The following is a 57,863-nucleotide window of genomic DNA, read 5'->3' on the forward strand; positions in this document are numbered from 1 at the left end:
TTTTTCTTAAAAAATACAAAAATTGTTTACTGAAAAAAGTCAAAAAAAGAGGTCAAATAATTGTCCGTACCCCTAGTAAAAGTACAAAATCTCATCGATTTAAGTGAATTCATTTATGAAATGTTGTTTCAGTGTCAAATACTAGTACCTTTAGCCAGTTTGTGACAACTTTGAACTTCTGATAACTTTGTTTAGTTAATTTATATTAAAAATTGGATTAAATTTAGTTTTTTAAAGTAAAACTTATCAAAACATTAGTTTATAAACAACTATTTTTATAAAATTGCTATTTTGTGTTGTAAGAGTCTCTATTGAACAAGTTTCAACAATATTTGTTCAAAATATACATTGTTTTCATCTTTTTTATTGACATTTTTCGACCAAAAATACTGTTTCGGAACAATACCGTTAAACAATCCGGATTGTCCCGGAACCGGTTCAACCCCTAGGAGGGAAATTTTGTGGTGATCAGATAGAGGACAAAAAAACCCACCTCTTGCAATTTGAAGCATCCAATTTCGTCCACTACAGCCCGATTACGAGTCCCTAGACTGAAATTTGAAATTTTCAATTTCCCAAGCAAAACATTCTGACCCAGAACGGTACAGAAATTCTCAGCACGGAAAGTGAAAATTTCAAATTTCAGACTAGGGACTCGTAATCGGGCTGTAGTGGACGAAATTGGATGCTTCAAATTGCAAGAGGTGGGTTTTTTTGTCCTCTATCTGATCACCACAAAATTTCCCTCCGAGGGGTTGAACCGGTTCCGGGACAATCCGGATTGTTTAACGGTATTGTTCCGAAACAGTATTTTTGGTCGAAAAATGTCAATAAAAAAGATGAAAACAATGTATATTTTGAACAAATATTGTTGAAACTTGTTCAATAGAGACTCTTACAACACAAAATAGCAATTTTATAAAAATAGTTGTTTATAAACTAATGTTTTGATAAGTTTTACTTTAAAAAACTAAATTTAATCCAATTTTTAATATAAATTAACTAAACAAAGTTATCAAAAGTTCAAAGTTGTCACAAACTGGCTAAAGGTACTAGTATTTGACACTGAAACAACATTTCATAAATGAATTCACTTAAATCGATCAGATTTTGTACTTTTACTAGGGGTACGGACAATTATTTGACCTTTTTTTTTTACTTTTTTCAGTAAACAATTTTTGTATTTTTTAAGAAAAAGTTTTTTGCAAATCCAATGACAGTGTCTTAAAGAGGACATTTTGCCGCGTCGATTGATGTATAAAACATGGCACTTTAGTCGAATTTTATGCACTTTTATATCACAAACATTTCCCGTACGGGGGGGGTACGGACAAATATTTGACTCACTGTATAAAACATGGCACTTTAGTCGAATTTTATGTACTTTTATATCACAAACATTTTCCGTACGGGGGGGTACGGACAAATATTTGACTCACTGTACCTTCAGGTTCGCTGAACTAATTCTCTCTCCCACACGTGTTTTCGATATTGCGACTATGCTTCAAGTTGTAATCTGCGTCGTTTCGAAAAAGTATGCGCTCAGAACGATTTTGGAGCGCGCTGTTCGTTTCGGCGAAAGCGTTTGTCAGTTTATGCTGAATTCAACAATATATTGTATGTAAACATTGGCGCGAAGCGAGAGAAGAGAGCTAGTGAAGAGAGGGAAGAGAGAAAAATCGGTTGACAGATTGTTCGCTAGAAGCAAAAACGCCAAACAAGAAGAAGACAACTGCGGTCAAAAGTGGTTGGCTCGTGGCATGGCTTTCTACCTAAGGTACTCGCGATTGAGTGTGTAGTAGTGCGGTTGTCAAAATCGCTATCTCTGACTCTCTCACTCCACTGACACTGACATTGTTTATGTTTTGGTTTTCCTGGCACGGTCCATTGTTCTTTTGTTATTGTTTTGGTTTTAGTGGCACGGAGTCATGCACTCACACTAATGCAAAGCAAGATGACGAGTACCTTTGATATACAGCCTTGGGCTCGTGGCACGTCAGTTCGTCAGTGACTCTACTGCGGTGCCAAGTGCGCAAAGTTGACAGTTCTCAGTCCTGCAAAGCAGTGTGATGAAAAAATCTAGGCCTAGCACGATTGACACAAAACTCTAGGAATTGCTGCAAGGCGCAATACTAAAAATTTGATCATTTTCACGAAAAACGAAAAATAAATGGTATGTTTTCATAATAGTACTATATTATGCATGGACAATGTTTTTTAACAAATGTTTATCTAGGGACACTACTGATCTAGGGAAAATAGCATTTTGATAAAATGAACTTAAAAATGTACCCTAAGAGCAGTTCTCTAGGATTTCGGTCATTCGATTTTTTTTTTGTATTTTTTAATCCGGCTGAAACTTTTTTGGTGCCTTCGGTATGCCCAAAGAAGCCATTTTGCATCATTAGTTTGTCCATATAATTTTCCATACAAATTCGGCAGCTGTCCATACAAAAATGATGTATGAAAATTCAAAAATCTGTATCTTTTGAAGGAATTTTTTGATCGATTTGGTGTCTTCGGCAAAGTTGTAGGTATGGATACGGACTACACTGGAAAAAAATAATACACGGTAAAAAAAAATTGGTGATTTTTTTATTTAACTTTTTATCACTAAAACTTGATTTACAAAAAAACACTATTTTTAATTTTTTTTATTTTTTGATATGTTTTAGAAGGCATAAAATGCCAACTTTTCAGAAATTTCCAGGTTGTGCAAAAAATCACTGACCGAGTTATGAATTTTTTAATCAATACTGATTTTTTCAAAAAATCGAAATTTTGGTCCTAAAAATTTTTCAACTTCATTTTTCGATGTAAAATCAAATTTGCAATCAAAAAGTACTTTACTGAAATTTTGATAAAGTGCACCGTTTTCAAGTTATAGCCATATTTAAGTGACTTTTTGAAAATAGTCGCAGTTTTTCATTTTTTTAAATTAGTGCACATGTTTGCCCACTTTTGAAAAAAATATTTTGAAAAGCTGAGAAAATTCTCTATATTTTGCTTATTTGGACTTTGTTGATACGACCTTTAGTTGCTGAGATATTGCAATGCAAAGGTTTAAAAACAGGAAAATTGATGTTTTCTAAGTTTCACCCAAACAACCCACCATTTTCTATCGTCAATATCTCAGCAACTAATGGTCCGATTTTCAATGTTAATATATGAAACATTTGTGAAATTTTCCGATCTCTTCGAAAAAAATATTTTTGGAATTTTCAAATCAAGACTAACATTTCACAAAGGCCAAACATTCAATATTACGCCCTTTTAAAATGTTTGTCTTGATTTGAAAATTCCAAAAATATTTTTTTCGAAAAGATCGGAAAATTTCACAATTGTTTCATATATTAACATTGAAAATCGGACCATTAGTTGCTGAGATATTGACGATAGAAAATGGTGGGTTGTTTGGGTGAAACTTAGAAAACATCAATTTTCCTGTTTTTAAACCTTTGCATTGCAATATCTCAGCAACTAAAGGTCGTATCAACATAGTCCAAATAAGCAAAATATAGAGAATTTTCTCAGCTTTTCAAAAATATTTTTTTCAAAACTGGGCAAACATGTGCACTAATTTAAAAAAATGAAAAACTGCGACTATTTTCAAAAAAGTCACTTAAATATGGCTATAACTTGAAAACGGTGCACTTTATCAAAATTTTAGTAAAGTACTTTTTGATTGCAAATTTGATTTTACATCGAAAAATGAAGTTGAAAAATTTTTACGACCAAAATTTCGATTTTTTGAAAAAATCAGTATTGATTAAAAAATTCATAACTCGGTCAGTGATTTTTTGCACAACCTGGAAATTTCTGAAAAGTTGGCATTTTATGTCTTCTAAAACATATCAAAAAATAAAAAAAATTAAAAATAGTGTTTTTTTGTAAATCAAGTTTTAGTGATAAAAAGTTAAATAAAAAAAATCACCAAATTTTTTTTTACCGTGTATTATTTTTTCCAGTGTAGTCCGTATCCATACCTACAACTTTGCCGAAGACACCAAATCGATCAAAAAATTCCTTCAAAAGATACAGATTTTTGAATTTTCATACATCATTTTTGTATGGACAGCTGCCGAATTTGTATGGAAAATTATATGGACAAACTAATGATGCAAAATGGCTTCTTTGGGCATACCGAAGGCACCAAAAAAGTTTCAGCCGGATTAAAAAATACAAAAATTAAAATTGAAGAAAAAAGACCGATTTCGTAGAGAATTGCTCCTAAGTCTTATTGTGGGCTTTCGAAATCATATAAGAAAACAAAGGATTTGTAAAAATTGGTTTCCGTGGGAATTGAACACTTTGTTCGTGGTTCCCGTTTTGATGAACGAATGGTCACGATGTTGGGAACTCTTTTTTCTCCGTGTAGTTTCACAATGACGTAGCAAAAAAAAACTCTTTATTTTTTTTTATTTCATTTAAATCCGACAAGGTACATTTCTGAAGATACCATATCAGTCGGAAAACGCTTACCAAAGAAAAAAAAATACAGTTGCCAAAACTTTTATGGACAAATTTTAAACAAGAAATATGCTTAATGATTCTTCAACAGAATAAATGTTAATTTTCCTGACAAAAGGGAAACTCTTATATAAACAAATCCTAAGGATTTTTAATGTAGAGCAATTCCATGTCGAATAGGGAATCAGTTGTACCCGACCCTCTCTGATTTCAATGAAACTTTGTAGACATGTTATTCTACACTTATATAAGCCATTTTTGTGTATATGGAGCCAGTTTCACTCGATAATGACATTTGAGAAGGGCGTAAGCGTTTTAAATATTTTTGTATTTCGTAATTTAAATATTGCTGTATCTCGAAGCCGTTGCTTCGTATCAAAAAGTGGTCAAAGACAAACTTGTAGGAAATTTGACGGGCTTTCTGGAAAAAAAAACACTGAAACAAAAAAACAGTCTACTTTTATGAGATTTTTTGATTTTTAAGTTTAAAAGTCAAATTTGAACGATTTTTTTTTCGTTGAAAATGTTTGTGAAAATAGCCTAAGATTATACAAAAATACTCACGAAAAATACAGGATGAAGCAACTCAACTAAAAAAATACAAAAATCATTTAGGGGAAATTCTCGTATGTTTGGCAGGTTAAGCACTCGCTCCTAACTCCATCCAATTTGCTGATTTTCACTATTTAAACAACTAATTTTGCAAAACTTTTGGTAGAAACTTGCTTGCTCACTTTTTATTGAGCTATTTATCACTCGAGTTCAGCTGAAAACGCTTTTAATTAGCTTTAAATGAATGTCAAAGTTCTGACCTGCCAACATTAGAGGCACGCTGGAATTAGATGCTGTTCCCCTACTGAAACTGTTTTTTTTTTTTTTTTTCAAAAGTGCTCTAAACATCAAAATTTGCAAAAACCGATAGTGGGAATCGATTCTCCAGACAATTTTACATAAAAGTCTCCATATTGACCATTGTCCTAAGTCCAATCTTTGTAAAGTTACAGCGGTTTTAAAAATAAAAATGTTAACTTAAAAATCAAAAAATCTCATAAAAGTGGAGTGTTTTTTTGTTTCTGTGTTTTTTTTTCAGAAAGCCCGTCAAATTTCCTACAAGTTTGTCTTTGACCACTTTTTGATACGAAGCAACGGCTTCGAGATACAGCAATATTTAAATTACGAAATACAAAAATATTTAAAACACTAACGCCCTTCTCAAATGTCCTAAGCGTAGGATAACATGTCTACAAAGTTTCATTGAAATCGGAGAGGGTCGAGAAAAAAGTACCTAAAAATTCCTGTTTTGGGCTGGAATTGCTCAGTAGTCAATTGGTTTTCTGGGGAATTCTAAACAATCTTCTGGATAAGTTATTTATTTCTGAGATAATTTTCAGATACGAGACTCTGCTCTAGAAGTAACATAAATGACATAAAATTACCCTTCCCTAATTTAAAAACATAACAAAAATCTCACATTTTATTCCACAACCAGCGGACTCATCGGTCGATCATGGGCGATGCTGTTTGCCGGAGTCGGCTACCAGGTCACCATTTTCGACATCATCCCCGAGGTGGTCGAGAAGGCCCTCAAGCAAACCGAGGAAGAACTGAAAAACCTGGAAAAGAACGGTCTGCTGCGGGGTAAGCTGACCGCGGCCCAGCAGTTCAGCTGCATCCGGGGCTCGCACAACCTGAAGGAAGCCGTGACCGGCGCGCTGTTCCTGCAGGAATGCATCCCAGAGGTGCTGGAAATGAAGAAGAAGCTGTACGGCGATTTGGACGCCGTGGTCGGTTCCAGCACGATCATCTCCAGCTCGACCAGCACGTTTATGCCGTCGCTGTTCAGCAAGGACTTGAAGCACAAGGATCAGGTATTTTGTAATCAACTGTAAGAGTATTTATAAGCTATAACGTATCAATCCCCTTTTAGGTTCTGGTGTCCCACCCGGTGAATCCCCCGTACTACGTCCCACTGGTGGAAATCGTCCCGGCTCCGTGGACCAAGCCCGAGTACACCGCAAAAACCCGCGAACTGATGACCGAGATTGGCCAGAAGCCGGTGCTGCTGTCGCGGGAAATTGAAGGATTCGCGCTGAACCGAATTCAGTACGCGATCCTGAACGAAACGTGGCGCCTCGTGGCGGACGGAATCCTCAGCGTCAAGGACATCGACAGCGTCATGTCGGATGGGTTGGGCATGCGGTACGCGTTCCTGGGGCCACTCGAGACGGCCCACCTCAACGCGGAGGGAATGCTGAGCTATTGCGATCGGTACAGCAAAACGATCTATGCCGTGAGTCAAACGATGGGAGAGACACCCCGGATGGAGGGACCGGTAGCGCAACAGGTCGCCAAGGAGCTGGAAGAGATGGTTGCGCTGAATAAACTGCCCGAGAGACGTGCCTGGCGGGATGCGTGCTTGACCAAGTTGGCTCAGCTGAAGAAGAACATCTAGGAGGGGCTTGTTGGTGAAATGTTTGCCATTTTTTTTTTTTGCATTTTCTGACTACTTCAATAAACATCTACTAATCGAATAATTTAACTTTAAACGTGCGTTTAACTTCTATTGAAAATTCCTGACGAGATAGCATAGCTGAGTAATTGTCTACGTTTTCGAAAATCAACTTTTCTTTGTATTTTTATTTGAATGAAACTTTGTCCTTGAAGCCATTTAGCATTTGCAATTCTGCGGGCTGGTAATATAATATGGGGATTTGAATATTCAGGGTTGTTACGGAAAAGTCGAGAAAAAATCCGCGCCAGATCCGCGCCGACCCCAAAACCAAATCCGCGCGAAATCCGCGCCACATAAAAAAATCGCGACAAACATAGAAGGGACCATCCATAAACCACGTGGACACTTTAGGGGGGGGGGGGGGGGGGGGGTAAGCGATTGTCCACGCTCCATACAAAAAAGATTTTTATTGTATGGACAATTGTCCACGAAGGGGGGGGGGGGGGGTTTGAAATTCCCAAAAAAGTGTCCACGTGGTTTATGGATGGTCCCGAAGAGAGTAACATCAAACGAAAAAAGAATAATACAGAAAGCATTTGGATCAGTACCGTTGATCAGTTGTGGATTCATATCCCACCTGTACCTTTTTTGCCATTTCTGAAACAATATTAGCATTTTTTGTAGCACTTTAAATATCTAAAAGCTTTGAAAACAAATTCAGGAAAAAAAAATTTAAACTCAAAATTTTAAAAATTTAAAACCATAAAATAAATCACCAGATTATAAAATCTAGGGATTTACTACTTGATAATTCTCGCCAAAACTTTACTCTGGAAAATCGAAAATCGAAATTTCTATTATTTTCTTCTCTAAATTTCTCTAAACTAAAATATGACTCCGAAAATGATCCGAACTAAGAAAATGGCAAATTTTTTTTTTTAAATTTAATAATTTAATAAATTAATTTAATAATTTAATAATTTAATAATTTAATAATTTCATAATTTAATAATTTAATAATTTAATAATTTAATAATTTAATAATTTAATAATTTAATAATTTAATAATTTAATAATTTAATAATTCAATAATTTAATAATTTAATAATTTAATAATTTAATAATTTAATAATTTAATAATTTAATAAGGTCGATGCAAATATTTAAAAAAGTTTTTGTCCCTCGGCCCTGGCCGAGGTCAAGGGGGGGGCAAAAAAATAAAAAAATATAAAAATTTAAATAACAAGCCATAGTCTTCACATTTAAATGAAAAAAGTGTTTTAAAATACATTTTACACTAGTTCAGTTGTTTTGCAATCTCTAGTTTTCAAAAAATCTAAGATCTGACAAAAATAAAAATTGTATCGAAAAAAAAGATTTTGCATCGAAAATTTTCAAAAAAATTTAAGATTTTTTAATAAACCCAAACATGCTAAAAATGATTTTAAACGCAGAAGAATGTATTTTAATTTGATTTCAGCTGGTTGCACTTGAATTTTCATTGAAATTTTGAAGTTTATTGTAAAAATATTTTTTTTGCCCCCTGATTTTTCGGGCCAATTTTGAAGGGGGGGGGGGGGGGGTGACAAAAACTTTTAAAAATATTTGTACCAGCCTAATTTAATAATTTAATAATTTAATAATTTAATAAATAATTAATTTAATATTTTTATAATTTAATAATTTAATAATTTAATAATTTAATGTTTTTATAATTTAATAATTTAATAATTTAATAATTTAATAATTTAATAATTTAATAATTTAATAATTTAATATTTTAATAATTTAATAATTTAATATTTTAATAATTTAATAATTTAATAATTTAATAATTTAATAATTTAATAATTTAATAATTTAATAATTTAATAATTTAATAATTTAATAATTTAATAATTTAATAATTTAATAATTTAATAATTTAATAATATAATAATTTAATAATTTAATAATTTAATAATTTAATAATTTAATAATTTAATAATTTAATAATTTAATAATTTAATAATTTCATAATTTCATAATTTCATAATTTCATAATTTCATAATTTAATAATTTAATAATTTAATAATTTAATAATTTAATAATTTAATAATTTAATAATTTAATAATTTAATAATTTAATAATTTAATAATTTAATAATTTAATAATTTAACAATTTAATCATTTAACAATTTAATAATTTAATAATTTAATAATTTAATAATTTAATAATTTAATAATTTAATAATTTAATAATTTAATAATTTAATAATTTAATAATTTAATAATTTAATAATTTAATAATTTAATCATTTCATAATTTAATAATTTAATAATTAAATAATTTAAAAATTTAATAATTGAATAATTTGATAATTTAATATTTTAATAATTTGATAATTTAATATTTTAATAATTTAATGATTTAATAATTTAATAATTAATTAATTATATAATTTAATAATTTAATAAATTAATAATTTAATAACTTAATAATTTAATAATTTAATAATTTAATAATTTAATAATTTAATAATTTAATAATTTAATAATTTAATAATTTAATAATTTAATAATTTAATAATTTAATAATTTAATAATTTAATAATTTAATAATTTAATAATTTAATAATTTAATAATTTAATAATTTAATAATTTAATAATTTAATAATTTAATAATTTAATAATTTAATAATTTAATAATTTAATAATTTAGTAATTTAATAATTTAATAATTTAATAATTTAATAATTTAATAATTTAATAATTTAATAATTTAATAATTTAATAATTTAATAATTTAATAATTAATAATTTAATAATTTAATAAATAAATAATTTAATAATTTAACAATTTAATAATTTAATAATTTAATAATTTAATAATTTAATAATTTAATAATTTAATAATTTAATAATTTAATAATTTAATAATTTAATAATTTAATAATTTAATAATTTAATAATTTAATAATTTAATAATTAAATAATTTAATAATTTAATAATTAAATAATTTAATAATTAAATAATTTAATAATTTAATAATTTAATAATTTAATAATTTAATAATTTAATAATTTAATAATTTAATAATTTAATAATTTAATAATTTAATAATTTAATAATTTAATAATTTAATAATTTAATAATTTAATAAATTAATAATTTAATAATTTAATAATTTAATAATTTAATAATTTAATAATTTAATAATTTAATAATTTAATAATTTAATAATTTAATAATTTAATAATTTAATAATTTAATAATCAATGATTTATAATTTTATTTAATAATTTAAAAATTTAATAATTTAATAATCTAATAATTTAAAAATTTGATTACTTAAGAACTTCCTTAAAAAAATAAAATTTAACAAAAAAATGAATTGTAATATTTTCGTAATTTTTCAATTTAATAATTCGTGAATAAAAAACACAAAAAAACTAATGAGAGATTTAGGATTGCAAATTTTAGTAAATTGATCTGAATCCAGTAATGCGAGTTTGTTAATTCAAAAATAATCAAAATATCATGGCGGAAATATTTGAAATTGACAAAAAAATAATAAATAAGCTAATTTTTAAACAATCTTTGAGCATATTAAACATATCGTCAAATTTTCATTTTTAAGTCTTAGATATTCTCAATACTGACGGGTAACTAGGATTCGAAAATTCTTTGAAAGCTGGAGTCGGAGTCAGAGCTGAAAATGTCAGGGGTCCTGACGCGAAAATCGGCGACGCATACACGATTTTTTCAGATCCATTCACTAAACCGCAAAACCGTGACATAAACAAACCCGACTCAGTCGTGAGCGCCCTAGCTCACTGAGCAGCTGCAAGGCGAGGCAGTAGTCGACCAACGCGCATTCGACTTTGCACGCACACACATAAAGAATCAAGTTTTTACACAAAAAGTTTGTATTTATGCGTGGAAATGTAATTTTGAATATCAGTTATTCTTGTTTTAAGTGTTTTGCACAGTCCAGAACCATTCAATTGTTTAAAAATAGTCAAAATAGTGTTTAGAGAGGATTTTACGAGTCGGTCATACGACACGAATTGAGTGAGTGTAGCTCATTTTTTCACGTCTCTCATCAAGGGGAAAACCACTCTCACCATAGAGCCCTAGGCACCATTGGGCAGCTTTGGGAACGTTCACTGGCACCTTCAGGCACCTTCGGGCACACTCTAGGGCACTTTTTGGCTCATAGCAATCTGAAAATAATCTACGTTACATAGCAATCAGTTTTCAAAAACATGTTGGTCAATTATCTGTCACTGCTCGAAATTTGTTTTTCAAGATGATTGACGAAGTTTGTATTTTATTTTATTATATTTGTGCCTAGTTTCTTATCTTTTTAATTTAATGATGTTGCAGGAGTATTTCTGGAGCAAGCTTCAAAAACTGTATGGTGATATACAGCCGCACCTAAAAATAATTTTGAAGAAACAAAATTTAATAAGCAAGTCACTGGCACGACTGAATCGCGAAAGCATTGCGCGAATTGCGGGGGACGTGAGGAATCGTGCCGCTCGGTTAGCCAAAGCTGGTCCCCAAGACGATCCTTTGGCGTACGGCGATTTCGCCGCGGATCCACAAAATTTCGAGTTCTACGAAGGCGAAATTCTTTGCTTGCTAGATATAGCTGGCATCGTAGACTCGAAAGGAATTGATTATTTCATCCGGCTGGCCAAAAAAGCTACGGCGCCTCCGCCGCAAAAAGCTTCGGTGCAACAGCCGCAAAGCGCGAATCAAACTTCTTTTACACCGGATCCGGAAGAGTTGAAGGCCAAACTGAACGAAAAAGTTCTGCTTGAGTTATTGAAGTGGTCCGTATTTTTCCATTTTTATAAGATAATAAAATAGTAACACAAATTTTATCAACAGGAACTGCTAAGCGATGGATTTACAAAACAAAAGGCAAAAATGTTCTGCCCGCTTTGCAATGCTGCCGGCCAACGGCGGTGCGTCTCACTATCTGCTGACACTTCCGGAAATTGGCATATGTTTAATTTTAAAAGGCACTGTAAGAACTTCCACTGCGATAAACCGGAAGCGGATATAGGTGTTACCCCACCGAAAGTTGAATGCCGTGACATCGGCGTGAACAGTTCGCTATTTTTTTCATCGTCGTTGCAAGAACAACATGTACAACGAGAAATCCAACTCCATGATGCTGTTGCTGACGAATCCTTCGATTTTGATGAGTTGATCGAAGATGAATGTGGTATTTTTTTGAAAATTACTGTTTTATGTATAATAAGTAAATTTATTGAAAACTAGATTTGCAAGAAAATGAAGAAGAGCTGCCAGCTTTTGAGGAACAGGGAAGTTGTTCGACGATTATTCTAGGTAACATTTTGTAAAATGAATGTCAAATATATCTCATTTGAAATATAATAACCACTAGGATCGAAATGCAGACAAATTGATTCTGAAATCCTACTACCTAACACACGCGCGACAAAAAAAGAAAAATCTAAGGATAAGCCTTTATTTCGTATACAGACTTCGGTCGTATCTAAACACGCGCAGCATAAGCCACGAGGAGTTCGTTATTCAGAAACTGAACTTGATGTCGCTTCATATGAATTCTTGACCGGCGGAAAGAGCAACTATAAAGTTAGAAAGGAAAATATAAGTTTGCCCAGCATCACCACCATCAAAAGGCACGTAAAGAAACATACCACAAGCACCCAAGAGGGTGTTTTGATGATCGATAACTTACTAAACTACATCGAAACTAACAACAACCCCAAAAATGTTATCTTAAGTGAAGATGGAACAACGGTATCGCCCAATCCCGAATATGACCCTCGTTGTGACTCCATTCGTGGCTTAGTTGCTCCGATTGATGAGAACGGAATGCCTAAGCAAAATTGTTTTAAAGCCGATTCAGTTGAAAATTTTGTTAACGACTTGGATCATTACGCGGTTGGAAACTATCACTATATCATTCTTGCAACGCCTATGGCAGCCGGCGCTTCTCCGGTTTGTATATTTTACATGTGCAGCGATAATAAATTTAAACATCAGACTTTTTTGAAACGATGGAAGGTTATCAAGGAGCAATTAGCGATAGTCGGAATCGTTGTGATCGGTTATTCATCGAATGGAGACCCACGGCTGCTTACTGCCATGACAAAAGATGCCCAGTTTTTGAATTCCACTTCTTCTATATTTGGACCGTACTTCAACATAATCATAGAAAATACTCCTGTGTCATTTCAAGACTTTATTCACCTTGTGAACAAAATGCGCCACTCTTTATTGAACCCCAACAAAACGATGAAACTCGGTATGCAATTAGTTAACGTTTTTAAATAACAATTTATTAACTAAGCTAATTATTTGTAGGCAATTTTGATATCTCTTCAGCGTTTCTAATTCAAATGCTGGAAATTGGACACAAAGCTATACATAAACTGAATCCTTCTGATTTAAACCATGCCGATAAAATGAAATTTGACCCTTCTGTTAAGCTGATGAAATTGAACCTTATTAATCATTTAAAGGACACTGTCGAAGGAAGCGATGGTGTAGTTGTTTACCTCCAGCTCATGCGCCTTATATACTTAACTTTTAATGAGATTAACATGGAACCCCTGAAACGCGTTGAATGTATTTGGTGTGTATAGTTAACTATTTAATCTATCATTTTAAGTTGAACTTATTAATTTCTCTAGGACCGCCTTATTTTTTGTCCGTGCATGGCGATGGAAATGCTTGAAAGAGAGCAATACTATAAAGAATTGTGTAACCGCTAACATTTATACATCACTGGAACTAAACGCACACGGAATTGTCAAATATATGGTGATGTGTCGAGATCAAGAAGTACCAGAGGAGTTCATAGTTCCTCATCTCAATAGCCAATATTGCGAAATGGCCTTTCGAGAGCTCCGCTCGTTAACAACTGTTAACCACACCGCGGTGAACTTTACGATAAAGCAGGTGGAGCAACGAATGCGCACAGTTCAAATGAAATTGTTCATCGCTCATCGCAACAAACTGGAAATAGCTTTTCCGAGCCTGAGGAAAGAAGAACAGAAAGCCCTTGATACTGAGACGTTTGCCCTACCTAGCGATAGTGAAATTGCTACCGCTATCGACAAAGCACAGCAAAAAGCTTTGGATCTGCTACGGAGTATCGGCTGCGCTGTTGAAGAACTGAATTTCACCAACAGTATTCGTATTCCAGATCCTGATATTCAATTCGAGTTTGTTTCCGTTCAATGTGATGGTTAGTAAATTATTCACTAACATCCATTTCTAAATTTAATCAATACTGTAGTAAACTAGTAAACGGTCTTTAAATCATATATAAAATAAACTCCTACTCATTTCAGATGTCGAAGATAATAATTTGAACAATGCTTCAGAAGACGAGCAGTTTGTAGAAGAAAGCGAGAAAATTTTTGGCTTAGTAGGGGGGTGAAATTATTCTTAAAAACTGCTCAACTTCTGCTGATAAGAACGTGTTCCGTATAAGAGGAGCCAACAGAAAGATCGTTAATGTCAAAAAGTCAACCTTGCTTTGGCTATTAACGTCTGGACGATTCAAACGGTCTAATGACCGAATGCGACGTTTCTATACTACAAGACTTCCGGCAGGCTCGTGCATAAGAAACAATAATGTGTTACATATGTGTTAATAAACATCGCTTATTTGGAGAAAATCCATTGTTTTATTCATGAAGTATGAAAACAGAAAAAAATAAAAAAACAGTTAGTTTAAGAGCAACCACACTTTCAAAAACGTCTTATTAAACCTTTTTGAGGAGATTTAAAGATAATTCTGCGGAAGTGTCAAAAACATGGAAGCAAAAGTTGTGTTCTGAAAGGTGGTCCGCGGAAAAATCGATTTTAAGCCCCGGAAAAGGGCAGGAAAGTGAGCAAGAAGCAGCCGTGGCTGACTGGTTACGATTTTCGCTTTGTAAGCGAATGATTCTGGGTTCGATTCCCATCTGCTCCCAACGAAAAAATTAAAGAAATATGAATTTACGAAACTCTAAACATGAATGAAAAATCAAAGTCGCTCGAACTGGGGATCGATTCTCCGTCCTTTGGATTGGTTGGTAGAATTAGGAATACTATTACTACAAACTATATTCGCGCTGGGCCTTTGTCCATTTGACAAGGGCTCGGAAGTTCTAAATAACGTTTGAATCCGATTGATGCAAACGTTCTTCAGAGCGGAGTTTGTCGATTCAAGCTGAGGTACCTCGCGCATGGCTAGCCTGCGTAGAAATGGATCACCGAAGCTCGGCAGAGCACAACTCAATTTGAAAGAAGCGACCGCGTGGTCCCGTTTGGTTGGTTGCACACACAACGCACACATTTAAAGATAATTCTGCGGGTTAGCAGTTCTCTTGGTGGTAATTAAGGGTAAAGCTGGGCATCCTCTAAAGTTCCACGTAGTTTGTTTTATGCTATTGGTCGAGTATATTTTAACAAACCCTTTTTTGAATAAATTTTATTATAATTGTTCATTAAAATCACATATTTAAATGGAGAAACCAACAAAACTTCCACACTGAATAACAGACTTTTTTTTCTTAAAATTGCCGAAATATTTTACACAGCGATAGTACTTCTTCTCTAACTACTCAAAGTTGTCGGAAATCATCTCCCCACCATGGACCCATGTTTGCAGTTGTCCATTTTATCAGTTTAGAGCTAAAAAAAAGAAAAATAATAAAGCTTTAGAAATCACACAGCACGATGACAGTTTGAATTGATATTGAAGACAATGTTACGAATAAGGTTGCTAAGCATCACCAAAACCTTTTTTATTTTGGTTCAAGGCTCATTCGGGCACGTTCGGCACGTTAGGGCACCTTCGGGCAACTTTCGGGCACAGCCTACTAAAGGGCACTGAGCAGAGTGGTTTTCCCCTTGTCTCTCATTCTCCAGCAGCCGACCGGCACGAGTCAGGCGGCAGTGGTTGAACGGACACAGTAGGCTTACAGTCACATGCTAGCAGTGAACTGACATTTTGGTTTGCTTCATGTGTACGCTGGGTCGGAAACATTTTGCAGGCCTGGTCGGAGTCATCTAAATTTAGAAAGCTGGAGTCGGAGCTGGAATCGGTTTACATAGATAAGAAACACACATGAAGCCTTAGATTTTTTTCAAACTCTGAATACAGTACTAAATTTAAAAAAATCATTGCATTTGTAGATTACAACACAACGATGCGCTTGAACGAGCATCTCCAGCTCGTCGGCACCAACGTTATATTGGTTCCGTACGAGGCAAAACACGTCCAAAAGTACCAACGCTGGATGCAAAGCGAGGAGCTACAAGAACTTACCGCGTCAGAACCCCTCACTTTGGAGCAAGAGTACGCCATGCAGCAGTCTTGGCGCGAAGATGAAGACAGTAAAATTTCTTTTTGTTTATGTTTTTGAAGGAATATTGTTAACTGTGATATTATTTGCCTTTCAGAATGCACCTTCCTGATCCTGGACAAAGCAATTTTCAATCAAACGGGCGACGAAATCGCTGCTCTAATCGGAGACACCAACATATTCCTGCTTTCGCCGGATGACGACGGGGATGACGATCTAAAATCGGGTGAGATTGAAATCATGATCGCCGAACAGCCTGCCCGGGGGAAACGTTACGGTTGGGAGTCCACCCTGCTGATGCTGGCGTTTGGCGCCAAAAAGCTAGCCATTCGACGGTTCCGAGCGATTACGAAGGACAGCAACGCCAAAGCGATCCGGATGTTTACCAAGATGGACTTCCGGGAGGTAAAACGAGTCGCCGTGTTTCAGGAGGTTACATTTGAGAAGCAGGTGGACGCGGCATGGCTCGAGTGGATCGAGCGGGAAGTTTCTCTAGTAATTGAACCGTATCGCAATGAGTGAAGCGATGTGTGTTGAAAGATTACTTTTATTACATGTAAATCGGCTTTAGGTGCTGCTCGCGTTGAATTTTCCCTTCTCCAACTAGCTAGCTTGCATTAGTCTCTTGTTTGCAACCGTCAATCTTTGTTCTAACCTAATCAGAGCTATTTTCTATGTACCTTCGCGCCTTTCTTTTTATCCCTCTTTCCTTACAAAACTACACCAGCTCAAACTAGCACAATTGTTCGATTCGTTCGTATTAGCTATTTTTGGCAAACTATTACTTTTGTCCTCTTTTCTTTTCTTTCCGTCCTTTTCCTGCACATTTTCGACTATTAATACACAAGACATAAACAAAATATGCGCGCTTCAAAATAAAAAGAAGAACGATTATTGCAGATATTATTTTTGAGTACGTGAGAGTGGGGAAATGATTCGGAGTGTGATCTTATGAATCTACTAGCTACACCGGTTCCCAGCTTTCGACAAAATAAACAGAGCTTGTATACTTGTGACACAGAACAAAACAAAAAACGTTTCTTTCTCTTTGTTTTCATCCATTGTCATAAAATAGTATGATGAGTTATGATTTATGTAGTTGTTCCACGCTACGTGGAAGCGTGTATGTTGCTAATTTCTTCAAGTTGTTATTATTAGTTATAATTTAGTAAATTTTGTCTATCTAATTCCCTTACTATCTACGCATATTTTTGCAACAGTATGCACGGTGTTGATACTGTCATCCCTTTACATATTATTGACCATTTACTACACTGTTTGTTGTTCGCCTCTTGGTGAAAAGTTGTTGTTTTATTTAAATGTAATTATCGTTGAAAAAATGTCCAAAACTTGAAAACACTGGTAAACATCCTGCAAATATTACGAGCGTGCGCATGGTTGTCAAATCAAACTGTGTCCCCGAAATGGTTGTGGAAGATTTTGATGAGCTGATTAAAAGTCAACGGCAGTCTGTGCTGCAATCCTCACTCCTACTATCGCAGCTCGGAAGGTATGTTGACGGGTACTCATATTAAAAGGACAATAATTTATTTTTAGAATTTTGGAATTTTAGATTTAAGAATTTTATTATTTAAGAATTTCAGAATTTTATTATTTAAGAATTTCAGAATTTTGTTATTTTAGAATTTTAGAAATCTGGAACCGTTTAGGATTTTTAATTTTGAAATTGGTAATTTTTTAAGTTCAGAAGTTAAGAATTTTTGAATTGTAAGATTTTAGAATTTCAAATCATCAAATTTTAGGATCCAGGATTTTTACAATTTTTTAAGTTCAGAATTTTAAAATTGAAGAATTTTAAAATTTTCATTAAAAAAATCTATAATTTTAAAACTTTAGAATTACAGTCTAGACTCCAGTATCCGAAGCCTCGATTGTCCGAAGGTTTGTATGTGACTTCGGATAATCGAATCACGAAAAAATAAAGTTTCATTTCGTATTTTTTTATTTTCTTTCTTTAAACATCAAATTCGAGTTCGGCGACCCCATTTTAGTAAAATTTGAATGGTTGATTGCCATTAAAATAAAAATATGCATTTTTTCAATAATTCGTCATCGTTTAAAAAATATAAATCACTTTAGAGTAGTTTAAGGGTCATACTAAAGCTCAACAATCAAAAATAAGACAACGCAAAAAAAAAATCGTGATTCGATTATCCGATGTTTCGATTATCCGAAGTGAAATTTTGCCAAGGCCTTCGGATAATCGAGTCTGGACTGTGTAGGATTTTTTTTTTTTATTTCAATTTCAATTCGGTTTTATTGGTGAATAATCAAGATACAATAAGTTCTTTTGAGGTACATTACAGAGTTTTGGAGTTCCTTTCAGCTGTGTGTTACATCATAACAAATTTTCAAATTCAATTCAATTTAAAAAAAAATTAGAATTTTATAAAAAAAAAATAATATAAAATTTTTAGAATTTTATAAAAAAAATAATTTAAAATTTTTAGAATTTTATAAAAAAAATAATTTAAAGTTTTTAGAATTTAAAAATTTCAGAATTTAAAAATCAGAAAGTTTCATAAGTTAGAAATCTAAGAATTTAAAAATTTTAGAATTAAAAAGTTTTAGAATTTAAAATATTTACAAGAACTTACAAAAATTTAAAATTTAAAAAATTTAGAATTTTAAAATTTCAGAACATGAAAATCTCAGAATTTATTAATTTAAGAATTTAAAAATATTAGAATTAAAAAGTTTAGAATTTAAGAATTGTAGAACCTAAAAATTTCAGAATTTAAAAATGTTGGAACTTACAAGCTTTTGAGTTTTAGAATTTAAACTTATTTGAATTTAAGAATTTTGAAATTTAAAAATATTGAGATATGGAAAATTGTACAATTCTAGAATTCTTAATTTAATTTTTTAAATTATTTTTTTTAATTTCAGGATCTTAGAATTTTAAAACTATTGATTTTTAGAAAATTTTATTTCAAGAATTTTAGGATTTTAGAATTATTAATGATTTAGAATTTTAAAATTGATGAAAAAAAAACAGAATTTTAAAATTTTTGATTTGGAAATTTTCAGAGTTTAAAAATTTTGGAACTCGCAAAAATGCAGAATTCAAAAATTTTCGAATTTAAAAATGTAAGATTTTAAAAATTTCAGAATTTAAAAATGTTAGAATTAAGGGTGCACATCATCCAGAGCTTTCGCACCCAGATATTTGTTACAGACATTTTAGTAAACTACGGGAACTATCGATATGATTTTTCATTCATCCCCTAAAGTCTGTCCACAAAGTAATTTACAACAAAGTTTAACTTATTTTACAAACCCGTTGTTGCAGGACAATTTTGGAATAATAAGACAACAACTTCCTTCGTTGCAGTGCATCCTTAAAAAATTTAATAAATTACAAATTTTAAATTTTTAACGTTTTTGAGTTTTAGAATTTGATTCTTTTGAATTTTTGAGTTTAAAAATTTTAAAAATCTAAAATTTTAAGATTTGAAAAATTGTACAATTCCAAAATACTTAACTTCAAAATTTTTATTTTTTTTTATTTCAGGATTTTATAATTTCAAAACTATTGAAATTGAAAAGTTTTGAATTGAAGAATTCAAAGAAGTTTTTGAATTTAAGAATTTTTGAATTTAAGAATTCTAGGATTTAAGATTTTATACAATTTAAAAGTTTATAATTGATTGGTTCTAGATTTTTAAGTATCGTAAGACTTTAGAATTTTAGGATTTTTTGAATTTATGAATTTTGCAAGTTTGACTACAACAAAAAAGTTTTCAAAAAACATACACATTTAGTAAGACCGTCTAATATTTCAAAGTTTATGTCACCATTTAAGGTAACAAAAATAACCCTTGTGTAATGTTTTCAATATTATGTCAAACATAAAATCATCACCTTACTTTTGAAATGAAAAAAAAAACAGACAAATTTCCTCCACAACATCCGAGGACACAGTTTCCTCTCACTGACCGCTGACAACACTCAATTAAAACAAGACCGTCTAATCGCAAAGCCTGTACTGGTTCCTTCTACCTTCTGCACACATACAACAACCTGTGATGCGTACTGCACATATTCGCTTGTTTGTGTGTGTTTGTTTGTTTGTTTGGTGGTAATCGGTGGTAATAAAACAGAATCGACTAAATCAAGAGCCTTTTTTAAAATAATCCTATCACGTATAAAAAATCAGCCTTATTGTTCGCATGCATGTGTGTGTGTGTATAATAACGTGTATGTGAGAAGTTCATCAGGACAGTTTGTATGTGTTGGTAGATTTGTCGATTTTGTGTTTCACAAGGCTAACAAAACGCTAGTCAGGGCTGCAAACTACACCGCAACACGTGCTGTTGTTCTCGTATAAAACTCTCTGGCAATTTTAAACAGGCAGTGTCGGAGTATGTTAATTCAAGTCCTTCTTGTTTTCATCATCTTTTTTCTTGTGGGTGAAACAGAGATTGAGATATTTGGCTATACGATCACGTTTTCCCCTGTTGGTTTGTTTGTTGGTCAATAACTATACACACATATTAGAATCGCGAGTGATCGGGTTGACCCGATCAATAAATTAAACTTAGGAGCTAGAACAAACGGGATACAAAAAAAACTTTTGCAAACTCTCATGTGCATTTTGCAATTATTCGCTAGCTTAGTACTAATTACTAGAGTCCGGTTCATGTGTTCGTATTTAGGTGTTGCTTTTTAACTGTGTAAAGATTATAAATAAGGCGCGCGCCACGCGCACGCACAATTCGTGTGTGTGTGTGTTTGTGTGATGACCAGAGCAGAACAGTTCTCCCCCTTTCGGACTATTGCTAGTATCTCGAACTCAGATATGAGCATGTGTTTGTTTGTTGTTTGGGAATTTGTGTTCATTACCTGCCGGTGAAGATGTTGATCGAGTTGGTCCCGCCACGCTTGCGGATGAGGCGCGCTGATACTGTAAAAAAATGAGAGGATATCGTTAGATGACGTGAGATTCGTTAAAGTTTGAAAAGCATTTTTAGTTCAACTTATTTACATAACGATTTTACAAGTTTTTCCCAGTTTCTCAAAAGTGTTTCATAACAATCTGGATTAGTTGAATTGTAAAAAAAAACTGAACAATTTAGGAACCATCGATAAATCACGTTGTGATTCCACGTGGTTTATGAATGGTCCCTTAAGAAACTTACTTACTTACTTACTTACTTACTTACTTACTTACTTACTTACTTACTTACTTACTTACTTACTTACTTACTTACTTACTTACTTACTTACTTACTTACTTACTTACTTACTTACTTACTTACTTACTTACTTACTTACTTACTTACTTACTTACTTACTTACTTACTTACTTACTTACTTACTTACTTACTTACTTACTTACTTACTTACTTACTTACTTACTTACTTACTTACTTACTTACTTACTTACTTACTTACTTACTTACTTACTTACTTACTTACTTACTTACTTACTTACTTACTTACTTACTTACTTACTTACTTACTTACTTACTTACTTACTTACTTACTTACTTACTTACTTACTTACTTACTCACTTACTCACCACACATAAACAACAAAAATTCAGACGCTCACAAAAAATAATCACCGATTCACAACAAATATTCCCCACTAACTTATAAAGAAAACCATTCTCACACACAAAACCAATCCTACTCACTCATAAAAAAAACAATCTCATTGCTCAAAAAAAGCAGTCTCCCTCTCTCACAAAAAAAAACACAATTAAAAAAAACAATATGGCTTACCAACAAAACACACAATCTCACTCACTCGCAAAATTATTCTCTTTCACTCACAAAAAACAAAACTTATTCACTTAAAACCATCTCACGCACTCACAAAAAAAAAAACAATCTACTCGAACAAAAAAATCTTGCTTACTCAATAAAACAATCTCACTCACTCACAAAAAAAAATCTCACTCTCTCACAAAAAAAAACAATTCTGCTTACCAACAAAAAAAACACAATCTCACTCACTCACAACAAAAAACAATTTTACCTACTTAAAGAAACAATCTCACTCACTCACAAAAAAACAAACTCATTCACTAAACAAACAATCTCACTAACTCAAAGAAAAACAATTTCACTTACTTACAAAAAAACAATCTCACACACTGAAAAGCAATATCACTCTTTCACAAAAATATACAATTTGGCTTGCCAACAAAAAACCATAATCTCACTCACTCACAACACCATTCTCATTCACTAGCAAAAAAAAACAACACTGATTCACTAAAAACAATCTTACTAAATCACAAAAAATCAATCTCACGAACTAAAAAAAAAACAATCTCACTAACTCACAAAAAACAAAAAAAAATTATTTCACTCACTCGCTCACCAAAATAAAACAACTCACCCACAGAATAAAAAATCTTACTAACTCACAAATTAACAACACTCACTCTAAAAAAACAACTTCAATCACTCACAAAAAGCAATCTCAATCTCAGCACTCACAAAAAAACAACATTCACTCACTCACAAAAAAAACATACCTCTATACCTCATAAAAAAATAACATCATTAAATAACTCATTAAAAACATTTTGACTCACTTACAAACAGGGCTGCGGAGTCGGGTCATATTTCAAACGACTCCGACTCCGGCTTTCTCAGATTAGCTGACTCCGACTCCGACTCCGGCTCCGGCTTTGAACAAATGGTTGGCTCCGACTCCGACTCCGACTCCGGCCTACCAACTCTAGCCGACTCCGACTCCGACTCCGACTCCAGCTTTCAACAAATGGTTGGCTCCGACTCCGACTCCGACTCCACATGTTTTTAAATGTTTCAAAAGTTAGTTAACTATTATTAGTTAATTATTTTTAAAACATTTATAAATTGGATTATTTAAATACTCTCTAAGCGTCATGTTTTTCTCAAGAAAAATAAGTTAAGTAAAAGTCAAGTCAAGTAAATAAACGGAAAAAAAGTTTCTAGGTTACAAGTTTTATACGTTATGGAAACAGAAATCAAAAAATATCTTCAGTTTTAGAGGCATTTTGAGAAGAACAGTTTTGAAAGTAAATTTGGATTTACTTGCTTAACCTCAAATTTGAAAATATTTTTTTCAAAGCTAATAAATTTAAACATTAAATTGTTATTTTTGAATGAATAACTAAAAGAAATCTGGCCTTAATGATCTATTGAACATTAAAATTCAATTTGCTCACTTTCAGGCTGACATTTGTAAGAAGCACAGTGACAGGCACCTTGTTTTTTAAATTTTTAGCGAAACTTTTTTTTTTGTTTTTTTGTTAAGACGTACATGGACATCACGCCATGGCTGAAGGAGATTATTATTGCAAATCAATGTATCTAAACAATTTCTTCGTGGAAAAGACGATTAAGATGTCCTTTTCAAATATCTGTGACATGGAAAATATTTTAACCTGGAAATTTTTAATTTATTTTAATTTTAAAATTTTATATACTTTAAAAAGGAGGTGCACGATACTTCCTGAATCTTCAACTAAAACGAAGCTTTATGAATGATTTTGCGCCTCCATCAAAATATATGAAAAAACTTAAAATATAATAAAAAACAAATACCCTCTAGGTCACAAATATTTCATTTTTTTAAGGTACATTGATTTGCAATGATTATCACCTTCCGTCATATTGGCGTAAGACATACAGTATGAGAAAATTCGTACCAGTTGATAATATTTTGAATCTGTGTTTTTTATTTATAATATTTGAAAAATAAATTAAAATCCTACATTTTGTTCTATACGTTTTTGTTAGTTTAAATTATTTTAAATGCAACACTTTGATTTTCTTGTACTCAGTTATAAACAAAATGCGCATGTTGAGTTCCAAGTAAGAGATTGTTATTATCGTTGATTATTTGTTACAAAAGTTAAACTGTCAGTGACTCTTTTTCGATCTGCAAAAACAGTGATTACTATTTATAATCTTTTTATTTACCTCGTAATTTTTTCCTAAAAAATGATTTAACTTAAAACCTCTAAGACATTCGCTATCGGGGTAAAAGATGACTTTGTGTGTACTTTTTTCAGAAATAACTGGATGAAATTTGGTCAAATTTGAATTGAAAGGGAACATAAATATATTCTGACTACACAACCAATATTTTTTATCATTTTATGAATTATGATACTACATACTTGGGTAAGAGGTTATCATTTAGTGATTATAGTGTAATAACACAATTAGAGCTTTTCAATCACAATAAAAAGCTTCAAATACATAATGGCATCTGATAAATCAATTAAAAATAAAAGTTGTTTTGTAAATAAAGCTGTTGTATAGGAAATACTGAACAATAAAAAAAACATATTTTCTTTTGAATTTAAGATAACTCCGGCTCCGACTCCGACTCCGACTCCAGCTGTTCGAGTTTTGACGACTCCGACTCCGACTCCAGGTCCCCAAAAAGACCCGACTCCACCGACTCCGGCTCCGACTCCGACTCCGACTCCACAGCCCTGCTTACAAAAAAAACTTAATACACGCACACATAAACAATAAAAACAACCTCATAACAAAGACAAACTTACTCACTTAATCGAATAGAACTGACTGGGTAACTCACAAGCTTACTAACTTGTCACTCACTCGTTGCCTTACTTAATCACTCCCTTGCTCACTCACTCACTCACATGCTCATTATCTAACTAACTTACTCACTCATTGGACACTCGCACATTAACTCACCCAATTAAAGTTACTCGTTAGGACAACATAATTTAAAAAAAGGATTCGTTCCCCAAACCCTCCACCCACTTCTTGTACTCACTCGAACTATCCTGCGGGCTGAGCGGACGCTCGAGCACCTTCTGAATGACCGCCATCCACTCGTCGCGGTCCTTCTCGCTGTGCGACGACAGATTGTACGTCCGCTCGGGCGTAAACAGCGTAAAACTGAAGCCCTGATCCTTGGCGCCGACCGGAGCCCCTATCCGGATGCTGTACCCGTCCAGCTGGTTCCCCAGGAAGATCTCCCCCTTCGGGTTCGCGTCCAGCGGATCGTCGTGGTACATGAGCTTCCGATCGTCCAGCGTGAACCACCGCCGCTTGTAGCTGTCGGTCGTCCTCGGGCCGGTCTTCAGCAGCCAACCCTCGCGCGCAAAGTCGTGCGTCAGGTAGTCCACCAGATCACTCTCGGAAGCGCTGGGGAACGCAATCTGCAGCCGGTGCAGCTTGGCACACCGGATCGCCATGTACCAGTTGTTGATCTCCTTGGGGTCGTCGTGGTACACGTAGATGTGCCGCGTCGTGCCGTCCTTCATGAACGTCAGCTGCAGCGAGTTCGGGTTGCCGATCTTGGCCGGGGCGTACACCACGTTCAGCTCCGATATTCTCAGGATTGCCTTTGGTTCGCGCTTTTCTTTCACAAAGTACCGCAGCGTGTCGTCCGCCTCGGACAGGACGAACTTGCGCAGCTGGTAGCGGCTGTCCTCCTTGCCGCGCTTCATCAGGAAGCCCTCCATGTGGCCGGAGGTGTACGCCGGGCGCTCGTTCATGCAGAACTCGAGCCGCTCGTACTTGGCGCGGATCCACTGCTCGGTCAGGATTCTGAGGAAAAGAGAGAACGGAAGGAATGAGCGATGAGCGAGTAGGAATAGCAGGATGAGATGCTGCGGAAGGGAATTCATCGATGGCGTCTTGGTTGCTCAAGGCAGGATTTATTTCAGGCGGCCAATTTATGAGATTTCAAAAAAGTGTCCAAGTGGGTAAAGGAGGGACCTAGTCACGAAATATTCTAGCAGAGCTGGGTTTGCCAAAATCCGGCTAGAACGGTAGAACATTAAATGTGCATAAATTTTATGCTAGAAAGCTGTAAGAATATCAAGTTCTGTAAGAACTCTGCTAGAATCCTGCTAGATCAAAATTCATTTGACAGTGTTGCCAGCTTCCGAAAAAATCATGAATTTTCAAAAACCTTGGCAAAGGTTCGGAAAATTATTTTGACTTTTTGCCTTCCTCATGCTCAATAAAGAAAGGCTATAAAATCACTCGAAAAATGAACTTCATTATTATACCTCGTAGACCCACCTTCACGTATTCATATCGACTCAGAATCAAATTCTATGCAAATATCTGTGCATGGGTGGTTGGATGTTGATCAAAATAATTGCACTTGATTAACTTCGATTAAATTCGATCCGTCTTGGAGTCCCATAAAATACCATCTATAAATTGCTAGTTACTATAAATTGCAATGTTTAGTAAAGTAAAAAAGCTATGCTAAAAACGATTCCGGTTAAAGTCCGAAAGATTGTATAAAGGGTGGTTTTTGTAAGAAACCCCGTCATGCTTTACATTTCTAGAAAGGTATTTTAAAGGCCTTTACAACGAGCTCAAAACATTGAAAGTCTGACAACCCTATCAAAAGTAATAAGCACTTAAGCGTCATTTATATACTTTTTTGAGCCCGGATCTCAGATATTTTGATGAAAACTTTGTCCGATCAACCATGCGACCCATCGTTTGATGTGTAATCAAAAGACCTTTCCAAAGAGTCAAAAAGATTAAAATTCTGACAACCCTGTCTGAAGCTATAAGCACCTAAGTGTATTTTGTACACTTTTAAGAGGCCGGATCTTAGATATTTTGATAAAAATAATGTCCGAATCCATCATGCGACCCATCGTTGGATGGGTAATCAAGAGACTTTTCCAACGAACCCAAATTATTGAACATCTGACAACCCTATCAATAGTTCTAAGCACTTATATGTTATTTAAGACTTTTTTGAGGCCGTGTATTCACTTTAAGGGGAGAGTGCAATCAAGTTTGATTTTTATTAACTCAAATTAATTTTGAGATTTTTTTATGTCGATTGAACTAAAATTTTGTGAAGAGTCTATGTTGATCATTTTCATGACCGAGTGGCCACTTGTCCACTCCGGAACCGGTTCCGTCGGATTTCGTGAATCCGGTGCGGTCATTTGGTGGATTGTTTCGATCCCAATCATGTAACATATCAAATGCCCTTTTGAAAACATTTGCAACCAAATCGACAAAAATGTTGACGATTTTCAAATAATTTCCATGTTGTCGAATTCATCAACACAGAGTTACCGGTTTTACTTACAGGATTTCTATCCGTGCAGTTGGACTCGCAATCCAAAGGTCGTCAATTTGAATCCCAGGGTGGATGAAAGCTTAGGTGTAAAAAGAGGTTTGCAATTACTTCAACAATCATGCTAGTTTCAAATAGGAATCTCGGAATCGAGAATGCCAAGGCACAGTGGGATATAATCGGGAAAAGGCGATTACGTCCACAATGCGGCTGGTTTCCCAAGTTCGGCCAAGAAATTTCTTATGTGAAAAAGTCGATTGGTCAAAAATAATTCCTTTCGAAATTTCATGACATTTGATATGCAGCATAATGAGGTTCGGAACAATCCGTCAAATGACCAGACACGGATTCCACGGAATCCGGCGGAACCGGTTCCGGTGAGGCCAAGTGGCCACCTGGTCATGAAAGTGATCAAAAATAATTCCTTTCGAAATTTCATGGCATTTGATATGCAGCATAGTGAGGTTTGGACCAATCCGCCAAATAACCGCACACAGGTTTCACGGAATCCGGCGGAACCGGTTCCGGCGAGGCCAAGTGGCCACCTGGTCATGACAGTGGCCAGAAACATTTCCTTTCAAAATTTTAAAATTGAAAAAATGAGTTCATTTGAGGAAAAAAATGTTTTTTGTTCAAGTCACATTCCCCAAAACTTTATTCAATCTCGTTGGAAAAAAAATCTGGCAGCACTTCCTTTTCAAGCGCTTTGCTGTGTTAAAACGCAAACATTCCAACATAAATGAAATTGATTTTTTTTTTTTACAAAATGGATAGTTCTGTATGTTTTTGGTATACAATGCTATACTTTCTATACATCCAATTGAAGGGAATTGTCTAAACTTAAACCTGTCGGGACCAGTTTTCCCAAAAAATGGTTTTGTTTTCTGCTACACAAAGGGGAACTTGGCAAAAATGTTACGTTCATCAAAAGTTGTTTACAAATTACATATTTCTATGAGCTAGAGATTACCAACAAAGCTCATATTTGCACAAGACATACTCTGAAATGTCCTCTAGGCCCGGTCGGGATTAGTTTTGCGAAAACTTTAAACCTTTTCGAGAAATTTGAATTTTAGTAAAAAGTTCCCGGGTGATGCACTCAAGTACCGTAAACCGGGGTGACTTTGATAGGATTTCAATTTGTTTTTAGAATATTTTCCAACAGGTAAGGTTTTTCTCAAGATTAATATTTTTAAAACATGTACTGGGGTAGACCACACAAAGTCCATGCACTATTTCGGAAAAAAAGTTTTTTCAATAATGTTTAGAAAAATAGTTACGTTAAAAAATCTTAGTTTTAATTCCGGGGTGACTTTGATAGTCATAGTTTTTCTTGTTAAAATCATTTTCAAGATGTTCAAACTTTATTTGTACGCTAAATGTACCATCACTAAAGTAGCTGATATAGTTTTTAAGAAAAAAATCAATGTTTATATTTAGTTAACTAAGTGAATAAGCTTTTTAGCAAAATACATATAAACTTTAGGTAAAATTGTTAAAAAGTCGGAATTTTGCCTGAAATTTGTTAAAACTAGTTTTGTTTATAAAATTATCGATTTATATTGCATTTTCTACTGATTTCGAAGCACGAATCACAAGTTTTCACATTTTACATGAAATTTGTTCTACTGAAATTGCTTATAAATTTGGAGATTTTATTTAATTGTGTTTCAGAAACACATATTATTTATTATTTACAAACTTTTTCAACCTTCTCTTAGTGGAAAATTGTCTAAAGAATCCGAAAATGCATTCTGTTTTCCGATTAAAAATCATGTTCATTGAGAAAATTATGACACTTTGAGAAGTTTAAAATAATGACTTTCATCAACATTTTCTAAACTATAGTTAGCCAACTTTTTAAACTTGTCAAAATTGTATGAAAAGTTCTTCTTGAGGTACTTTGAACACTTCTCTACCACGGTCAGTATGTTTCTAAACCATTCCTTGCGTATTTTAATTGTACTCTTTATTTTGCGGAAAAATCGCAAACCTATCAAAGTCACCCCGGCTATCAAAGTCACCCCGTTTTACGGTACTTTACATGGATTTTGATATCGTCCTAGTTATATTTACAAAAAATTGTTTTTGTTGATCACGGGACCTAGGATAGATCAGAAAATTTTCTTAAGAAGGCATAGAAATATTTATTCCAATATTTTAAAAATATTTTTCTTCGAATGCTCATGGGTAATTCTCTACCAACTCACACGAAATCGAAATTATCGCGATTTTACGAAAAAAAAAGTTTAAAAAAAAGTTACTTTTTTTGTTTCTCTTTATTTTGTCGTCCGTTTCTGTCGCGGGTGACCATGAACGGCCATGATTAACGACGACCAACTTTTTCAAAACTTTTTTTTCGTAACATCGCGATAACTCGTGATGTTTACAACATTGTAGAACATTGTTACACTCTAAAAAATAACCCTGCAAAGTTAGAAAAAAACACGAAATTTTAAAAGGAAAAAAATGTTCTATGTTCTATATTCCAAATTTACAGTAGAGTAATGGAAAATTCGAGCTAAACATTTCATTAGGGCACAAAACCAAAAACCGCCATTCGAGAAAATCGCTTGCAAAAAGTGAGCAACTTGTTTCAATTCCTATTTAAAAAAGAAGCTTGACTGATGGCATTTTAACTGACGATTCGATAAATTACATCATTATCCTGAACTCTGCTTTAATGCTTCTTAATTTTTGTTGATTTTCGCAATAAAAATCATAATTTTAAAAAATCTCGTTATTAGGCCCTTTTAGCTTTCCAACTACTGATCATAATGGACCCTTTCTAAATGCAATTTCGAAGAGAATTAAAAGGGCACTAAAGCGCTGTCGCCGGATTGATGTTTTGAATGATGTTTATGGGCCCTTTTGTATAGTTAGAAATAATGAGGGATTCAGTGGAAATTTTGATAATTTGTGAAGTTTTGCGATTGAATGGTGTAGATAAGGTATGTAAAACATAAAAATTCTTCAAAAGAGTACTGAACAGCAGCCGCGGGACCGTATTAAATATTGTATTTCAACGAAGTTTTTTCTTCAGAAATGCTTGGAGAAAAGTAAACCAAACAAGTTCCACAACTACTAAAAACTAACGAAAAACAAGAGGGCACATATTACTTTTTTTTTTTGGTTTTGGAGTGAAAATTGTTATGTGCCCTTTTGTGTTTTTGATTTTTTCAATGGTAAATTGTTTGCTATCAATCTTATTCTTGGAGGGCATTTAGGGAGTGTACTAATGAATGGAATAGTGGAATAATCCCGAATGTTTACGTTTTGGTTTTGTGCCCTAATGAAATGTGTTCGCGCGTTGGTAATTTTCGGTTTTCGGACACTACACATAAACTCGCAATTTTACAAATTAAAATACGGTTTATTCACGCGAACTAAAACACTTAACGTTTATTAAAACGCGAGGGTCACTTGGTGACGGTTTATTCTCGACTGTGAAGTCCTAAAGTAAAACTACTTTGGCTGACCGGCAAAGAACTCTTTCTCGCGATGTCCAGCAGAGCTGCGACACTCGCGGAGCTGGATTCTGCACTTGGGGAAAAGATCACAACTGATCTCCGATGCGAGAAGGTACAGCTAGGGCAAGGGGAATAAGGGTTCAAAGGGATTACAAACTTATCACCTAACTCGCTTCAACAAAATGTTTGGCTCGAATTAGCAGAGTTTTTAAAACTTTTTTAAGTGTTAAGTTTTTTTTTTTTTTTTGATGAAAAATACGTTTTTTTCAGAATTCTGAGTACGCCATCAAATCGGGCGTCTAATTTTACATAAAAGTTCCTTTGACACCAAATTTCTATATCATCACCGTTTCAAGCTGCAAATGATTGAAAAACACCTCATTTTTCGCATGTTCAAAAATAGGGAGGGTCGTACCGCCCCTCCGTCACGAGATATCAAAAAACGTACCGTAATCTGGGGTGAATCGGGACTACAGTCTGAATAGGGACAGCAGTTTTTATAGCACTTAAAGCTTTTAAATTTGGAAATGGATGCACACATTTTGTTGGTCTGAGTCTGTTCTAACCGAAACCAACCAGAAAAATCAAAATATTGTGCTCCAACATGGTTAAAACTGCTGTCCAAATTCGCCCCATGTGTCCCGATTGACCCCAGTTTACGGTACCTTGGATTCGTGATCAGGTACAAAAGTTACCCCTTAGGACAAAGTTTCACGCAAATCGAAGAGGGGTCGGCAACTGCTGTATGAGTTGGCGGAAAATTAACCTTATATACAGCAATTCCATTTGAAAAGAGCCTAATCCGAAAAAAGTTCTCTGATCGGGCTCGGGGAAGTTTCTCTGGGGGTTCCTTGTCCAAAACAATTAGACCTGTATATTTTTGTTTGGTCTTTAGGGTGAACCTACGTTGTGCTAGGGTGGTTCGAAAAATGGCAATTTTTGTAATTTTTCGCAAAAAAAAACATAACTCCGCGCCATTTCATCCAATTTTAGCTGTCTTAGACGCAAAAGACGTGGCGTTTTGACCGTGTTTGGACCAAAGAGTCTATGTCTGAAAATATTTTTATATGATTCTTCGGAAAATTTCACATAATTTATAAAATAATTGCGATGTCGAGCTGTACGTTTCCGAGATATGATTTTTTCAAAATAAAAACTGAGTTTTTGACACGCCACACGAAAAAACAGGAAATTGACAAATTCGGCAAAAATTAGCTTTTTTCACTAAAACTGTGATAACACCAAAATTTCAGCGATGACCTATACATTAGAGTGTAACAAAAATGACTTTTTGGCGGGCATTCAGGGGTTTGTTCCGGTGGGCATACTGAGCCTAAATCCCAAATATGAGCTTGATTGGACGTAACAGGAGCTGGCGCTCCGCCCTTCAATTTTAAATGGGATTTAACCCGTAAAAAAAGATTTATTCAAAAATGTCACTTATTAAAAACATCACTGGCGTGTAGGCCAAATCCTTGCGCATCTTTTGGGATATATAACATTGAAGTTTGGAGCACCCTGGAGCTCGGTACAGACCTTCTAAGTTTGGTCTTTTTTGGAAAAATCGGCCCCGGCAAAAAAGATATGCGTCGCACCTCGCGACGCCTGAGACGCCATTTGATTTTGCTGGGGCCGATTTTTCGAAAAAAGACCAAACTTTGAAGGTCTGTACCGAGCTCCAGGGTGCTCCAAACTTCAATGTTATATATACCAAAAGAAGCGCAAGGATCTGGCCTACACGCCAGTGATGTTTTTGATAAACGCATTGGTGGCCAAAATGCCTCAAAAAGTGACATTTTTGAAAAAAACTTTTTTTACGGGTTAAATCCCATTTAAAATTGAAGGGCGGAGCGCCAGCTCCTGTTACGTCCAATCAAGCTCATATTTGAGATTTAGGCTCAGTATGCCCACCGGAACAAACCCCTGAATGCCCGCCAAAAAGTAATTTTTGTTACATCCTAATGTATAGATCATCGCTGAAATTTTGAAGTTATCGCAGTTTTAGTGAAAAGAGCAGTTTTTTATTTTTTTTTTTTTTCGTCATTTTCCTGTTTTGTGTCGCGCCGAAAAACTCAGTTTTGTTTTTGAAAAAAACATATCTCGGAAACGTACGGTTCGACATCCCCATTTTTTTTAAATATTATGTGAAACTTTCGAGGAATCCGATAGAAATATTTTACGGCATAGGCTCTTTGGCCCAGACACGGTCAAAACGCCATTTTAAGTTTTCATACGACTTTTTCAAATGTTAAGCTAGATTTTAGAAATTTCGTGCTATATTTCCCAAATAGCCAAACTCCTCACCTTTATTTTGCGGACAGCGGATGTAATGGCGCGGAGATATGATTTTTTTAAAAGATGGTTTTTGCGAAAAATTACGAAAATAGCCATTTTTTGAACCACCCTAGCACGATGTAGGTACCCCTGATGGTCAAACAAAAAAATACGGGTCAAATTATTTTGGTCAAGGAATCCAAAGAAAAAATTTAGGCCCGATCGGAGAACTTTTTTTCGGTTTAGGCTCTTTTCAAATGGAATTACTGACATGGAAAATTTACACATTGCAAATTCCACACGTGCACGATATTGAAATTTAGGTGAAGATTGCAAATCAATGGAGTACCCGCCGTCGAGGAGTTTTTGACAGTAAGCTCCTTAAGAAATACATTGCAATTTTAAAATATAGTTAAAACATTATACAATCACGAAAAATGGCAACACTGCCAAATGAACTTTGACTGATTCGGATATTAGTGGGGAAAAACCAGACTGGTGGCAAGCTTGTCAAAAAGTGAACCTCACTTTTGACAGTCCATATAGGGTGAATGCTCCATAAACTGGTTGCACAAAATAGGGTATACAGGCCATTTATAAGTAAATTTGAAAATAAGTTTATTTAATATTTAGGTTTGTAATTTGAAATTGTTATTTATTGTCTAGTTAATTTTTTTTGTTAAGACCGAGCCATGCGGTAAGGCTTCCGCCTCGCAAATGGGAGTTCAGAACCCGGTGCGGACCAACATAGCTGGTGATCGTTTTCCTTCTGGATACGATTTCTAAGTAAAGGAAAGGTAGTTTATCGTCACAAGCTGTACATTATCTTCTTGGAATATTGACATTTAATCTCATTTTACACTAAAATATGTTTATAAAGTTAGCATTAAAAAATGTGAACGATTGATTTCGTCCTCAAAAGGCTGGATAATATTTTATTTTTTCTAGTTATTTATTTTTCGACAAAACATATTTAAAATTATTCATCAAAAACACAATTTGAAATATTTTTTCACAAAAAAAAACTTTTTTTCAATTGCACATTTGCTGGCTCTTTTACCCTATATTTAGCGTCAGAGGGGTAAAGCGACCAAATAGCGGGGTCCACGGTCCAACCAATGTGAGTATCGCGGCCCATACATACAATTTGACAATCTTGCCATCAGGCTGGGAAAAACTCCATAACACGGGGTGACATTGGTAGCATTTGCCATCGTTGGAAATAGTAAACTAGCTACAACTTACTGCGGATCATTCTCACGCGGGCGCCGGTAGCAGGCCGGAACGCGCTGCTCGTACTTGAGCTTCGACGCCTTATTTCCGACCTCGATCATCCGCTCCAGCTGGCTGTCTTCCCATTTGTCCAGCTTCAGGTGCTTCACCTTGGAAATGTGGGCGCCCATATTCCGGTGGACGGCGCAGCATCGCGTGCACAGAAATATTCCAATATTGTACGAGGCCCACTCGGGATCTGAAAGTGGAGAGTAAAGAGAGGAAAACCAAAGAGTTAGATAGTGGGTAATGGTCCAACACGGATACCGGTGATTAACGCTAATAGATTCCCCATCTTTTTCCTTACTTTGCCCTCCCCCTGATCCAATCTAAAATGGAAATGTTTCTTTGAATTTCAAGCCAGCAAGTCCGAAGCGGACATGATGATGAATCAACGCCCGGATCATCATCAGCATAACCCTTTACCCTTCCAAGTTATTCTTTCTGCGGGCGATAACAGAACCAAACTGACCAACAAAAAACGAACCTGCTGCTGCTGATGGGCTGGGGTTCGCTGGCCCATTTGTGACGTCAATACGCAGTGATCCACACCGTGTTCGTTCATATTGGTAAATTACATTTGTTTTAACCTTACTTTTAAAGGGTGTATTCAAAAAGAAAACTCACAGCACTCATTTGTTTTGAGTCACTGTAAACCCAGATCGAAAGTCCGTAAACCCACGATGTTTTGTAAGGCAGCGATGTTTTTCGAAAATTTCGATGAACTGTATGCTACGCGTTAGAGTGAAAGAGAAAGCATATGCTTTTGATTTTCATCGAAGTTTCGCTAAGCATGCTATTTCGCTCGTTCACGATTGGAAAATTCGGAAGAACTGTCAAACTGCCAAACAAGAAACAACGATTTTTTCTTGGACAAGTTTTTTTAAGTCACGTGGTGTTGGATTTTTTTTTATAATTCTAGTTTTACGGTGAGTTAATCCTGCGAAGTTTTTTTTTTAGTTTGTTTATTTAAAGTCCTTCTGTTTCATGCCATACCAATCTGCTGTTGAAGGAACAAGTCCGTCCCAGCATCATCGACCGGACCAGCCGGCAAGTTGTGACTCCCGGGTGGACACGAAACCTGCAACGGTTCCCGTTCCGGCAGCTGCCATCAGTGAGTATGCCGGTGGAAGAATCTGCCGGATGCAAAATGTTCCGGAGTGGTCAACCTGCTGAGAACGGCACAGATTCGTTTTCGGCGGTCAGTTGTTCGCCAAAAGTTATCCCCGAAAAGTGACCGGCATCTTCGACGCGTGAGAAATGCCACGATCCTGGAGCTGGCTTCACTGTAAAGCGGTGGTCGATTGAATCTCGTCCTCACCGGCTCCAAGATTGATAACGGGACCACCACCTCCACTTCGGAAGTGGCACAGCGCAGGAATAATCGATGGCAGCGGAATTGGTGATGTTGAAGGAAATCAACCGATGACTGCTTGGCCGTGTGGGGCAAGTTCGAGGGGTTTGGTGCAACGAGCTTAATGAACTTGAATCCGTCCACGAAGATGAATCTGCTGCAGGAATTCCAACACCTGGTGCTGTTCAAATTGCTGGTGGTCAACCGGAACGAGGACCAGTTCAGGGTATCGTGGTCACGAACTGGTGAGTTTGTTTTTGGAGCAAAACTTTTTTTTTTGTAATACTTTATTTTCTCATTAAATAGCCTGGTCGAATGATGACTTAACAGGGCGACGGAATGACGATTCCGGCCATTCTGCAACAGCAAAGAAAAAATATTCCAACCCCGGCCTCCCGTTTTCTGGTGAGTTAACTGTTTGGCTTCAGATTGAATTGAGTTCAAATTTCTAATTATCCTTTTCCAGAGTGTGAGCGCGAATTACTTTTATACAAAGTACCCTGCAAAGTAGTCCATCATAAAGTGCAACGTGGGCGGGGTCCGTCAAAGCTGCTGGGTGGTCCAAGCGAGGTTTTATGAACGCCGCGGCGTCGTGCTTCGCAGAATATCTCCGTTACAGACATTTCCCCAGGAAAGACCGACAGCAGTATCCGGCCACACCGAAAGCAATGGAGGAACCAGTAACTACTGGAACAGTTCCTGCTGACTGGTTGGCACCACGGTGGTGCCGAGACTTGCGATTAACGTGGGACTTCTGGGAGCGCGCAGATAGACCACCTCGGAGGTGGCGTAGGTGCAGTCGGTGGCAATGGAATCAGTGCCACTGAATGACAGGTAGAACATTGATATTCGAATATTTCAACCCAAGCTAATATTTCCCTCTTCCAGCTAAATAGTTTCGGGTGGTTCGGAAGCTGTTCAAATCGCTGGTTTTCAACCGAAACGCGTTGTTAAAACCGCCTGTACGAACGGACCAAACAGCAACCAAGCGGGCCAAGGCCACCAACAGCAGCAAGTCCCGTTACCGCCGCAATTCCGAGCGCTGATGCCGATGATCCGTTTATGTATCGGGGTATCCGGAGGCGCAGGTGAAAATTCCCGATCCCTTCAGCCAACGCGAGAACGATGAACCGAGACAATCGTGGAATACGAAACAACAGTGGCGGAGGCGGATACAATAGTATGCTATCGAGCTTCTTCTCGAGCGGCAGCGCCGGCGGTACGAATCATCATCTCATGGATCAAAGTATTCGCCAACGCAATCGGGTGATGGTTATCTCGACTCGTACCGAGTATGCGATCACAGCCCTCGCGGACAAACGCAACCTCTAAGGTTAGCCAACTAGCAGCAGCGATACCAGCACCGGAATCACGACGGTAACCGGCGGGACTCTTCGTCAGTGGCGGCTCCGTTCATGGAGCCGGAGATTGTCGTTCAGCAGTCTATAATCCAGGACGAGGAGCTGCAGCAACGTTTTCACCACCAGGAAGAGGACGAGCGCATGGCTTGCAGTCGCGATGTGGAACCCGAGCAGGACCGAGTGACGGCAAGAGAGTGAATCCGCCGTTCATCAACCGATGCCGCCCTCGCAACGGAATGGCTACGTCCCATCCAAGGACCATCTCAAGTTGCTTCGCACGGAAGACCAGCGAAGGGAGATGGATCCCAAGCAGGCCGCAGCCAGGAAGCTACAGGAACTGGAGCAGTAGCTGAAAAGTAAGAAGGTTGAAGGCAAAATCCTTCCGGAAATAATCTCCAGGGAAGTCAACCGCGGGGTAGATGGTTACGGTAGTCGGGATCAGACCAATAATCGTAGCGCTCCAGATGGTGCACCGGCCCAGTATTAGAAGCAAGGTGAAGGCAAGAGCTTTCCGTTTGTGCAGCAGTACGATCCGCAGTTTATCCACACCCAGGAAAGCTACGGCAAGGGTCAACCGGCGGGTCAGAAGTGCCGTTGAATGGATCATGGCGATCGTAACCGCAGTGTCATGGTCCTCGGGAGATCATCAAGTGTCGCAATGACACCGAGGAGGACAATTGTTTCAGCAGCCGTGACCGGAAGTCCTATGGCAAGATGAACAGCGGTGATGACCGTACCACGTCGCAGTTGAATCGACAAATCCCGGACAAGCTGGAGTCGTCGATGATGGAAGAGCAGAAGCCCAGCGAACCCGTTTGGCTGATGTCGGAGCCTTTGTAGAATTCGGTAGAAGCTGCGGAGGAACGAGCAAGTCAATTGAGCCTCCTTGGAAGCGATGACGGATAAAAATAACGCTTCCGAATTGGATTTTGGCGAACACGACAACGACAGTTTGTCTGCGGACCGTACGGGTGTACTCGATTGAGCTCATTTATAACTACAGGGTGGTTAAATCTTCGCGATTTTCGCGATTTTCGCGAATTTCGCGGATTTCGCGGAAATCTAAATTGCTCTCACCGAGCAGGATTTAGATAAATTTGCGTTCTTCCTTCTGGAAATACTAAATTTAGACAAACATTTTCACTAGCCATCGAAATCTACGTTGTATTCTTGAAGATAGACCCACAGGTACATTCAACAGAAATCCGCGAAATCCGCGCCGCGAAAATCGCGAAATCCGCGAAGATTTTTAACCACCCTGTAACTATTTAAACTGGCAGTTCAGTTTAAGAAGCACGGGACCTTCAATCCCCCTCGGTCACTTCCAAGCTCGCGGAAGTCCCCCCCCTGAATCTTGCCAAAAGCTGCCGTTTGAGCAGGTGTCCAGGTTTTCAACGACCGCAAAAGTTAATGTCCCGAGCAGCCACACGATTCACGAATCCCGGAAGAATCTCCGGAACCGTGTTCCTAGGATTTTTCCCCCCTCAAAAGTGGCCAGTACTAGTTCAAAATGCGGTCCACGTTCCTAAAAAATCTCACTCCAGCCGCAATCCGGAATTGTCACGTGTGACGGTTACGAGGCCAAGGAACGTCTCAAGTTGCGTCGCGAGAACCAGCGAGAAAGATAAAACGTGACCAGGAAGCTTCAGGAGCAGGACGATCGCTTCTGCAGCAATAGCCGGGTGTCGGCCAACAATTTCAGAATCGCCCTAGCACGCCCAAATATAAATCAAGCGGAACCGGTCCACGTTTCTAGAACTTTACCTCAACTGCTATCCGGAAATGCCTCTCGGGACGGCCATGATCTTGAAGTTGACGACGAAGGCAACGCTGCACAAAACTAACCCTGTCCTCGGAACAACGTTCGGTACGACGAACGCGTCCGGGTCCAGATCAATCGAATCCGGTGCACGATCCTGGGCTATTGCTTTCAAACTACGGTAATTTATTCGTAACCTTTTCTTGATCCAGTTCACTAATTGTTTATTATTATTTTTCTAAAAGGTTCATGTAATCCGGAGTTGCCAATGGACTTTGAGGTTCCCTCGGAAAGAGGCAGCACGGAACAGGCTCGATGGATGGTCACCAACCTGGAAGTGCCCTTGGAACGACACTGAACGAAATGGCTCGACGGTCGCCAACCTGAAAGTTCCCCAACGCTGCTCGGAACAGGCTCGCCGGACGGTCAATACAACCTCCAAGGTTGGCCAACCAGCAGCAGCGAGACCAGCACTGGGATCACGACGATAATCGGCGGGACTCTTCGTCGTCGGCGGCTCCCTTCATGGAGCCGGAGATAGTCGTTCAGCGGAGTCAACCAGAAGCTATTTTTCAGACGACGAGTCGGAACCGAGCCCGTCGAAGGATATGCCGGGGCCAACAACAGCAACAACTTCACCAGCAGGAAGAGGACAAAGGCATGGTTTGAAGTCGCGAAGTGGAACCCGAGCAGGACCGAGTGGAGCAGGAGCAACGATATCGTCCGGAACTGGTACGCGGGACGTCCCTGACAATGCCAGCGATGTTGGAACGACGACGCCTGGAACAAGCCCGAAGACAGCCCATAAGTGCCTTAGGAGCAACGAGTGTCCAGGTCCTGAGCAAATGGAACTTTCCAGGAACTCGCCCTCCCCTCAAGCGCATTCCGGAAATGTCACGCCGGAAGGCCACGTCCCTACAGATGCCTTTTGTACGACGCACCACGGAACAGGATGAACAGGAAAGACGGACTGCTGTCGCGATGCAAGTGCCCTTGGAGCGGTTGCTGAACGAATGCGTTCAACTCCAATTCAACCGGAGCAGGTTCCCCTCGTGTAGATCATTCCTTTGAACCCGTTTCTGCCGGGAACTCGTCCCAATGTCGGTGATGCGGAGGAGCTAAACTAATTGCAGCAAAATAAATGAATTCTTGAGTTTTTTTTGATAAGGTCCTATAAACAAATGTAAACATTGAGTGTATCCCGCTTACTCCGATGGACTTTGACATAAGGTGTGAAAGGGATACACTCAATGTTTACATTTGTTTATAGGACCTTATCAAAAAAAACTCAAGAATTCAAACCTGAAAATAACTGTTTTAATCAAAACAAACCCAATGACAGATGACAGAAAAAGAAGAAGAAGAGCACAAAAAAGGGGTTGATGCGCGTTCGATGTTCCACCCTTACGTCGTTCTTACATCGCCCCCACACGTAGGCCTCTTGCGATGTTCGAACAACCTTGACAGGTTGACGTTTCGGGTGCAAAATACCTTGATTCGGGTCTGATGCGTGTCTCAAAATCAGACCCGCATCGGCCCCTGTAGGTCTGATCGTCGTTCTTACGATCAGACCCGATCGGCCCCGTATTTCTTACTGGGAAACTGCTATAAAGGTCAATGTGTAGTATTGTTCTTCTGGCAACTCTGTAATGAAAAAAAACTAATGGTGTAAATTTACATGTTGTTGATGTAATTTTACTTTCTTTTTATTGGACAATCAACAAACTTTTTTTTTTCACAGAAAATCTTTCTGATATTTTACCATAAACAACTGAAAGTCTTAATAATTGTTTTGATGATAAAATGTAATCAACGCAAAAATCACCACAATTTCAACAAACAAACAACTCATGCATCATCACGTTGGACTGAATCACTGAATGGTCCATGTTTGTGTAAGAATAATGAAAAATAAAAGACGACGGCAAGCAAGCAAGCAGCGAGCGAGAGAGGTTAATGGACTCCAGAATTTAGAATTATTTTTGTTGTTGTCTTTTTTGTTACCATCTTTCTTCGCACACTTTGGCCGCGTTCTTCTTGCGTGTTGTTTGTTATTGGTTGACTGTTCGCGGTTGGTTGGCGTGTTTATGATGGATATGTTCGAGTTTCCCCTCCTCGTGCGGCGTTCTTTCGTTCTCCCCGGTGTGAGTGCCGCTTATTTATTATTATTTTGTTGTTCTACAATGCTATAAAACTGCCTTTTCTTGTTTACACGTTCTGCGTAAAATATGACTGTTCGAAGTGTAAAGTTTGTTATGATTTATTGTTTCATAAAGTTATTGCTAATTTTATTTCGAGTTTTTGGCCAAATTTCCTCGAAAAGTTGTGGGCAAAAAAAAATTGCTGAAATCTAAATTTATTTTTTGTTTATTTTGAAAAAAACTGGTACAGTCATCCCACATATTCGGAACACCCACAAATTCGGAACACTTTTGTGATAATTTGTCAATAGAATGCAAAATGCAACTTTTCTGCCAACCCTGCTATTTTTAGGGCCTTTATTTGGACACTCTCTTGCTATTTCACTAGTAAAAGTAATACTATTCAAACAAAAACTGCATTTCCAGACTGTTTTATCCAGAGCACCAAAACACTGCCTCCAAATTGCCTGTTCCATGATTGTGGGATGTTATTGTGTCTCCCACAATTGTGGAACACCTGAATTTAACTGATATTTTTACAAAAAAGTTATCAGACCATTCATAAAACACTACTAAGCATGAGTTTTATTGGTTTCAGAGTGCAAAGTCATTATTTTATAAAAAAATATGTACTCCTGGAGAGAAAAAAAGTTTGTTTACATCGTAAGAAAAAAGTGTTCCGAATTTGTGGATTTCAAGGGCCAATGTTTTTCTTTGAAAACTTGATGTAAAACGTAAAAATGTACAGCCGGTCTATACATCAATCGAAAGATCGCAAGAAAAGCTTTCACATGAAGGTAAAAGCAAATCATTATGTTCAATTATCGATTTTATATGATTTGTTGAACATTGGCCGATCTGTAAACTGTTCCGAATATGAGGGATGGCTGTACATGCAATCGGTTGTTAACTTTTCAGCATACATTGAATAACGTTGTCGAGCATTTTAAGCTTTGAACAAATTTTAAATTTTGGAGCCCTACATCAAAAAATTACACAACACTTATTGCGCCTTACAGCAATTTCTAGAGTTTTGTGTCAATCGTGCTAGGCCTAGATTTTTTCATCACACTGCTTTGCAGGACTGAGAACTGTCAACTTTGCGCACTTTGCACCTCAGTAGAGTGCTGCGGGATTATTTTCATCACAGTTGGCAAACTGAATTTCTATCACACCATCAAAACAAAACAAGTGCAATGCATCAACTTCTGACCACAATCTAGTCACCAAGCTGTGGTGGCCGTGGCAGTTAAGTCTTGAGATGGTCTGTTAAAGGTTCTTGGATCGATTCTTGTAGTTGACACTTTTGGTTTTTTTACGGGTTATTTTTTCTAATAAGCTCGAGGCCATAATTATATCGGCAATCTTGTAACCGTTGGTCACAGTTCTTGAACGAACCTTTACTTTTTAACATAATTCCTCAACCTACAATACTACACACTACACTAGCAGCGAAGGGATTTGCGTACCACTGCAATTAGGTTTTACGCCAACTCGATTTGGAGGTTAGAAAGGAGTGCACTGTTTACATGGACTTAGCACAGTTCGATGCGGTCGTCGATTTTGTTCGGGGACTTTCGTCAACAATCGACGAAGACCATGTAAACAGTGCACACGAGCTGTCAAATGACGTCACGGTGTAAAACCTAATTAAGACAGGCTCGACAGCGCTGCGTCGAAACTGCATCAAAAATGGGTTGGATTGGAAAATGGTGGAGTTTCCTTCCGGAAAAGATTAGAAGGGAGAAGTGGAATTTTATCACCGATTGCAAAGATCGGAATCTTTTGCCATTCAGGCGTCTGTGTGGTTAGTCAAGTGTCCCAGTGTCAGTCCCGTTTTCGTACTGGTCACGCTCTGCATCCCGGAAAAGGAAGTGCCCCGGCGGAAGTCAATAATCCGCAGGACTTGAGTGATTTGAGTTCATTTCTGACGTCACGATTTTCTCCTCTATTGCTCAGCTAAATAGAGGAGAAAATCGTGACGTCAGAAATGAACTCAAATCACTCAAAGTTCATTCTGTGAGTGACTTTAATAATTTTGTCTAGTTTGACAGCTGTGCTGTCCACACTTTTCTGTGGGAGAGAACAGGAGGCGAATACTTCATGAAAATCATACCTGTCAAAATTCCTATCCTCAAAATTTTGTCGCGAGTTGCTTTTCTCCTCTATTACGATCATATTAGGCGCTGTGTGTGAGCGAGCGATCAAATTTCGTTTTCGGAAATGATCGCTGACCGAAAGTTTTTTTTTTTTTCAAATATCGAGCAGTCCCATTCACTGCCAGATCCCTTTTCAAGCATTGCTCGTGGCACTATTTTTAAATATCGATATTTTTTAGTAAAAAAAACAAACTTTAGGGTCGTTGATGTTGTCATTTAATCTGGTAGCAATGACTATCAATGATCGAAATAAAAAAAATGCAGCTTTTTCAAAATATCAATTATCTCATAAAAAATCGGTTTTTCTTATTGCGCATTTTGCACTTTACTAGAGTCTTGCGCAATTATTTTCATCACAGTATTTTTTCATCACAGTGATTTTTCTTCACAGTGCTGACGATGATATCCGTTGCTATGACAGGCTGTTTATTTATTTATTTTTGGAAGTTCAGAAAGCTCGTCCAGCCCAGAGAAAGTGTGTTCCGACTTGTTCCGACTGTGGAATCGCGGTCTTTGGTGCCGGGATGCAGTGGTGTTGCGCCGGCATCTTGGCTTGCGGTGAATCTTTGGAGTCAAATAACGGCTGATGGCTGTTGTTGCTGCTTCGAGCAGGATTTCGCTGCCGGATGCCGAGCGGGTGTTGCTGGGCTTCCGCGCGGTTAGGCGTCTTCTCTCAGTGACGGTATCGGCCAACCCAGCACCTAGCTGATCTGGTTAAACCGAGGGAACCTCCATAACGATGATGGCGCGTTCCGCGCCAGAGGTGAAGATGGTCCACGCCAGAGATGAAGATGGTCCGCCAGAGGTGGAGATGTATGGTGGACGTTTTGATGCAGGCAATGGCCCCTATGCACTCACAAGCCTGGACCGACCAAAAACCGTGGGTTGCCGAGGCAGTGCCGCTGAAGCCGCGCTAGGTAGTACGGTCCGAGTTGGAAAGCAGCGCTGGTTCGACGAGGAGTGCCAGCGGCTACTTGACGAGAAGAAAGCAGCTTATGCGGTGAAGCTGAGAGCTGCAACTGATGAGAACGTGGCCAGATACAAACTTGTCGGGACGCCGAGGGAAACCTTCTTATGGACAAAGGCGAGGTGTTGAACAGGTGGCAGCAGTTCTTCAACGAGCACCTCAACGGCAATGTAGCGCATGGAGACGGCAGTTCCCGGCACCTGATCTGGAGACGGTGAAGAAGGAGATCAGGCAGCTGAAGAACAACAGGGCCGCCGGTAAAGATCGGTTACCCGGTGAGCTCTTCAAATATGGAGGAGAGCAGTTGGCGAGGGCGATCCACTTGGTGATTTCTAAGATCTGGAGGGAGGAGAAACTACCAGAAGATGGATGGCGTCGTGTGTCCCATCTAGAAAAAGAGCGATAAGCTGGACTGCGGCACCAACCGCGGCATCACGCTTAGCAACGCAGCATATAAAATCCTCTCTCAGGTCTTCTGCCGTCTGCTGACACCGAAGGTTCGTGGCCCCTATCAAGCGGGGTTCACTGGCGCTAGGGCCACCATGGACCATATTTTCTCGCTCCGGCAGATCCTCGAGAAATACCGTGAGTACAACGTGCCCACACATCACATCTTCATCGATTTCAAGGCAGCGTACGATACAGTCGACCGCGAACAGCTATGGCAGATCATGCACGAGAACGGATTTCCGGACAAACTGACTCGGCTGATCAAGGCTACCTTGGATCGTGTGATGTGTCACGTGCGAGTGGCAGGGGAGCTAGCGGACCCCTTCCAATCGCATCAAGGGTTACGACAAGGTGACGGCTTATCCAATGCGCTGTTCAACATCGGACTTGAGGGAGTTGTGCGAAGAGCGGGTATAGACACGAGAGGCACGATTTGCAACAGGACAGTCCAACTTCTTGCTTATGCGGACGACATTGATATTATAGCGAGAGACCTAGAGACGGTGAAAAGGGTTTACACCGCCTTAAAGACGCAAGCAGGACGAATTGGATTGGCCATGAATACGACGAAAACAAAGTACATGAAAGAGAGGGGCTCAAAGGACGTTGACCCCCCAAGACTCACCCCTTTAGCTGTGGATGGCGATGTGCTGGAGGAGGTGAGCGAATTCGTGTACTTGGGATCGCTGGTAACGGCCGACAACGACACCAGCTTAGAGATCCGGACTCGTATCCACTCCGCGAATCGCGCCTACTTTGGATTACGGAAAACCTTGACATCTGATCGAGTGCAACGCGCCACGAAGCTGACCCTGTACAAGACACTGATTAGACCGGTTGCCCTCTATGGCCACGAGACCTGGACGCTGCGGCAAGAGGACGAACGAGCCCTTGGAGTTTTCGAACGGAAGGTACTGCGAACGATCTACGGTGGAGTACGTACAGCTCAGAACGAGTGGCGAAGGCGCATGAACCACGAACTGCACGCGCTGCTGGGAGAACCGACCATCGTCACCCTGGCGAGAATCGGGAGGCTCAAGTGGGCCGGCCATGTCGCGAGGATGGACGAAGACCATCCTGTCAGGATGCTCTTTGACCGCGCGCGACCGGATGGCGGCACTGGCCGAAGAGCAGGAGCGCAGCGTGCACGATGGGGTAATCAGATCGAGGCGGACCTAAGAAAGATCTGCAACCTAGGAGACTGGCGAGCTGCAGCCCAGAACCGAGCAACATGGAACAACCTTCTTGATACAGCACGGGCACCGCGTATGGTGTTCTAAGCTGTTTGGTATGGTATGTCATTCTGTGAGTGACTTTAACATTTTGGCCTAGTTTGACAGCTACCTCGTTCCCAGGTTTTCTGTGGGAGAGAAAAGGAGGCGAATACTTTATGAAAATCATACCTGTCAAAATTCCTAGCTTCAAAATTTTGTCGCGAGTTTCTTTTCTCCTCTTATAGGCAAAAAACCGTGACGTAGCAAATGAACTCAAAGAACTCAGTATTCATTTTGTGAGTGCCATTTAAGTGGTTTGACAGGTGTCAAATCTGGACGTCATAACCCGTGTTTTTTTCCCCGTATTATTGCCCGTGTGCTTGTCCGTGCTTCTGGCCGTCTTCGTGTACGTGCACCTGACCACGTAGGTGCCTGTTCCTGGTCGTTCCTGTGGCCGTGCTCTAGGCCGTGTCCTTGTCCGGACTCCTGACCGTGTTCGTGTCCCTGGCCTTGTAGGTGCCTGTTTCTGGCCATTCCAGTGACCGTGTCCTTGTCGTGCTCCTGACCGTGTTTGTCTCCGTACGGAACGGAACAACCGGAACAAAAATTAATTTTAAATGCAAAGTCCCGGAACTGACACCTGTCAAAAAAGTTAATTTTGTTTGTTAACCTTTCAGGTTAAGTTCCGAGCTTTTATCCTATGGCGACGATCAGTGAACGTAAACACAAAGACAAAACGAACGAAAAATGAGCACCACTCCACACTAGAGAACCTCCAAAGAGAAATTCCATGGCACTCAAACGCCAATATACTGTACACCCTTACCAAAAATCATGATTTTTTGAGTTCCAAATCCCACTTTTCATACGATTTTTTGAGTTCAGGTACTACAACCATAAAAATGGTTATATGGGTTGAACTGAAAAATTCGTATGAAAAGTGGGATTTGGAACTCAAAAAATCATGATTTTTGGTAAGGGTGTATATGGAGAGGCGAAATGTCACTCTCAGGGTTCCAATCGAACTGTCAAATCGGGGTTCCAATCGAGCAACAAGACCATGCAAGAACAAGGTCGGAATCAATTTAAAATAATTTTGACCAAAAAACGAGATTTATAACAATTACAAGCATTGTAAAATTGGGTACTAAAGCCCTGTGTCAATTTTTATGTACAACGGTAAAAAACACGATTAAAAACCATTTCTGATCACTTTTTTTTTTCATTTTAACTCAAAAAAAAATTTTACAAGACAACATTTTTTCGATGGATCAACTATGGTCCCCTTGGAACGAGCTGTCAAGTAGGAGCTTTTCTGTCAAGAAGTACCGCGAGGTTAATTTTTCAAAATTGATTTAAAAATCCATTTTAAACTCTTTGTGGTCGTACAAAGGGTCATTGTACTCAGAAAAATAAGCTTTATCGCTGTAAACAAAAATATCAGCAATCTAAGCTTCATTTTAGGACCCAATTGTTGTTTATAATAATCTGGTAGTTTTTGTTATGTTTGTGACTGTTCGGTACAAAAAACGTGCCAGTACCAATATAACACCACAAGTTTTTCAACCTTAAATTTGAATGACTCTCCCAGAACATTTCATTTCCCTATGTAGGTCCCCACTCCACACCACAGCCGCCCGAACGAGACAACGTGCTCTTTCTTTCGTTTTTCGCCTCTCTCTTCCTTGTGTTTGCCGCGTCTTCTGAATTGCGATCATGGGAGGGATGATCGGAATCTCGGTAGAACGTCGAACGACCGTTCTCTGAGTGAAATTATTTCTAGAGGGAAGACAATGACTGTGAGAGTGACTTTAAGTAGCACTCATTCGTTAGTGTGTAGAATGTCAAAATCAGGTTGTCCTAGTGAAGACGATTGGAGTGTTCCTTCTTCTATTACAAAGTCGAATTTTTGTAAGAACTCACTCATGAGTCAAAAGTTTATCTGTGAAAATATTTTGTTCGAAACGTACCAACAATTTTCTAAAAAAATATCTAAGAAAAATTGAACAATGGACCTCCGGTTGCTTAGCCACAGCGGATAAAAAGAACAGGAATATTTAAGTTGTCTAACTTTGCCCCAAACAGTTCGCTTATTTTCTAAAGCTAATGGGTAATTCCTTGCCAACTCGCACAAATCTGAAAAAAGTTGCCTCGACCGTTATTCGAACTGCGTGAAACATTGTCCAGATGGGTATTTTTGGTCCTTGATCATAAATGCTTATGCGCCCTAATCTCGTAGCTCCAGAATTAAAACCAGGATTTTAGGATTTAAGGAATGTCTAAAGAACTGCTCAAATGTTTCATTTTTGAACATTGCCATCCGCGCAGAAGTGGTCATTTTTGGGGGCTAATAACTTTTTTACCTAAAATCCTAAAAAATGTAATGAAGATCTTAGTTCCGAGAAAAGGTAAAAATTTGATAGTTATGGCGCCTTCTACAGGTAATAAAAAACTAAAACACTTCCTTTTTCCATATATTTTGATGATTCAAGGGTTTAGAGAGAGGGGTTTCCGTGATCAGAATGAGCTCAAATTTGGAATTTGGCCTAGTGATGGGTCTGCCAACATTGTACGAAGTATTGTATGGGTGAACCAATGACATGAAATGGCTTCTTGGTCATAGGGAAAGCTCCCACAAAGTTGTAACCAAACAAAAGAAAAATACACAAAATCACTTATTTTGGATATAGTTTTGAACCTGAAATAAACAACAACTTACGTTTCGCTGCACAATCGGCACATTCATTATTTCCGTCAATGGCCAGCAGCCTGTGCAGGATTTTTTCGTTTTGGTCAGCCATGACTCTTCTTAGCCCTTGGAATAGCCTGGTCCTAAGCACTTTCTTCCAGCAGCCGTGTTTTCTTCCTTTCAACTAACGAACTCTTTCTTCACAGATTTTTTTTTTTTTTTTGTAATTTTAGATTTATTCGAAAAAATGCAGGTTTTTCCGATGATGTATTTCCCGTTTTTCTACAACCTCCGCCCTTCTCTGACGGGCCCCACCTCGACAGGCCAACCCAGCCAGACACCACACTCTTCGACGAAGAAGATGATGATGTGATGTGCTCTAATTTCTTCGTGGATTTTCCTTGCCTCCACTAAAAACACACCCACCGACACCGTCACACACACACACTCGCTCACCACGTCGTCTCGTCCCTTGCTCGGGGAATCTTCCCGGAGGTCTCCCGGAAGTTTTGCGCGAACGAGGCCCGCTAGTGCTTCTTTTCCTGTGCCATATTGTGTGTGCCAATTGGCGAGCAACAATTATTAGGCGATTTTTTCCTCCGACGTCCGACTATTTTGCTCTCTTCTTTGCTTTATTTGTATTTGCCAAGACCGCATCCGCCTCCCTGTACGCGCGCCCCTGCACAATCTCCGCCCAGGAGTTCCGTCGATGATTTTTCCCCTCTTGCCACAAAATGCGTTTCAGAATTGAGCCACTTCCAGCTTTCCCTTCTTCAGCACTCCATCACTCGTCACTTGCTGAACGGCCAAACACCACGAATAAGAGCGATTTACTCGAAATTAGAGTCGAAAACGCGACGAATAAAATAATTTTAGTTTCAGCCCGCACCCGCCACCATTTGGTTTGTTTTTTTTTTCTTGTGGCTGATTTTTATGACGTCTCGCTTCTTCGTGCGCGACGACGGCCAAGGTGATGTACGCGAAGAGAGGTGAGCGTGTTTTTGTTGTTGCTTCGCGCGCAGTGACGTTTGACACGCTTGCGCGGGATTGCTGAGAGGTTGGGTAAATTTCGGGTTTTGTTCAAGCGGTACCGTGGATTGGATCTGAAATTCTATTTTTTTTAATTTAAATTCTTAAGTTCATAAATTCGATGCCAACATTTCAAAAAGCATCATGTACAAACCATGAGTTTTGAGAAAAACGCATTTGAATGTTGAGCATCCATTTTCAATTACCATTTTTATATAAATGCAAAATAAGATGTACTAATGATAACAAACGATGAAAAACGTTGCTTTTGTTGATACTTGATCATCCATATTCAATAAAACATTATTTCCGTAATTTTATTTGAGAAAAACAAACATAACTTCTTTTGAAATCACCAACGTCTTTATCACCCTGCTGTCACTGAGGGGGGCGCTTTGTTATGATTCGTTTTTCTTCACCGAATGTACATGGCGCTTTTTTCATGTTGCTTTTTTTTCGTCACGAGGTTTATGTAGCCTTTTGTTTGACAGGTTGACATGGCTATATAAACAGGGACTGCTGATGGCAGAGATTTTATTTATGTTACTTTATTTAAAATCATGATTAAACAGACTTTACTGAAGTAACTTTTGCTCATTTTTGGTGGAGAGGTAGCTTATTAGAAATACTTTCAAAATATACAATAACCCAGAAAGTGTCAAAATGTACATGATGCCTTTTGAAATGTTACCGTCGAATTGTTCAATTTATAAATTTATCAGGACATTTATTGTGACGGGGATGTATTTATTTTAGAGTTAAATCATGGTTTTAACACTGGGGGTAGAAAGCGTCATTGTAAAATCCTAAAATTATTTATTAAGTAATTTCTGCAATTGGGTACTAAAGCCCTATGTCAATTTTTATGTACAACGATAAAAAACACGATTAAAAACAATTTCTGATCACTTTTTTTCATTTTAATGCAATTTTTTTTTTTTTGACAAGACAACATTTTTTCGATGGATCAACTATGGTCCCTTTGGAACGAGCTGTCAAGTAGGAACTTTTCTGTCAAGAAGGACCGCGAGGTTAATTTTTCAAAATTGATTTAAAAATCCATTTTAAACTCTTTGTGGTCGTACAAAGGATCATTGTACTCAGAAAAATAAGCTTTATCGCTGTAAACAATAATATCAGCAATCTAAGCTTCATTTTAGGACCCAATTGGGTACTAAAGCCCAATGTTAATTTTTATGTACAACGGTAAAAAAATGATCACTTTTTTCATTTTAATGCAAAAAAAAATGACAAGGCGACATTTTTTCGATGGATCAACCACAGAGTAATCCAGAGAGAACAGTCCAAACAAAAGCAGTCAAATTTTGTGGCTCCGTTACTTGTATACCCTTTGGAAAGGTAGCGGCTTTCAGCGTTATGTTTTGAGCGTTACGGGGTTGATGAAGAAAAATTTTCATCATAGTAAACTCAGGATTTTTCAGATTTTTTTTTGTTTTGACAAGTGCCATGTTTTGATGACTGATTTGTAATTTTGTTCCTTTCAAGTTTTATGTTTTTTAAGGAGCTTGGGAAGCAGTTAAAAGTTAAAATCCAGTTTATGCCTGAAGTGTCCCTCAGGCGTGCCCTCAGGACTACCCAAATGATTTGGCGGTGGGACGAAAACTATGCTTCCTTCCGGGTATTTGTTTCGCTATCTCAAATTGCCGCCCGTGGATCAGGCAAATTCTTATTGCCTACCCAAGGCAGGTTGCCCAACGTCCAGGGGATCCATGAGCGCAATCTGACGAAGTTTATCCTACTCGAAGTCCTATTGAGGTTTTATGAGTACTCCATACAAATATATGTGTTTGTGAAGGAAAATGAATGTGTTAGCAAGGAAAAAGGGGGGAGGTCAAGGGGGGGGGGGAGGTTTTGAACCTTACAGCAATTTTTTGGGATTCTTCACTCACAAACGCATGCCATGCATTCTTCGCAGTTTTTATTAAACAGAGGAAAAAAGAGGAAAACCTGACGTAGGTTAGTCATAGTCCCAAGATTAAGACTATAAATGAAAATTAAACATAGAAATAAGAAGATTCCATCTACTTATCCAATTTTTCTAGTAGTATGTTACGTCGTTTCCCAAAAACTGTCCTGAGAAATTGTTATGACCAAGCCACAAATGTTACAGCTACGAAAACTGTCCCAAACAATTTCGCACAATTTTTCACTTTAAAGAAAGCTTAGTTTTCAGAAAATTCCACTGGAATTCCGTTGGAATTGGAATTTATTACTCGAAACCACATCTCCATTGAGAACTTGGTCAGTTCGAGGAGTCAGTTTTAGGACCCAATTGGGTACTAAAGCCCTATGTCAATTTTTATGTACAACGGTAAAAAACACGATTAAAAACCATTTCTGATCACTTTTTTTCATTTTAATGCAAAAAAAAAATATTGACAAGACAACATTTTTTCGATGGATCAACTATGGTCCCCTTGGAACGAGCTGTCAAGTAGGAGCTTTTCTGTCAAGAAGGACCGCGAGGATAATTTTTCAAAATTGATTTAAAAATCCATTTTAAATTCTTTGTGGTCGTACAAAGGGTCATTGTACTCAGAAAAATAAGCTTTATCGCTATAAACAATAATATCAGCAATCTAAGCTTCATTTTAGGACCCAATTGGGCTGATATTATTGTTTACAGCGATAAAGCTTATTTTTCTGAGTACAATGACCCTTTGTACGACCGCAATGGATTTAAAATGGATTTTTAATTCAATTTAAAAAATTAACTTCACGGTCCTTCTTGACAGAAAAGGCCCTCCTTGACACCTCGTTCCGAGGGGACCGTAGTTGATCCATCGAAAAAATGTTGTCTTGTAATTTTTTTATTTGCATTAAAATGAAAAAAAGTGATCAGAAATGGTTTTTAATTGTGTTTTTCACCGTTGTACATACAAATTTCATATGGCTTTAGTACCCAATTGGGTATATGGTTTATTATTCTGTTGCCTTTTATGATTTGTCAGTTTGTATGAAGTTTTTTGAATTTTCGCAACATAATCGATCTTATTCATATCTGCTCTTTTCACTTGTTGATGCTGATTTTTTCGCAGCACGGGAACAGCTGTGGTGGCTAAATGTCAAACTTGAATTTTGACATTCACTCAAGAAGAGAAAAGTAGGAAGAAAGAGAAGAAGAATGCGTTCAGCAATGATCGATAAATTTGTTCCCGGGTGGCACGTCAGTTCGTCAGTGATTTTATTCAGTGCTGGTATTGTCGCGCTCTCGCGAGAAAAATTTCTCTCTCTCGACTTCTCGCCATGAGTCTCGAGCTGCCGAGAAAAACTCATCAATTACCCGTGTTCTCGAGGGGGACGTCACTCCGCGATAACACACTAAAACGCATAAAAACGAGCGCGAAAAGCATCAACGCCGCTGCCGACGAGAAACGACGAGCTGCCGAGAGAAACTCACCGATTGCCCGTGCTCTCCTCCGCTCGCGAACGGGCTTTCTCGCGAGCCAGAAATGCCCGTTCGCGAGAAGTTGACCGTTTTAGAAACGAACAAAAAACAACACAGCGATTGAAGTTACACCTCTATACCATCGCCTGGTTCGCATTCATAAGCCTGATAAACAAATTGCTAGCTTGGGACGAACGGCTAGCACGAGGCGCTCGCGGCGAGAGCGAGAACGCGAACGAAAATGCGAGCGCGAGCGAGAAGAGAAAAGTACTACAAGTTCTCTCCCTCGCTCGCGAGTCAGAAATGCTTTCTTTCTTCTCGCTCGAATTCCAAGACTGATTTTATTCGAGAAGCGATTTTTTTGCGTGTTCTGCCTGCTCTCTTTTTTGATTGATTTTTTTTGTGATTTTTCCATCCCTGATATAATGTAATGATAATGGTACCGCTGCAATAAATTTTCTTGTTATTTTTGTACAAGCAAGATGTCTGTTGACATATCTGTGGTTTTAGATCGTATTCAAAACGTCAAAGAGCTGCGGAGAAAAAAAAACACTTTGTTCTGTCACATCACCCCCGACTTTTTCGTTTCCCCTTGCGCGAGTGCTTACAAGAAATCCGACCGAAAAACCTCTCGAACTTGTCGTTTTCGGTTCCGCGCGTAAGAATGTCCGGCTTGATGCGGTTGAACGGTGGCCAAGGGTCGCTGCTGGTGCGGGCTCTGTTCCAGCAGGCGGCCGGTCGCAACGCGCGCCTCATTTCGTCCTCCCAGAAGAACCGCGACGCGGCCACGATCGACGTGAGCAAAAAAGCTGCCGCGAAACCCGCCGAACCTGCGGCCAAAGCCGCTGCCTCTAGCAAGAACTGGGTCAGCTACGGATTCGACACCAAGAACGAGGCGGACGACAAGAATGCGATGCACGCGTCGTTCTTCTTCTCCGTGACCCTTTGCCTGGTGTTTGGAACGTTCTACTGGGCGTACCTGCCGGACACGCAGCTCCAGGATTGGTCCCAACGGGAGGCTTACTTGGAGCTGAGAAGACGTGAGGCGGCCGGCCTCGAACCCATCAGCAAGGATTACATCGATCCGGCCCTGATGGTGCTGCCGTCGGACGAGGAGCTGGGCGACACCGAAATCGTTATCTAAGAAGCGGTCCGCGCGCGGAAGAGCAGAGGACTTTTTGTTATGTAATCCCGCATCGAAAGGTAAAATAAGTTTGAACCGTGCTTATTTGTGTGTACAAAAGGAAAGATGATCAGCTAACAAGTCAGCTAAAGTTTACCCTCACGGGATGATGGCACCGGCGGAACATCCGAAGATCACGGTGCAAAAACGATTCGTTCAATAAAGATTAGGATTTTCAAATGAGGTAAACATTTGAGATTTTGTCGTGCGCCTCATGCGTTAAGGTAAACAAAGCGTTTTTGATGACAGCCCTTGGGATATTCGTTCTGGTAATGTTTAGGTGAGAATATTGAATTTTATGCGATAAAAGGTTTCTTTTTAAAAATTATTATTGATCTCTACAAAAAATTGACATTAAATGGTACAGCCGAGTGTGCTGTGCTAATCTAATCTAATTTAATCAAAACCTAGCGCAGCCAATCTTTCGATGGGATCCTGGAGAATGCCTTAGGTTAGATTAAGCCTAGCTCTTTTTTGTCATTTATTAACATTTTTAGTGCGCCATTGAATGCATTGAAACATCACAAACGTTAAATCGGCCAGGCCTACTGTGTAAAGTTGTATCGCAGATACATGATTCGTTGAAGTGGGTTGAGCTTGAGCACGAAGTTTTTATACAACAATACAATTCTGAATCGACAGGGGAGGAAGAAGCGTGGGGACACACCACCATACGCTCCGAGATTTTTGGTTTAATCCGTTGGAAGCACCATGCTAAGAAGGTTTGTAACTCTGGGACACTAGCGTGCCCAGGGTGGGGCAACATGGGGCAGTTGCCCCACCATCCTCGGAAATTTGTTCTAAAATTGGGCAGGGGGTGTCCATAAACGACGAAATTTTCAAAACTCTAATATTTTTGCCCCACCTTCCTTGAGGACCTGGGCACGCTAGTGCTCTGGGATCTGGGACCCTCTGGGATCTGGGACCCTCTGGGATCTGGGACCCTCTGGGATCTGGGACCCTCTGGGATGGGACATTGTATTTCCACGAATGCCCTGGACTCTATTTGTCGATGTTATAGCGCCACAACTCACTCTCTGTAACAGTATTCCTAATTCCAGCTGACCAAGTCGTCATGGCCGTGTGGTTAGAATTTTTGCTTACCAATCCAAAGGACGGGGGATCGAACCTTCGCCTCGTGCGACTTCATCATTTCAAATTTCTGTGTTCTTAACTTTCTCGTTGGGAGCAGATGGAAGTCGAACCCAGAACCATTCGCTAACAAAGCAAAATCCGTAACCAGTCAGCCACGGCCACTCCTATACAGCCGAGTAATGCTGTTCTTTCAAAAATTAAAATTTTGGCGGTGGAAAATCGGAGGGAAGTCAAGTTTTTATGTTAGGGCATCTCCAGCGCTGGGGTGCAAATCAAATTTGCACCCGGCTCATGAATACCGAGATCAAATTTGCCACCTTGAAAAAACTCCGTCATCCCCACCGCTAGGATAGCAAATTTGCCACCGAAACAAGCCCACCGCGGGGGGCAAATATGGGTTTTTATCATTTTTTGCTCTCGTTTACCTTCAAAATCAATAATTATGTGTTGATTCATGCCTAGAAATGCTAAAAGTTCATTAAACTACTTAATACTATTGAAAATTTCAAAGAATTTCATTTTTCGAAAATGTCGAAAGTTAAACCATTTGCTACCCGATTCGATTCTCACCTAATTTGCTCTCGAGTTTGCCCCCGAGTCTCCCACCACGCTGGGCAAAGCAGGTATCAAATTTGATCTCAAGTTCATCTGTAGAAGAAAAATATGTGTCGGTACCTGTCGGGTACTCAATTTCTGATACCCGACAAGTACCGGCAAGCCGGGGGCAATGTTTTGAATGCGTGTTTCGGAGATTTTCTATGTCTGCTCTTGTGGGTGATTCAAAAATTCAAAAAATTCAAAAATAAAAAAATCCAAAATTTCATTTTTATTTTACTTTTACAAAAGTATCAGTGACTTGTAGTAAAACACGAATTAAGTCTGTTCGAGGTACTTTATTTACGTCCGTTATGTACGCTCGTTGACGCTTGAATGAATAAATAGCGGGAGAGCTGTGTGTGTGATTGTTGACAGATGGGCGATGCAGTGCTGCTAGTTCTTATGAAACTACATTCTTTACACGCTTTCTTTTTATAAAAAAAACGTTCAAAGTAAGAACAACCTTAGCCTAACCTTATTCATTATACCTGCTTGGTGGTCGCACTTCACGCCCACTCCTAGTTCTATACGGTACATTAAGATCGTCACGATTAGGTGGACTAATACTTCCATTATCAGTGAGGTTCAAATGAGTCTCATTGTCTGATTCAAAGCTATCCTGGTCAGCATCAAAATAAATGGATGAATTCGGTGACCCTGCTAGCGATTGATCGCGCTCAACTTGTGGTGTAGATTGTTCTGTACGAACTTGTTCGTTTACATTGTTGTCTGTATTATGTAAGTGTGCAGGTACAATCGGTGGGGGTTGGGGCTGATCCTGATGCTCCTCAAAAAGCTGATCACTCGCGTGAAATCCTTCGTTTTGACTGTTGGAAATGAACTTTCGGTTTCTACGAAAATGATTGCCAAAATAGTCCTTGATGATGTAAGATCTTGCGTTAACCTTTCGAGTTACTTGGCCATAATGCCATTCTTTTCCGTTTTTCTTAAAAATGACCTTGTCACCGACATTCAGCTCTGGCAAGTCCTTTGCAAGGCGATCATAATATCGCTTCTGGTTTAAACGCTTACTATCGATTTTATCCTTCACATCCACTTCATTCAGGCTGTTTCGCTTCAAGAGTTCGCTTGCAATTGGGAGTCTTGCCTTCAGTTGACGACCGAAAAACAATTGTGATGGAGTCAAACCCATGCTGCTCACTGGTGTTGTGTTATACTCAAGTAGCCGGTATTGAAAGGAATCGCGATCACCCACTTCATAACATCGCTTAAGGATGTTTTTTGCAATAGCAACTCCCTTTTCAGCAAGGCCATTACTTTGAGGATATCTGGGACTCGAGAAAACAAATTCAATGTTGCATTTGTTTGCATAATCATCAAAGGCAGAGGAGTTAAACGGAACATTATCACATTTAATTGTGGTGGGGTAACCATAACGACAAAATATGCGGTCCAAAATATCAATCACGTGTCGAGCAGATTTTTCTCGCAAAATTTCAGATACGACAAATCCTGAGTACGAATCAATTAACGCAACGAAATCATGACCACCGTATTCAAACAGATCTACACCAATGCGGCAAAACGGATACTCAGGTGGACTGTCATAAAGAAGACTCTCTTTCTGGACGTTTCGAGTGAATTTCTCACAAACTTCACAACCCTTTACAAGCTCAGAGATATCATTCGACATGCCAGGCCAGAAAAATTGCGACCGCGCACGTGCCAAAGTTTTCTCTATACCAAAATGTGGAGCATGCAACCATTTTGCAATTTTTGACTGTAGCAAAGTTGGTACAACAAGTCGATGATCCTTAAACAACAAACCATTCTCATAGTGGAGATCCTCTCGATATTTGTGAAAAAGTTTACCAATATCATCTAACTGATTGTACGGAGGCCAATTTCGTTCAACATAGTCGACGATCTGATTATAGCGAGTATCTTTGCTGAGTGTTTCGATGTACAAATCACGATTATCTGACGATAGACAAACACGTTGCGAAAGGGAATGAATCATACCTGACAACTCCTTGCTGAAATCCGTATCATCTGGCAAAGGGGCTCGAGACAAACAATCAGCAATCAACATTTCTCTGCCAGGAGTATATTGAACGGTCATTCCCGGATATTTCAAAAGG

General features: G+C 38.1%; 6 protein-coding genes across 6 annotated transcripts; 5 read left to right on the plus strand and 1 right to left on the minus strand.

Annotated features, from left to right (window-relative positions):
- Positions 1 to 5,933: 5,933 nt before the first annotated feature.
- Positions 5,934 to 7,016, plus strand: LOC120431521 (lambda-crystallin homolog). Its single transcript, XM_039596618.2, has 2 exons — positions 5,934 to 6,338; positions 6,398 to 7,016. Exons 1-2 carry the CDS (start codon positions 5,985 to 5,987, stop codon positions 6,920 to 6,922), a joined length of 879 nt encoding a protein of 292 aa, XP_039452552.1. The 5' UTR covers positions 5,934 to 5,984; the 3' UTR covers positions 6,923 to 7,016.
- Positions 7,017 to 11,046: 4,030 nt separating this feature from the next.
- Positions 11,047 to 12,362, plus strand: LOC120431520 (uncharacterized). Its single transcript, XM_052711665.1, has 2 exons — positions 11,047 to 11,750; positions 11,805 to 12,362. The coding sequence occupies exons 1-2, from the start codon at positions 11,283 to 11,285 to the stop codon at positions 12,198 to 12,200; spliced, it is 864 nt and encodes a 287-aa protein (XP_052567625.1). The 5' UTR covers positions 11,047 to 11,282; the 3' UTR covers positions 12,201 to 12,362.
- Positions 12,321 to 15,179, plus strand: LOC120431517 (uncharacterized; the record flags this gene model as incomplete). Its single annotated transcript, XM_039596613.2, has 4 exons — positions 12,321 to 13,215; positions 13,275 to 13,545; positions 13,604 to 14,160; positions 14,267 to 15,179. Coding segments are annotated over 4 exons (1,812 nt in total), but the record flags the coding sequence as incomplete, so codon positions are not given.
- Positions 15,180 to 15,997: 818 nt separating this feature from the next.
- LOC120431519 (alpha/beta-tubulin-N-acetyltransferase 9-like) lies at positions 15,998 to 16,991 on the plus strand. The gene is made up of 2 exons (XM_039596616.2): positions 15,998 to 16,301; positions 16,368 to 16,991. The coding sequence occupies exons 1-2, from the start codon at positions 16,115 to 16,117 to the stop codon at positions 16,790 to 16,792; spliced, it is 612 nt and encodes a 203-aa protein (XP_039452550.1). The 5' UTR covers positions 15,998 to 16,114; the 3' UTR covers positions 16,793 to 16,991.
- Positions 16,790 to 49,389, minus strand: LOC120431518 (arf-GAP with dual PH domain-containing protein 1-like). The gene is made up of 5 exons (XM_039596614.2): positions 48,479 to 49,389; positions 34,328 to 34,553; positions 25,050 to 25,828; positions 21,137 to 21,197; positions 16,790 to 17,641 (listed from the first exon to the last, which is right to left on the minus strand). The coding sequence occupies exons 1-5, from the start codon at positions 48,558 to 48,560 to the stop codon at positions 17,596 to 17,598; spliced, it is 1,194 nt and encodes a 397-aa protein (XP_039452548.2). The 5' UTR covers positions 48,561 to 49,389; the 3' UTR covers positions 16,790 to 17,595.
- Positions 49,390 to 53,435: 4,046 nt separating this feature from the next.
- LOC120431522 (NADH dehydrogenase [ubiquinone] 1 beta subcomplex subunit 11, mitochondrial-like) lies at positions 53,436 to 54,258 on the plus strand. Its single transcript, XM_039596619.2, has one exon. The coding sequence runs from the start codon at positions 53,551 to 53,553 to the stop codon at positions 54,028 to 54,030; it is 480 nt and encodes a 159-aa protein (XP_039452553.1). The 5' UTR covers positions 53,436 to 53,550; the 3' UTR covers positions 54,031 to 54,258.
- Positions 54,259 to 57,863: the final 3,605 nt, after the last annotated feature.

The sequence above is a fragment of the Culex pipiens genome, chromosome 1 (assembly GCF_016801865.2).
Source record: "Culex pipiens pallens isolate TS chromosome 1, TS_CPP_V2, whole genome shotgun sequence".
NCBI lineage: Eukaryota > Metazoa > Arthropoda > Insecta > Diptera > Culicidae > Culex > Culex pipiens.

Bases quoted from the DNA above. Each gene is read 5' to 3' on its own strand.
- LOC120431521 (XM_039596618.2), top strand. From the start codon at position 5,985: ATGCTGTTTGCCGGAGTCGGCTACCAGGTCACCATTTTCGACATCATC. The intron at 6,339-6,397 runs GTATTTTGTAAT...ATCCCCTTTTAG, and splicing joins ACTTGAAGCACAAGGATCAG to GTTCTGGTGTCCCACCCGGT.
- LOC120431520 (XM_052711665.1), top strand. From the start codon at position 11,283: ATGATGTTGCAGGAGTATTTCTGGAGCAAGCTTCAAAAACTGTATGGT. The intron at 11,751-11,804 runs GTATTTTTCCAT...TTTTATCAACAG, and splicing joins TTGAGTTATTGAAGTGGTCC to GAACTGCTAAGCGATGGATT.
- LOC120431519 (XM_039596616.2), top strand. From the start codon at position 16,115: ATGCGCTTGAACGAGCATCTCCAGCTCGTCGGCACCAACGTTATATTG. The intron at 16,302-16,367 runs GTAAAATTTCTT...TTTGCCTTTCAG, and splicing joins TTGGCGCGAAGATGAAGACA to AATGCACCTTCCTGATCCTG.
- LOC120431518 (XM_039596614.2), bottom strand. From the start codon at position 48,560: ATGGCTGACCAAAACGAAAAAATCCTGCACAGGCTGCTGGCCATTGAC. The intron at 34,554-48,478 runs GTAAGTTGTTGT...CTCCACTTTCAG, and splicing joins TGCCGATTGTGCAGCGAAAC to ATCCCGAGTGGGCCTCGTAC. The intron at 25,829-34,327 runs GTAAGTTGTAGC...TCTTTTCCTCAG, and splicing joins CCGCGTGAGAATGATCCGCA to AATCCTGACCGAGCAGTGGA.
- LOC120431522 (XM_039596619.2), top strand. From the start codon at position 53,551: ATGTCCGGCTTGATGCGGTTGAACGGTGGCCAAGGGTCGCTGCTGGTG.